The sequence below is a fragment of the Schistocerca cancellata genome, chromosome 8 (assembly GCF_023864275.1).
Source record: "Schistocerca cancellata isolate TAMUIC-IGC-003103 chromosome 8, iqSchCanc2.1, whole genome shotgun sequence".
Lineage (NCBI taxonomy): Eukaryota > Metazoa > Arthropoda > Insecta > Orthoptera > Acrididae > Schistocerca > Schistocerca cancellata.
The window spans coordinates 142,961,981-143,034,069 of NC_064633.1; positions in this window are offsets into that span (position 1 = coordinate 142,961,981).

Sequence of the window (72,089 nt, forward strand, 5' to 3'; positions counted from 1 at the left end):
CTTGATCGATCCCTTCCTTGTCCTAGTTCGAGTAACTCATTCATTTCGATAGCACCTCTCATGGCGTTTAACTGTACCCTCTGTTTGTACTGCCAGCCATTTTAGTAGCGCAGATGTCATTTCTGCTTCATAATCAGTAGAGGTCATGATGTTAAACGCCCACGAGCCTGAACTAGACGTCTATACACTCAGACCTTAATTCATGTCCATATTGTATCTCAATTCACGAATTTTTAATTTGCCCGTATGAAATGAATAGAAGAGCATAATGACGCTGAATTTTACAAAGAACTGCAAAATGTCTGGCCAAAAAGTTCCTTTGCAGTACAATGTCGCTGTCAGTCATGGTCGGGTAAGTACCTGCTTGCGATAAGGGCTGGGATGAATTGACTGTTAATAGCAGATAAAGCTATCCGGCGCTTGTTGGCGACCCTCCAGTGGAGTGGCAGTAAACGCCACCACTTGCTGGATATAGCCGCCGTAATGGCGAGCCGCAGGCAGATAGCACGGTCGCGCGTCGTGTTACGGAAGCAGATTCTCTGCTAGCGATAGCGTACGCCCCACAGTGGGGCCACACAGCAGCGGGGCTGGAGCTATGTAGCCGCACACACGATACTTATCGGCGGCGTTTCGCTACTTGAGCAACTACCTACTGCTTGATCAGATATCTACTAGTTTTCGCTATGACCTCTGACAACTTTATCCGATTTTTTAGAATCAACTCATCTGTTTTGACACCTCTGTCATCTATACACTAACGCGTCATTCTTTAATGTCACATACGCTATGGCCATTAAAATTGCTACACCACAAAGGTGACGAGCTACAGACGCGAAATTTAACCGACAGGAAGAAAATGCTATGATATCCAAATGATTAGTTTTTCGGAGCATTCACACAAATTGGCGCCGGTGGCGACACCTACGACGTGCTGACATGAGAGAAGTTTCCAACCGATTTCTCATACACAGTTGACCGACGTTGCGTGGTAAAACATTGTTGTGATACCTCGTGTAAAGAGGAGAAATACGTACCATCATGTTTCCGACTTTGATAAAGGTCGGGTTGTAGCCTATCGCGATTGCGGTTTATCTTATCCCGACGTTGCTGCTCGCGTTGACTGTTAGCAGAATATGGAATCGGTGGGTTCAGGAGGGTAATAGGGAACGCTGTGCTGGATCCCAACGGCCTCGTATCACTAGCAATCGAGATGACAGACATCTTATCCGCATGGCTGTAACGGATCGTGCAGCCACGTCTCGATCCCTGAGTCAACAGATGGGGACGTTTGCAGGGACAACAACCATCTGCACGAACAGTTTGACGACGTTTCCAGCAGCACGGACTGTCAGCTCGGAGACCATGGCTACGGTTACCCTCGACACTGCATCACAGACAGGAGCGTCTGCGATAGTGTACTGAACGACGAACCTGGGTGCACGAATGGCAAAACGTCATTTTTACGGATGAATCCAGGTTCTGTTTATAGCATCTTGATGGTAGCACCCGTGTTTGGCGAAATCGCGGTGAACGCACATTGGAAGCGTGTATTCGTCATCGCCATACTGGCGTATCACACGGCGTGATGGTATGGGGTGCCATTGGTTACACGTCTCGGTCACCTCTTGTTCGCCTTGACGGCACTTTGAACAGTGGAGGTTACATTTCAGATGTGTTACGACCCGTGGCTCTACCCTTTATTCGATCCTTGCGAAACCCTACATTTCAGCAGGATAATGCCCAACCGCATGTTGCAGGTCCTGTACGGACCTTTCTGGGTACAGAAAATTTCGGCTGATGCCCTGGCCAGCACACTCTCCAGATCTCTCCCCAATAGAAAACGTCTGGTCAATGGTGGCCGAGCAACTGGCTCGTCACAATACGTCAGTCACTACTCTTGATGAACTGTGGTATCGTGTTGAAGCTGCATGGGCAGCTGTACCTGTACACGCCATTCAAGCTCTGTTTGACTCAATGGCCAGGTGTATTAAGGCCGTTATTATGGCCAGAGGTGGTTGTTCTGAGTACTGATTTCTCAGGATCTATGCACCCAAATTGCTTGAAAATGTAATGACATGTCAGTTGTAGTACAATATATTTGTCCAATGAATACACGTTCATCATCTGTATTTCTTCTTGGTGTAGCAATTTTAATGGTTAGTAGTGTACGTTGTCTATGTCAGCTACTTCGTAACTGGAAACGTACCGAACACGCCCGCAGTTAACCGAAGGAATGTACTTTTTCTTCTCTGTTCCGTTTTCTTCGAGCTGCCGCACTTCTAGATCAAGTTTGGGTGTTGTCGTCTGGTAGGGACAAATGGCTCTGAGCACTATGGGACTTAACTTCTGAGGTCATCAGTCTTCTAGAACTTAGAACTACTTAAACCTAACTAACCTAAGGACATCATACACATCCATGCCCGAGGCAGGATTCGAACCTGCGACCGTAGCGGTCGCGACTCCAGACTGCAGCGCCTAAAACCGCTCGGCCATTCCGTCCGGCTGGGAATGACAGTGTGGGTTTATACAGTGTGAGACGCGTGGTTGTGTTATAACAGGAAGTCCGCCAAGTGATTTCACAAAGTACAGTTGACATATATGTGAGATTTAAATCCAGTCCCTGGCGTTTTCATACTGTTTTAATCATCAGTTAAGGATCCTTTTGCCGATGAATCGCAGTATATCAAAAGTCTCCCCACCACAAAATTATTAAGAACAGGCCGACTTAGTGTGGATTTAATTGAAATCGATGGTTGCATACTTGTAGTGGCTATACGATGATTGTTCAACATACTTAAAATATGTACAGTCAAGTTTTGCCACTGCTACTGATAGGAGCAGCAAACCGGACTCACGTTAAATCATGTTGCCGAAGTCTAATAATCTGATATCTCGGTTAATGGTCTACTCAGATAGAAAGACAGCATTGTGTTACATACTGGGTGGTTATAATTAAAGTGTAGCTACTCCAAGCGGTCCACTGTGGGCTGTAATTATCGTATGGCAGCGAAGCTTCGTAGATATTCTAATGCGTTAATATGGAACGGATTTACGCTGGAATAAAAAAATTAGTTCCAATTTTGGCCACCAAGTGCATATGTGTATCAGGCGTAAAGGTGCGTCTCGTCGTAGTCTTGGTACTCATATTGAACAAATTGTGTAAGTGGTGGTTAATAATAACATCAACATTATGCCTTTCTCACTTGTTTGAGGTTTACTGCCCGCATCCCGTTCCTGTACATCTTTCTTGCATTCACAGCGCCAGATTTACTCTGATGGCCAAAATTGGAACTAATTTTTTTCCAGAGTAAATCATTTCTGCATTAATGCATTAGAAGTTTCGCTGCCATACGATAATTACACCCCACATTGGACCTCAAGGATTAGCTGCACTTTAATTATAACCAACTAGTAGATTGAATGTGTGCGGCATTGATTGACTATTTGAAAATACACCCTAGTAATTTTGAAATTAAAAGTTACAACTGTTCGTTTCAAAATTTCTTCTCAAAAGAATGAGAAGCAAACATGATTCTGTACGCTGACGACATCAGCAGCAACAGAGGATACACAGAAAGCACTACAAAGGCTATGAACTTGCGCAAAGGAAAATGACCTGAAATTAAACCAAGAGAAGACAGGAAGGAAGGATAAAATCACCCAAAGGCAGTGAAACTCTGTTCAATGAGTCACTGCAAATATTAGGCATATATCATACCCGGGAATTACATTACAGAGAACAGCAACATTTCGTAAGTATGTAATTCAGAAAAGAGCAACAGATCCATCAAAGTGTCATACATTATGCTGAACAGAACCAGTTTTTCCACAAGCATAGCGATAACACCATTCACAGCGACAGTGGCATCAGTCATCATTTTCATGCAATGAACATTTGTAGTTGCGTAAATCACAAAAGGCCTTTGCTCACAGCAGCCCATGAAGCTCCATGTCTTCAGTGGACCGAACAACGCAGTTGACTGGAAGCCTGCAGTGTGACCCAACGAGTCTTTGCCTCTTTTGAAATGACGCAGAGAGTCATTTCGGCGGCCCAGTGAGGTGTTTATGCCGCAGTGTGTAGTGGGTGTAGTTCAGATTTGACGTGTATTGATATTTTGGGGGTGCGTCTTGCACCCTGACTTGCTCCACTCAAGTTACCATGAACATGAACCAGCATTTTTGGTGACCTAGTGTTGCCTTTTATACTACTTTTCAGGATGAATATTCTGTGGAAACTCACATCTTCCAAGATGACAATCCAGGGCTGCACGCATACACTACCCATAAAAAGCTTTCGATGACCCATGAGAAAATCTGTTTACTTTATTTCCATGTAAAAAACATGTACAAACTAAATAGACCAATAAATATTTTCTCTATAATTAAGTACAATACAATACGGTTTAGATTTTGCCCTCTTCAGAGTATCCTCACTATGGTTTCAGAACAGCTGCAACTCTTGGCATTCTGGAGATAAGATTTTGTGTGGCTTTGCAGATATTGCAGTCCAACGTGACTGCAAATTATTATTTCATACATCTTCAACATTAAATGACGCTAGGTTTCTGATCTCCCTGTCTAGTTCATTCCATAAGAGTTCAATGAGATTTAAGTCAGGTGAATGACTTGGTCAAATTATAGTCATCAGTTCCCCACATTTTTCTTTTCTATTGACATGCCCTGTGAACAGTTTAGAAGCATTTTTGGGATCATTTCCCGCTGCAGAACAAACTCGCTACTAATAAGTCTCTTGCCAGATGGAACTGCATTGTTAATCAGTATCCTGTAATATCCTTCCTTCTTTAATGTTCCTTTATTTCTTACTAGATCACCGACTTTATCAGTCCCAAAACATCCCCACACCATAACCGACCCTCCACCATGTTTCACCACTGGAAACACACATCACTTACTCTTCATATGTTGCCCACTAAGTAGACGAACAAACATTCGACGATGGCTTCCAAATACTTCAAACTTAGATTCATCCGTGAATAACGCCTAGGACCATTGCTTTAAAGTGCTGTTTTTATGTTGCTGTTCCCACTACAATCGTTTCACCTTTTATTTGCGTAGTAAAGGTTTTTTGACCGCTATGCACCCCTTTAACCCTTGCTCACGAAGATTCGTTTGCGCTCCTGAGACAGAGATTGGAGCTGCTCGCATACTGTAGTTCTTCGCGAATTTCAGGTACAATATGAGCCCTCTGACGTTTACTCTGTACACACATGAATTTGTCTTCCCTATATGATGTTAATCGGGGTCTTCCAGATAGCGAAACACTTGCATTGGCGCCAGTTTGCTTGAACTGTTGCAGTGTACACATCACCGTAGATTGGGCTGTACCAGTTTTTGTTGCTATTGTCTTACTAGAATAGCCTTTTTATTGCAGAGTTACAATTCAAACACATTTTTCAATTAAAGTCTCCTCCTTCCACATTAGGAAGCAATCTGGTACGAACCTATCAAGTGTATAAACGCGCTGCTAGATGAACGCACTGTACTGTAAAGTAATGCGAACGTATTGCTACATACACGACAGAAAGCAATGCAGCCTATTCGAATGGAACTGTCTTAGGTAAAGGCACGTCAGTGTTGTTAGATACTCATCAGCGCCCCTCTAGGCGATCAGTCAATCAAATACACAACAGAGACGCTTAGTCTTTAAATGTTTATTCTTGTTTTATCATCGAAGTGGCGATATGATGGAATATTCAAAAGCGAAATCCCTGTTTTTACCACGAATCCATAGTTGTGATAGGTGATCGAAAACTGGTAGTGTACATTCCTGGATCAACAAATATTCAGGCATCCTGTCGCACCTGGTCCAGCGTCCTACACTACTGGCCATTAAAACTGCTACACCAAGAAGAAATGCAGATGATAAACGGGTATTTATTGGACAAATATATTATACTAGAACTGACATGTGATTACATTTTCACGCAATTTGGGTGCATAGATCCTGAGAAATCAGTACCCAGAACAACCACCTCTGGCCGTAATAACGGCCTTGATACGCCTGGGCATTGCGTCAAACAGAGCTTGGATGGCGTGTACAGGTACAGCTGCCCATGCAGCTTCAACACGGTACCACAGTTCATCAAGAGTAGTGACTGGCGTATTGTGACGAGCCGGTTGCTCAGCCACCATTGACGAGACGTTTTCAATTAGGGAGAGATCTGGAGAATGTGCTGGCCAGGACAGCAGTCGAACATTTCCTGTATCCAGAAAGACCCGTACAGGACCTGCAACATGCGGTAATGCATTATCCTGCTGAAATGTAGGGTTACGCAGGGATCGAATGAAGGGTAGAGCCACGGGTCGTAACACATCTGAAATGTAACGTCCACTGTTCAAAGTGCCGTCAATGCGAACAAGAGGTGTCCTAGACGTGTAACCAATGGCACCCCATACCATCACCCCGGGTGATACGCCAGTATGGCGATGACGAATACACGCTTCCAATGTGCGTTCACCGCGATATCGCCTAACACGGATACGACCATCATGGTGCTGTAAACAGAACCTGGATTCAGTGCTGTAAACAGAACCTGGTTTCATCCGAAAAAATGACGTTTTTCCGTTCGTGCACCCAGGCTCGTCGTTGAGTACACCATCGCAGGTGCTCCTGTCTGTGATGCAGCGTCAAGGGTAACCGCAGCCATGGCCTCCGGGCTGACAGTCCATGCTGCTGCAAACGTCGTCGAACTGTTCGCGCAGATGGTTGTTGTCTTGCAAACGTCCCCATCTGTTGACTCAGGGATCGAGACGTGGCTGCACGATCTGTTACAGCCATGCGGATAAGATGCCTGTCATCTCGACTGCTAGTGATACGAGGCCGTTGGGATCCAGCACAGCGTTCCGTATTGCCCTCCTAAACCCACCGATTCCATATTGTGCTAACAGTCATTGGATCTGGACCAACGCGAGCAGCAATGTCGCGATACGATAAACCGCAATCGCGATAGGCTACAATCCGACCCTTAACAAAGTCGGAAACGTGATGATACCTATTTCTCCTCCTTACGCGAGGGATGACAACAACGTTTCACCAGGCAACGCCGGTCAACTGCTGTTTGTGTATGAGAATCGGTTGGAAACTTTCCGCATGTCAGCACGTTGTAGGTGTCGCCACCGATGCCAACCCTGTGTGAATGCTCTGAAAAGCTAATCATTTGAATATCACAGCATATTTTTCCTGTTGGTTAAATTTCGCGTCTGTAGCACGTCATCTTCGTGGTGTAGCAATTTTAATGGCCTGTAGTGTAAATCACTGAATCTTAGATCCTATAGATATTGCCTGGAACTATTTGTAGCAGTAGGTGGAATGTAGCAGTCCACATACCCGCAGTTTGTTAGCTCTGTGGGATCTGATCTTCAGCGAGTAGCTTCAGCTGGATGTGGCACAGTTACAGAAACATGCAGACTCTCTTCGTCGCCAAACTCAGGCCATTGTTTTGGTATCACTTATCGATACCATCGTAGCGGCGTCATAAAGTTGTCAGTAGGATTGCAAACTTCCGTCTGACGCCGACAGCGCTCGTGCGGAATCAGGCGGACCCAACGGAGCACGCCGGCTGAGCCACGCCTCCACTGGCTCTGGACTGCGAGCGTCCTCTGCCGCCACGGTATGGGATGGTCTGGAGCAGCCACACAGCTCACTCGCACCCAGAGTCTCTTGGCTACGCCACGCTATCCAGACGCCGCCTTCACACAGCCGCATTAGTCCTGAGAGCCTTTTCTTTGTCGACACTGAGAGGTGGATTCAATTGCTTGCTGCATTATTTGTAACGAGTCTTCGTATGCTTGGAGAAATACGAGTTACGTAAATCTTTTAGTTATTGTGTTAATTGTTCGCTACTGTATCATTTCCACTCATGGCCAGCTTTCCTACGACGACAGTTGCCACACGACTCTGCAGCTGTAATCCCCGTGACACCGTACTCGTTAAAGCCTGTGCTATGGTAAGTGAGCGGGATTCGCCTTATGAGAAAGGATTTACGCATAGATATCGACTGCGTGTACCTGAATGGTGTCAAATCAGACTTACATCCACTCTGTAATAACAATGATGCGTCAAGCAAGTTCGAAATGCAATCACACGTCAGGATGGATCAAAAGCAACCCAGAAGATGCTACCAATGTGACAATAATACGGGCGCCAGCCTCATTAGGCATTAACTGAGTTTCTTCCCTGTACTGATACTGGTACATATTCATGCAAAACAACAAGTTGTGACACTGCATAATATAGTGGAATTTTAGAACCAGAAAATCTATTGAACTGATAGTTTCACGTTCTGTACTGGTACGGTCATGAATACATAACACTACACTATACTGTTTATTAATCTGATTAAAATCGGGCATAGGGTACCCTAGAAATTGTACTTTCATGCCACACACAAAATGTCAATTTCGATAAAGATAAAATACTGATAAATTTTGACTTTTATATTGATTTTAACTTTTGCTGGTCAAACCAATTTAGAACACTTCAGAATTCAAATGAATGACGGGGGGACCCTGAAACTGTTATGATCTCTGTATTTAAAAAATTGATTACTGAATTTATTATTCATTCAAGACTTCCAGCATATAAGTTACTACTCTTTTCATCTTATTTACTGCTCATTTTGCCGGCCGGAGTGGCCGTGCGGTTCTAGGCGCTACAGTCTGGAGCCGAGCGACCGCTCCGGTCGCAGGTTCGAATCCTGCCTCGGGCATGGATGTGTGTGATGTCCTTAGATTAGTTAGGTTTAATTAGTTATAAGTTCTAGGCGACTGATGACCTCAGAAGTTAAGTCGCATAGTGCTCAGAGCCATTTACTGCTCATTTAAATGCCTTTAAATCTGTCTCGAAATAATAAACTACATTACTATATCAATACTAAAGTTATCTTTCAACTTCGTTAGACCTTCGCTATTCATTTACTGGTTCATTAACAAAACATTTCATTAAACACCAATCTAATATAGCTAGTTCTGCAAATAACTATTATTGACACAATTTTTAATTTTCATTTCGGGATACTCGGATTGCACAACGTTTGGAAAGGACCCTGTCTAAGTTAGTTGTGAGGATAATTAAATGATGGAAAAGTTCTGGTAAAATTTAGGTTATTATTGCACCAAACAAACACAGTTCACTCTCTGATCCATACGAATACATTATTAAGAGTTTCAACCTGCTAGTATCGATGCAGCGGTTGGCGGGCGGGAAGTTGGCGAGGCACAGAACATACATACAACCACAGCTACGGCTCTTGACGTATCGGCACTTTAATTCTTCTTAGCTTCGCAATACTTTTCCATTTAGTGCCTATGGAATTTTGCCATGCTGTGTGGTCGTTGGAACGGCATACCAGAGGAGCCTCCTCGCTGCAGAAGGTGTTGCTCAAACCAGTGACAAACTCCTCCAACTACTACTGTGCCCGTTGTGCCATGCAGTGCCCGCGAGCATTTTCCCGCGCTCGCCTGCCATCCACCTTTTACCGCTCCCTGACAGACCGGGTATTCACTCGAGGCTTTGCATTCTACATATCCTAACACATTGCCTACGTATGGACGAGACGCACAGTTACAATTTTAAACATTTTAACATTTTTTAAATGTTCGGATAATAAGTTGCCGTCTCTTTAATCCAAGAATATATGATCAATGCAGCTAGCCGCTATCTCTGTGTGATGTCTTATCTGTATAGACGTGAATCTGTTGCCTTTAAGATCCCTTCACCTTCTCACATAAATCTATACAGTAAAGTAAGGCCCTCCTAGTTCTTGGCTGATCCGTGATAAGACAGGCGAAAAATTAGACTAATGGAGGATTATTAGTATTATATTTTCATTCGCTCTCTCTCTTTCTCTCCTTTATCTCTGTACAGTTTTTAATATAATATTTCATTACGTGAAATTAGCCAAATTGGATCTTTGGTCCTTCGTCTTGGTAATCAGCGGCTGGCTTGCTGTAAGAGATCTTTACATTTATTATTACTGTTAAACACTGCAGTCAGTCGGGAGAATCAACCGTTTGGACAATTTGTTCCTTTTACGAAAGATTGCGAATTCCAGATGTGTACGAAGCCTTTTTGGACGATTTAACACAGACTCAGTGATTGCAGGCTCTCTTCGACACAGCTGAAACTTCCCCACTAATTACAGGGCCAACATGATCAACAAATGAGTCAGAAAAAACTCATTCGTTCATTCACTCCAGAACAAAAAAGTCACAAACCTTATTTATAGAGGAAATCATGTATTAAATCCATCTCCATTACATGTCCAGATCTCCGGTGATTCCGCGCCTTAATTATTTTCCTTTTACAATCTCTTTCTCTTCAAAACAAACCGCTAGCGACACAAATGTTAATTGGCTAGCTTTAGCGAGAAGAAAAGCAGAATATGTATCTCTCAGAAACACGTCGATCCCTCAACAGATAGTCCAGAAGCTGTCCTAGTTACCACTCTAACAACCATGGAGAATGCATATATGCATCTCTGTTATTTCAAAGAATAAACGCACTAGAAAATACTTTGGCGTCGACGAGCTGTCGCCGCATATATTACGAGAAAATCAGATCAGACAACTTTTCCAAAGTGAATGAATGTGGATGGTTTGATGAAAATGATTAATTGGTGCGTGGTAGGAGGGTATTTGCTGTGGGTACAATACAACATCTTACAACAGTTTCAACATTTGCTACATTTCAATTCTATTACAATATTACTTGACATTTGACATAAACATTAATATTCACATTGAAACTTATTTACAGTTTTCTTAACATAATGGCAATAAACAAAAAGAAATGAAATCAGAACATCAATTACACAAGTTTATTGTAAAATCAGATGAAAAGAATTACTTATATGTTCAATAGTACAGAGTCGTTGCCGTTACACAGTTCACCTCTCATTGCCGTTGTGTGCGAAGTCGTACACAACAGTTTATGAAAGCTGGAGGCGGCGTCGCACGGTATTATCGTGCTGTACCCTAGGGGCGATTAATACAGGGCTATTACAAATGATTGAAGCGATTTCATAAATTCACTGTAGCTCCATTCATTGACATATGGTCACGACACACTACAGATACGTAGAAAAACTCATAAAGTTTTGTTCGGCTGAAGCCGCACTTAAGGTTTCTGCCGCCAGAGCGCTCGAGAGCGCAGTGAGACAAAATGGCGACAGGAGCCGAGAAAGCGTATGTCGTGCTTGAAATGCACCCACATCAGTCTGTCATAACAGTGCAACGACACTTCAGGACGAAGTTCAACAAAGATCCACCAAGTGCTAACTCCATTCGGCGGTGGAATGCGCAGTTTAAAGCTTTTGGATGCCTCTGTAAGGGGAAATCAACGGGTCGGCCTGCAGTGAGCGAAGAAACTGTTGAACGCGTGCGGACAAGTTTCACGCGTAGCCCGCGGAAGTCGACGAATAAAGCAAGCAGGGAGCTAAACGTACCACAGCCGACGGTTTGGAAAATCTTACGGAAAAGGCTAAAGCAGAAGCCTTACCGTTTACAATTGCTGCAAGCCCTGACACCCGATGACAAAGTCAAACGCTTTGAATTTTCGGCGCGGTTGCAACAGCTCATGGAAGAGGGTGCGTTCAGTGCGAAACTTGTTTTCAGTGATGAAGCAACATTTTTTTCTTAATGGTGAAGTGAACAGACACAACGTGCGAATCTGGGCGGTAGAGAATCCTCACGCATTCGTGCAGCAAATTCGCAATTCACCAAAAGTTAACGTGTTTTGTACAATCTCACGGTTTAAAGTTTACGGCCCCTTTTTCTTCTGCGAAAAAAACGTTACAGGACACGTGTATCTGGACTTGCTGGAAAATTGGCTCATGCCACAACTGGAGACCGACAGCGCCGACTTCATCTTTCAACAGGATGGTGCTCCACCGCACTTCCATCACGATGTTCGGCATTTCTTAAACAGGAGATTGGAAAACCGATGGATCGGTCGTGGTGGAGATCATGATCAGCAATTCATGTCATGGCCTCCACGCTCTCCCGACTTAACCCCATGCGATTTCTTTCTGTGGGGTTATGTGAAAGATTCAGTGTTTAAACCTCCTCTACCGAGAAACGTGCCAGAACTGCGAGCTCGCATCAACGATGCTTTCGAACTCATTGATGGCGACATGCTGCGCCGAGTGTGGGAGGAACTTGATTATCGGCTTGATGTCTGCCGAATCACTAAAGGGGCACATATCGAACATTTGTGAATGCCTACAAAAACTTTTTGAGTTTTTGTACGTGTGTGCAAAGCATTGTGAAAATATCTCAAATAATAAAGTTATTGTAGAGCTGTGAAATCGCTTCAATCATTTGTAATAACCCTATATTTTTGTCCAGTGTGCTTACGTCAAGTAGCGGGATCTCAGGTCTCATAAAACCTCAAGGAGCGCGTACTGCGGCAGGGACGTGCTTTTGTGATTTTGCGCTGCGATGAAGAGCAGAAGCGGCTTACTGCACAGTGAACGGGGCAGCTAGCCGCCTGCCGGCGTCAGTGTTGGTGTCAAAGTCAGCAGCATCCTGTCTGCGGGCCGCCTCCTGCGCGCACGTGCTCATTAGAGCCGGGGCCCACGTAAGCACACTCGCCTCGCCCGCCCGCCAGAAATAAGATTTGCCCTGCCTGCGCGTTGTAATTGTATTAGGGCAAGCGGCGCGGCAGTGCTAGGACTTCCAGCCGCCCGCTGCTCCCCAGCGCTGCCCGCACCCTCCTACGCTTACAGTGGGGACACCTGCGCCGCAGTCGCAGCTCCTCGCATGTGCTGCACTCGTTAGGGAAGATAATCTACACCGGCAGCTGTCGAGGACACCTCGAAACAAACTGCGGTAGTTAGTGGAAGGTGTGCAGGGGAAACTATCTGTCTCCCTTGAGTTACGAAATTCGTACGTATTATTGTCCGTTCTCTTGTGTCGTTTAGTCTTCATCGAGTAGAGCAGACATAGTCTAGCTAGCCAAAAGAGAGTCGGTCGATATAAAGGTCCTGACAACAAATTGTCAGTATCATAGGCATCTTCCCCGTTGAGAGAGACGTCATTGTAGGCGTTCCGACGTTTCGGTTATTCCTTCAAATAGGCTAAGGGATTTACTCAGGAGAACATCCCGAATTCCGAAAAACAATAGAGTTCAAATTCTAATGGCTCTGAGCACTATGAGACTTAACTTCTAAGATCATCAGTCCCCTAGAACTTAGAACTACTTAAACCTAACTTAACCTAAGGACATCACACACATCCGTGCCCGAGGCAGGATTCGAACCTGCGACCGTAGCGGTCGCGCGGTTCCAGACTGTAGCGCCTATAACCGCTCGGCCACCCCAGCCGGCAATAAGAAGAGTAAACAGCACGACGACTATATATTAGCTTTGGCATTAATTTGAAATTCAGGTAAAAGTGGCACTAACAAGGGTACCTCCCCATCGCACCACCCTCAGATTTAGTTATAAGTTGGCACAGTGGATAGGCCTTGAAAAACTGAACACAGATCAATCGAGAAAACAGGAAGAAGTTGTGTGGAACTATGAAAAAAATAAGCAAAGTATAGAAACTGAGTAGTCCATGCGCATCATAGGCAACATCAAGGATAGTACGAGCTCAGGAGCGCCGTGGTCCCGTGGTTAGCGTGAGCAGCTGCGGAGTGAGAGGTCCTTGGTTCTAGTCTTCCTTCGATGGAAAAGTTTATTTTTTTTATTTTCAGACAATTATTATCTGTCCGTCCGTACGATGCGAGGTAAACTGCGCCGTAGTATTGGGCAAGGTAAAAGAATCTTTTTACCCATTCGCCAAGTGTACAGGTTAGGTGGGTCGACAACGTATTACTGTCGTGTGACGCACATGGCGTCGCCAGTGTCGTATAGAATGTATCAGATGTGTTTTCTTGTGGAGGAATCGGTTGACCTATGACCTTGCGATCATACGTCCTTTCGTCTACTAATCGCACGGTTTTGCGGTGCGGTCGCAAAACACAGACACTAAACTTCTTACAGTGAACAGAGACGTCAATGAACAAACGGACAGATAATAACTTTGCGAAAATAAAGAAAAAAAATTTTTTACTCGACTGCTCCGTAGCTGCTCGCGCTAACCACGGGACCACGGCGCTCCTAAGCCCTTTCTCTCCTTGATGTTGCCTATGATGCGCATGGACTACTCAGTTTCTATATTTTGCTTCCACACAACTTCTTCCTGTTTTCTCGATTGATCTGTGTTCAGTTTTTCAAGACCTATCCACTATGCCAACTTATAACTAAATCTGAGGGGGGTGCGGTGGGGAGATTCCCTTGTAAGAGAAATATATGCTAAGAAGTGATGAGCTCCAGTTTCCACAGTTACGCTGCTACCCAGAAATCATAGACCACAGCCGGCCGCGGTGGCCGAGCGGTTCTAGGCATTTCAGTCCGGAATCACGCGGCTGCTACGGTCGCAGGTTCGAATCCTGCCTCGGGCATAGATGTGTGTGGTGTCCTTAGGTTATTTAGGTTTAAGTAATTCGAAGTCTAGGGGACTGGTGATCTCAGATGTTAAGTCCCATAGTGCTTAGAACCATTTGAACCATTGACCACATGACCGAGTGTGAGATGTTGCTTGCAGTTCTGCGAATATCGCCGTTATTGACATTGAGAACAGAGGAAGAATTTATTGGGCGAATTCGCGATACATGATGTGGAGCTCAAGTGTGTGTGAATGAAATTCGTAGATCTCTGGCGCATGACAGTGACTTCACAGGTAGAAGAGGAAGAGAGTGAAAGAGGAAGAGGATGAGAATAGAAGAGGAAGAGTGAAAGACGAAGAGGAAGCGAGTAGCAGAGGTAGAGAGCAAGAGAGTAGAAGGGGAAGAAGAAGAGAATATAAGAAGAAGAGATAGAGAGCAGAAGAGGAAGATGAAGAGCGCAGAAGAGCAAGAGGAGGAAATCGAGTGTAGATCTGCGAAATTCCCGTTTCAAGTTTTTGATACGATTAACCTTCTGTCGAACTGGTAATGACCGTGTAGTTAGTTAGATGTTCCATTGATCATCTGAACGATTCTTTTATCGAAATGATGTGGAACTAGCTAGTTTAAATGATATGTATATATGACAAGGGTTAACATTATCGAGCACATTATTGTTTGTAGTCGTTCTCATGCAACTACACTATTTTTTTAATAATGGTTACCAGTTTTTAATTGGGAACTAGTCAGTGGAGTAGAAGAAGTCGTGTAATTCAAACTGCTCTTCTACTAAAGATTACATTCATTAAACAGTGATGCAGGTTTTTCGTGATTTCCCTAAATCACTTCAGGTAAATGCCGGGATAGTTCCTTTGACACGACCGACTTCCTTGCCCATCCTTCCCTATACGATGGGACCGATGACCTTGCTATGTGGTCCCCCACTCCCAACTCCATCAACCAATAATTAAACAGATTATAGTGGATCCACAATGAAGTTATAGTGCTTAATCATGAAGTACGATTAATATTCGCGAGGTGCTTGAAGGATAGCATCGATTTGAAGGTTATCTTTACTTGTTAAGTCTCGTTTACAGCATTCTCGCGTACTGCTTACTCTTTCAGTTGAAGTTCTTTGCTGAATTCTGTGTAGTGTGACGCGCAGGTATTTCGGTAGTCAGTGCAGTACATTCCATTTAAAGTAAAGCTACCATCACTTGTTTTGAACACCACGGTGGTTTGCAAGACGTGGTCCTACTGGAGGCCGTATGCTGTAGCTTTCCTCTTGTTTGGAATTAGCTTACCCTGCCAGATGTGATCTACAGTTTAACGTGGACTTATAAAGACGACGCCACTTTGGAGTTATTCACTTCAGCAAACATTGCCAGGGGTGAGAGAACTGATAAGTAATAGGTTAAATCCTGGGAGTGAACGGGAATCTAACACGTTACCTTTTGGATTTATAGCCTCACACCCTACCAGTGATCTCTTTGTATTTATCTTTTATGACTGGCATTATACTTTCCTTACAAGCCAAGTGCAGCTTAATTTTTCTGAAAAGTCACGTGCATCACGCTTCTTTTCCGCACTACGAATTTCGAAAACTTCGACAAATCACTTTCTTCCGTGTCCATCCTTGGCAGTTCTTCAGAAAAAGTCCAGTTTTTCCATTTGTAAAACATTCTCATGTTGTAAATTGATATTTTAGATTCCACAGCCGTCTAGATACATTCTTTAAATGCTCTGCAACTATTCGCTGCAGATATTGTTCATTTCATAGTAAATTCGTAAGCGTGTGTATCTGTATGCAATGATTTGGCCATTTATTATGCATCTCGCGTGCAGTGTTTTTATAAATGTCCGTTATTTAGTGCTGCTAGAGGGATAGGACAAAGTACTGACGAACAGTGGAAGAAACGATGTGGAGTTTCTACTGGCACAAACCTATATACAGGTTTCTTTTTGTCTCTGCGCCCTTTCTGTTTTTACCATATTAGTAAGTTGCTGACATACGTAATAATTACGAGAACTGTGTGGAATTACTGTCTCTCTTTCAGCCTTTAGACAATTTTCAGCGATTGCGATACCTACCAGAATCCCCATCACAACCCCGCATGGCGTGTGAAAGGCTTTGATAAACGTCAGGTATGACTGGTAAATCAGTGAAAAATGTGTATTTTAAATCCTACTAACATTTGCATAGTAAGATTCGCTTCATTCGATATTCATTAATCCTGTTGATCGATGGAAGACGCACAACTGTTGTTACCTGCGCATTGAATGAACTAAACTTACAGTGGCGAAAGACCTAAAAGAGATGAAGAAGAAAATAAAAGAAAAAGAGATGAACAAGACAGGAAAAAGAGGAGTCACTGAACAGGAGAATAAAAGACGTGGAAATGAAAAAGAGAATAAAAGATGAAGAGATGAACAAAAGAAAAAAGAGTGTACTCTGGACTATGTATTGTGTAAATTAAAAACAGAAATGTACGATAGTAAATGTGTACTGGGGTCTGTGAATTGTGTGATGTTTAGTATGTGTGAGTTTCTGCGTAAGAGAACTACAAAAACCCGTAAGTAAAAGTTATTTCCATATTCGCCGTTATCTACAGAGTAAGATTCATCATTAAATACAGCATCGCGTTTGTCTATATTACAGTAAAGGCACGCAACTCACACATCGCCAACATCACGAAACAAATGTTGTAATAGACAAACAACGCAGTTAAGAAGGGAAATTATTTCCAGAAAGCGTGTTACAAGAAAAAATACAAGAAATTCATGACTGGTAGCAGCAAATGATATTTTGCAAGAAACAAAAACATTAGACATGTTAATACAAGTTGAAGAAATTAATTAAACATTAGTGATAACCCAAAATGTGTCTTTGCTTTCATCTTACAAACCGCACACCAAAAAATTTACAGATAAATTACTAAAGAGAACTCACTGAGGACACTAGAACTACGCTGAATCATAGGAGGGACATAAAACGAAAGCAAAAATAATTGTCTGTTGCAAGTACGTGTACTTGCGCCAGTGTATTGACGTAGAATTATTTCAAACGGCTGATTGCATCCGTAATGATTAAGTAGCCTGTGTTTGGAATTAAGTGCTGCGCCCAGCAGTTACAGTCTATCGGTGAGGAACAAAGCCAGAATCGTAAAAAAGCCGGAATTGTAAAATTCGGCCAGTCGGAAAAACCTGCAGGCAAGCACTACCGGGTCGGGACGGCACAGCGCATTAGCCTCGCGCATTGTTCGGCGCGCGCGTCCGACTCGAGTGCTCGTTAAAATTGGATCGACTGGTGCGTCCGGTCGGCTAGCGATCGATCGATGTCGTCCTCGCGTGCCCTTGCCCGTGCGGAGCACCGCACTCGATATCTCGCCGTGCGCTGGTGACCGACTGCCTGAAGAAGCGGCTTCTCGCAGGGACACACTGGCGACAATACCTGCAAAGTATGTGTAACTGTAAGGGAATACAACAGTGACAGGTACAAAGTAAATTCACACGGTTTTATATAATTACCATCGTCTGTCGTGGCAAAAGAAGAAAACGACAGACCAACACTCTGCGGTCTTCTGAAGTACACTCAACAATTCGGTTTTTACCTCTGTATGTTTTCAGCTTCCGAATCTTGTGCTGAATGATTACTTTCAGCACACGAAAATAAATGTAGCATCCGTTTTTAACTCCAAACGCTTTTATTTTAAAGACATCTTCAGTGGATTTTTTTTAGCTACACGTCTGTCATGCCAAAATATGCGTTTCCTCTCATTTGGTGATTTTGGCAGGACACACGAGTAACTTAAAAATTGCCTTTAATATAAAAGACGAAATGCGTCTAAAAAGTTAATAAATATTATGTTAAAACAAAAAATGGCGCTTGAACTTTTAAAATAAATACTTATCTTGCTGCTGCGGAAAATAGCTGCTTCAACAAATTTGTTATGCGTAGCCTGTTTCTAATTCCATATGCTTCCCACACAAACATGGACAGAAGTGTCGAAATACCCAAGCAGCTACTGTCAACAATACGTAAACCAAAAATCTGTAGTGCTGTTGTAAAATTTTCTTCGACTGAATCGCAGTTCAAACCTGAAATGCGAACACTAACGTTAACAAGCATTCCTGTTTTGCAGATCGCATGCTGTTATTTCCAGAGATATATTCACCACAAAATAATTAGGAGTTAAACTACGTAATATTTTACAAAGTGGTACAAAAATATCAAAATAGTCTCCGAGATAAGGAAAGTGCTCCTATATGAAGTTCCAGAAGAAAATGAATGGCCAACTGAAGACGGCAGAACAATGCAAAACATCCCCCAGGCTGTGGCTAAGCCATGTCTCCGCAGTATCCTTTCTTTCAGGAGTGCTAGTTCTGCAAGGTTCGCAGGAGAGCTTCTGTAAAGTTTGGAAGGTAGGAGACGAGATACTGGCAGAAGTAAAGCTGTGATGACCGGGCGTGAGTCGTGCTTCGGTATCTCAGATGGTAGAGCACTTGCCCGCGAAAGGCAAAGGTCCCGAGTTCGAGTCTCGGTCGGGCACACAGTTTTAATCTGCCAGGAAGTTTCATATCAGCGCACACTCCGCTGCAGAGTGAAAATCTCATTCTGAATACAAAAACATTTATTGCTATTAAAATTACCTCTCTCTCAAGGCCGCAGTTTTCCACTAATTATTGGTATATTATAGTTCAAGCAAGATTTCGTATGTTGGACTGCTGAAGACAATGACTGGATGCCTAGAAACAGAAATACACGGAAGAGTAAAAATGACAAGGAAAGATTTGGATAAACCAAATACAGTTTTCAAAACAATGGTTGCAAGTGTCTGAAGTGGGATGTTTACAGTCAGGGCGTATTGCCAGTTGTATAGATTGCATTGCAGCATGGACTAAAGAAATTATTATTTGATACTGAAGTTCTAACAGTAGCCATGTTGGCAGACCCTTATATTATCCAAACAACTATTATCTTTTATGCCTAAGTATGTTCTAGCATCTTTGTGGCATTAGCGGCGTGTATTTTTATTACGATATTATTCTCCAGATTGTTGGTGACTGCAAGATCATCATTTGATTATTGCGTAAGTAATTCTTTTTGCCCGCATCTCGTGGTCGTGCGGTAGCGTTCTCGCTTCCCACGCCCGGGTTCGATTCCCGGCGGGGTCAGGGATTTTCTCTGCCACGTGATGGCTGGATGTTGTGTGCTGTCCTTAGGTTAGTTAGGTTTAAGTAGTTCTAAGTTCTAGGGAACTGATGACCATAGATGTTAAGTCCCATAGTGTTCAGAGCCATTTGAAGTTCTTTTTGTTAAAGGTCTCTTCATCTCCATTTTCATCTGTTGCAGAAACACAAACACTCACATGGTATACAGCCTTTTATTGAATCACACTTGAAAGTTCGAACTTCGGTAACTTCACGACGATTCAAGTCATCAACAGGGACAAAACACACAGCGTCAAACAAAACTTGTGCAGTTAGTTAGTGGGTCTCGTTATATGACAATCAAGCTCGTTCTGCGGTATCGCTTGTTATCATAAATGAAATTTTGAAGGGCACGTAGAATTTTTTATATTCTAAACCGATAAAAGTGTTTTCTTTTCATTTTTTGTTGTTTTGCTGTAAATGTCTAGCTCGTTAAGGAAACGCTTTATAGGTTGCTCGTCGTAAAATAAAATCAGTGTATTGTAATGGATACGCTGTCGATCGTAGCATTTCTGACTGTTATCAATATGAATATGTTAACTGCAATTGCTTCTGATTTATGCATTATTGTATGAGCTCCTTTCTATGTATAGCATTGGAGACATTTTATCTGTTTGCTTTGCTATTCAGTCGAGTCCGCAGTAGTATACAGAACAGAACCACCGCCAGTTCCCAGGTTCCTTGTTAGGCCAACTTTTTCACAGTAGTCGGAGGTTTCCCACCACGATCTCTGCTCGTCTAATTGTGGAAATAAACATCGTTCCATTGCGTGTTTCTTTCATTCAACTGCGTTTCTTTGGCAATTTGGAACGTTCCCATGTAGAGAATGTGGGCAGCATTCACATTAAATTGTGGAAGAGTTTCTCCTATACCTCGCTGTCAGTTAGGAGACGAAAAATGAATGTTTCACCTTATTATTCTGAATTCCTCCCCCCTCCCTTCTCTCTCCCTCTCTCTCTCTCTCTCTCTCTCTCCCCTCTCTCTCTCTCTCTCTCTCTCTCTCTCTCTCTCTCTCTCTCTCTCTGCCGGCTGGTGTGGCCGTGCGGTTCTAAGCGCTTCAGTTTGGAACCGCGTGACCGCTACGGTCGCAGGTTCGAATCCTGCCTCGGGCATGGATGTGTGTGATGTCCTTAGGTTAGTTAGGTTTAAGTAGTTCTCAGTTCTAGGGGACTGATGACCACAGATGTTAAGTCCCATAGTGCTCAGAGCCATTTAAACCATCTCTCTCTCTCTCTCTCTTCTCTCTCTCTCCCTCCCCCCCCCCCCCCCCACACACACACACGCGCGCGCGCGGGCGCTCGCTTGCTTTATTTTCCTACTCGGCGAGGCAACGTTGCTTTGCTTATTTTGGAAGAGATATGTGGGATATGAACAGTTCGTATGGTGGTACTGAAAACAAATCTCAGGAGAAAATATAAGAACTGAAGAAGATTGTTATAAGAGCAAGTAAATTTGCAAAAATTGTTTACCCATAATGTGGTGTCACCGCCAGACACCACACTTGCTAGGTGGTAGCCTTTAAATCGGCTGCGGTCCGTTAGTATACGTCGGACCCGCGTGTCGCCACTATCAGTGATTGCAGACCGAGCGCCGCCACACGGCAGGTCTAGAGAGACTTCCTAACACTCGCCCCAGTTAGACAGCCGACTTTGCTAGCGATGGTTCACTGACAAGTTACGCTCTCATTTGCCGAGACGGTAGTTAGCATAGCCTTCAGCTACGTCATTTGTTACGACCTAGCAAGGCGCCATTACCAGTTACTATTGATGCTGTAAAACATGTACCGTCAAGAGCGATGTTCACCAATTATGGATTAAAGTTAAGTATTCCAGCAGCCACGTACTATTTTTGCTAGTCTCATTTCCCTGACCTGTTCCAGACCTCACGCCAGCATGCGTGAGCTTAAACGCGTGCCTTTCGGCTTCCTTCATAGTGGATTGGCTGTCTTGCCAGTCCACAACACATAAGGCGAAAGAGATTTATTGATTTTATAAAAACGTTTCGCGTGTATCAGTGCGTTAATTAGAGGAGAAAGCTTATTTTACGCGATAAGAAACACGCAACTCCCTGTATGCATTCTCAGCCATACAGTGTGTTTCAGGAGTGTTAGTAAATATTTTACGAGACACTAGTATATACTAAGTCGAATAAAACATTTCATATAACGTGTGTCCATTCTGATGCTTACGAGATAACAGCTGCTTTCAGAGAGAAGTTTTCATTGCGTGGGTTGGTACCCCCGTTGTTATGACTTTATTTATCGATTGTCATTTTTGTCTTGAAGTTAGAGTTGTGAAGTGTTTTCTGGAGGCACATTTTCATGAATGCTTCTCTGTAAATATGTGGTGTGCTGCGATAGGCATGTTGCGTTACCGCATCGTCTTGCAGGTACCCATTACCTATACTTTTTTGAAAATGGGCTTCTCATTATTGAAAGAGGTTTCTTTGGCTGCAGGGATGGATATACCCTTCCAGTATGATGCGGCCCCTGCACAATCTAGTCACCAGGTCACGCATCATCAGCACACTGGACTCGCATTCGGAAAGACGACGGTTCAATCCCGCGTCCGGCCATCCTGATTTAGGTTTTCCGTGCTTTCCCGAAATCGCTCCAGGCAAATGCCGAGATGGTTCCTATGAAAGGGCACGGCCGACTTCCTTCCCCATTCTTCCCTAAGCCTATGAGACCGATAACCTCGCTGTTTGGTCTCTTCTCCCAAATAACCAACCAACCATCTAAACCTCATTTCCCGGAAAATGGATCGGCAGAAATAGTCACGTTTCTTGGCTACCAAGATCCCCGGTTCTTAACATTTTAGATTGTTACCTATGCTGAAGGTTGAAAGGCGAAGTCTACAAGAAGAACATAGATACAGGAGACAGACTGAACATTCGGATTACGAGTAACGCTGCCAGTACAAAAGAAAAGAAAGATGATCTCAGAAGAACTACATGTGGTGGTGTGAAGACAATTCGAAAGTGCGTTGAGGTGGAATTTATGAGAATAAAGTTTGTGCTTGAAACTTCCCGGCAGATTAAAACTTTGTGCCGAATCGGGACTCGAACCTGGGACCTTAGCCTTTCGCGGGCAAGTGCTCTCCCGATTGACGTATCCAAGCGGGGGTCACGATCCACGCTCACAACCTAACTTCCGCGCCGGCCGGTGTGGCCGAGCGGTTCTAGGTGCTTCAGTCTGGAACCGCGCGTCCGCTACGGAGGCAGGTTCGAATCGTGCCTCGGGCAGGGATGTGTGTGATGTCCTTAGGTTAGTTAGGTTTAAGTACGTCTAAGTTCTAGAGAACTGATGACCTCAGATGTTGGGCCCCATAGCGCTCAGAGCCATTTGAACCATTTTGAACCTAACTTCCGCCGGCACCTCATCTCCTACTTCCGCGAGAGACAGAGGATCCAGATTAGAATCCTCGTCAACCACACAGTTTTAATGTTCTAGGAAGTTTCAAATCGCCGCGCACTCCGCTGCACAGCGAAGATTCATTCTGCAACTTCGAACTGAATCATTTGCCTTTGCCTGTGATTATTTGAGTTAAACTCTTAACAGCTGTATCTCTGCAAATAGCAAAAAGTGGACCCAAATTATATGGAATGTTTTATTCGAATTTGTCTAACATAATTAATATTCCTCCTGAAAAACATTGTATTAAACAACACCTTGCAGACCCACAACGTATACAGGGAGAGTCACCTAACATTACCGCTGGATATATTTCGTAAACCACATCAAATACTGACGAATCGATTCCACAGACCGAACGTGAGGAGAGGGGCTAGTGTAATTGGTTAATACAAACCATACAAAAATGCACGCAAGTATGTTTTTCACACAAACCTACGTTTTTTTAAATGGAACCCCGTTAGTTTTGTTAGCACATCTGAACATATAAACAAACACGTAATCAGTGCCGTTTGTTGCATTGTAAAATGTTAATTACATCCGGAGATATTGTAACCTAAAGTTGACGCTTGAGTACCACTCCTCCGCTATTCGATCGTGTGTATCGGAGAGCACCGAATTACGTAGGGATCCAAAGGGAACGGTGATGGACCTTAAGTACAGAAGAGACTGGAACAGCACATTACGTCCACATGCTAACACCTTTTTATTAGTGTTTTTCACTGACGCACATTTACATTATCATGAGGGGTGAGGTACACGTATACACGTGGTTTCCGTTTTCAATTACGGAGTGGAGTAGAGTGTGTCCCGACATGTCAGGCCAATAGATGTTCAATGTGGTGGCCATCATTTGCTGCACACAATTGCAATCTCTGGGGTAATGAATGTCGTACACGCCGGAGTACAGCTGGTGTAATGTCGCCGCAGGCTGCCACAATACGTTGTTGCATATCCTCTGGGGTTGTAGGCACATCACGGTACACATTCTCCTTTAACGTACCCCACAGAAAGAAGTCCAAAGGTGTAAGATCCACGTCCTATGAAACGCCCGTCGAAAATCCTGTCAAGGGTCAGCCTAGTGTAAATTGCGGAATGTGCAGGTGCACCATCATGCTGATACCACATACGTCGACGCGTTTCCAGTGAGACATTTTCGAGCAACGTTGGCAGATCATTCTGTAGAAACACGATGTATGTTGCAGCTGTCTGGGCCCCTGCAATGAAGTGAGGCCCAATGAGGTGGTCGCCAATGATTCCGCACCATACATTTACAGTCCACGGTCGCTGTCGCTCTACCTGTCTGAGCCAGCGAGGATTGTCCACGGACCAGTAATGCATGTTCCGTAGATTCACTGCCCCGTGGTTTGTGAAACCCGCCTCATCGGTAAACAGGTAGAACTGCAACGCATTCTCTGTTAATGCCCATTGACAGAATTGCACTCGATGATTAAAGTCATCACCATGTAATTGCTGATGTAGCGACACATGAAACGGGTGAAAGCGGTGACGATGCAGTATGCGCCTGACACTACTTTGACTCAGTCCACCGGCTCTCGCAATTTCCCGTGTACTCATGTGTGTGTTCATGGCAACAGCAGCTAACACACCAACTGCACCCGCTTCTCCTGTGACGGGCCTGTTACGGACCCGTTTGCGTGCTACGACCATACCTGTTGCATACAGTTGGCGGTAGATGTTTTGCAATGTGCGGCACGTTGGATGCTCTCTGTCCGGGTACCGTTCTGCATACACCCTGCAGGCTTCAGCTGCATTTCGTCGACACTCGCCATAGATGAGTATCATCTCCGCCTTTTCAGAGTTCGAATACACCATGGTCACAGTTCCTACGACACTACACTATCACAGATGTCTGGTAACACGGTGTACTACAGTTGGTCTGCGTGCGGAGACGAATGCAGAATAACAATAGCAGCAAGCACTACATGCGGACACTGCGACAGCTAGACCAAACCACAACAGTGCACTACAGCCACTCTCGTAAACACGGTCGTCATCGTAAACATGTCCCTGCAGATGCTGCTCGCCGACCGTGGCCCGTGTTTGTTACAACACGCAACTGAACGTCGGAGGTTTCAAGCGTCAACTTTAGGTTACAATATCTCCGGATGTAATTAACATTTTACAATGCAACAAACGGCACTGATTACGTATTTGTTTATATGTTCAGATGTGCTAACAAAACTAACGTGGTTCCATTTAAAAAAACGTAGGTTTGTGTTAAAAAACATACTTCCGTGCATTTTTATATGGTTTGTATGAAACAACTGCGCTAGCCCCTCTCCTCACGTTCGGTCTGTGGAATCGATTCGTCAGTATTTGATGTGGTTTACGAAATATATCCAGCGGTAACGTTAGGTGACTCACCCTGTATAAGCGACGTTAACATCACGCAGAAGGCGCATAGCAATGTTGACTGACAGACCAAGAGGAGGTTGCGCCACCTGATTCAGATGCTAAACATGTAGCGTATTCAAGAGCCAGGTTCTGCGGTCATAATACATATACCATCAACAGTGTATGTAACAGTGGAGTGTGAAGTCACTCTGTGTACAAGTCATGTGGTGCAGCTCAATTTTATGAAATCTTTTCAGTTTTCGTTGGAGATGTATACTCATTGCCGGGGTGCTATTTGGCTCCCAGACTACGGTTACAAAAAAAAAATTGTTCAAATGGCTCTGAGCACTATGAGACTTCTGAAGTCATCAGTCCCCTAGAACTTAGAACTACTTAAACCTAACTAACCTAAGGACATCACACACATCCATGCCCGAGGCAGGATACGAACCTGCGACCGTAGCGGTCGCGCGGTTCCATACTGGAGCGTCTAGAACCGCTCGGCCATCCCGGCCGGCCTACGGTTACACCCCGGAGGCAAAAACAAACGACAAATTAAAGATGAGAAGATGTAGGTTCCATACACTAGTCGGTCAGCTTTCATTCTGTACGAGGCAGCTGTTCTCTCTCTCTCTTACTTTCTGACTTATAAGAGAGAGGCATCTCCGTAACATATGGAATTTCCGGGCGGGAAGGAGCGCCTGGTCCCCAGCACGAATCCGCCCGGTGGATCTGTGTCGAGGTCCGGTGAACTGGCCAGTGTGTGGATGGTTTTTAGGTGGTTTTCGATCTGCGTCGGCGAATGCGGGCTGGTTCCCCTTATTCCGCCTCAGTTACACTATGTCGGCGATTGCTGCGCAAACAGGTTCTCCACGTACGCGTACACCACCATTACTCTGCTACGCAAATATAGGGGTGACACTCGTCTGGGGGGTGCACCGGGGGCCGAACCGCACAATAATCCTGGGTTCGGTGTGGGGCGGCGGAAGGGTGAAGTGGACTGCGGTAGTCGTCGTGGGGTTGTGGACCACTGCGGCTGCGGCGGGGACGGAACCTGTCAGTCGTTTCTAGGTCCCCGGTTAACAAACAATACAATACAATACAACATATGGAAGGTATTGCAGGGCTATTTAGCTTTGTTGGGAGAAAAAAAGAAATGAAGGAAAATCATGTTATGATAAGCATACTAAAGGGTACATCTGAAACTGAATAGCAGTTCATGCTCACGTAGTAATGGTCCATAAATCTAGCTGAAAATATATTTTTTTTTTACTTCACTCCTTATTCGACCATTCTGGGATTAACATTTTGCTTGTCGGGTTGTTGTGTGTTGGGAACTGTATGCACTGCTCATAACATGTAAGCTTTCACGGCCGGCGTCTTCATTAATTAAAATTTCCGGGCTGAATTGCCGTGGTCCATATATAAAACTGCTTCTCCTTCCTGACGTTTCGTTGCCTACTGCGGGCAACATCTGAGGTTAGTCGGCTGCTAGGCGCTGGAGGTCCGGCTTATACGAGGTGCATTGAAGTTCTAAGGCCTCCGATTTTTTTTCTAATTAACTACTCACCCGAAATCGATGAAACTGGCGTTACTTCTCGACGTAATCGCCCTGCAGACGTACACATTTTTCACAACGCTGACGCCATGATTTCATGGCAGCGGCGAAGGCTTTAGGAGTCTGTTTTGACCACCGGAAAATCGCTGAGGCAATAGCAGCACGGCTGGTGAATGTGCGCCCACGGAGAGTGTCTTTCATTGTTGGAAAAAGCCAAAAGTCACTAGGAGCCAAGTAAGGAAAACGTCGCCATTTTATTTAAAACAGTTCTCATTCTCGCCGCTGGCGGTAAAATTCCATCTGCCGTACGGTGCTGCCATCTCTGGGACGTATTGACAATGAACGCGGTTTCATTTTAAAACAATGCGCACGTTTCTATCTCTTTCCAGTCCGGAGAAAAAAAAATCGGAGGCGTTAGAACTCGTATAGAGCGCTTAATGAATAATGTATGCACTGCGTTTTGTTGCAAGTAAGGTACCATCTGTTGTTGTCTGGAAACCTCGAGCTTATGCTACCAGTCCTGTTCAGTCATTTATATTACGTTACACATCTATCAGAGCGACACTTTTATACGAATAAAATAATTTGTCACGTCTAATGACAACCTAATGCCCGCTGTTTGCTAGGTACGAAACAAGAATATGGATCAGCGTTCTTTATACTTCCACTATGATCAAACTTACGCAAAAGTATAGCATCTTCCACGTACTCCAATGTTTACGTAAAATGAAAACCGACAGATAGTGCCCGCAGCTGACTAACAAGTAATTCCCAAAAGTATAATTTGCGGATTTTTCTCTTGTTCCTTTCAGTTCTTTTAGTTACTTGTACTCAGATTTCCCCTTTTCTCAGAGAACCACACACTGTAAGATTCGTACCATAATAACAAACAAACGGATATCCAACAACGCACGGACACCACAACACAAACATTAGACGACACAGCAATGGTGGTGGTAACGCTATTGTGGAGTAAAGACACACAGCCAACATACGTTTTGAAAAATCATAATGAAAGTGAAGTGTTTAAGTGAAATGTGTTAGTAAACGCCGAAAATCGGACATCCTGAAGTACATAGAACACCGAAGCACAATACCAAGGCGACTATTATGGGATGATAATATTAAATAAATAAATGAAAAATAATAGTACCGAGTGAAATGGCGCTGTGGTTACCACACTGGATTCGCATTCTGGAGGAGGTCTGATCAGATTGGTATGCGACCATCCAGGTTTAGGTTTTCCGGGATTTCCTTCAATCTTTCAAGGCAAGGGCCGGGATGGTTCCTTTGAAAGACCGCGGCCAGTTTCCATACTGATCCCAGAAAAGCTCACAGCTAGTGCTCCGCCTTTGATGATCTCGGTGTCGATGGGACTTGAAACCTAATTTTCCTTCCTTCCATCATGTTTATGTGTAAATATAATGCATTATCGCTGCTATCCGTAGGCAGAGTCAGAAAATGGACTTGAGAAAAATTAATTCAGTATTTTCTGTGCGGAATTGAGTAAGGACTCAACCGGCTATTAAAAAACTTAATAGCTGCTTAATAACCTATTAAGGGTTTAAGTCTCTAGCCTAATTGTCCTAATTAAATCGCGGTCTCTGCAAGGGACAGTTATAACAAAGAGTGCTTCGGTGCATTTAAGCAAAACGTGAAGCGTTTCTCTTAATTATCTTATTTTATCTGAGTTTACTTCTTGCACTCGGAGACTGCAGCAGGTAGTTTGGAATCTGCCCGACGAAGGAGGAAAAAAATTAGGCCTTGTAATAAACATCGTTAGAAAAAAGAGAAGTATGGTCAGTGTGTAACGGTAAGGTCATTGGAGACTGCATACAAGATCAGGTCGGACTCCAAATTGAAACAAGTCGGCCATCCTTTCTTCTCTTCCTTCTTAAAGCAAAATACCACAACGATTTAGTAATAGACCTTAGGAATGAAATAAACTGGAAGTGTCACAAATCCAAGGCGAAACGGCCGCAATGCGAAGAACTCGCATGTAAAAAACGTTCGGTGGAGTTAAAAGCAAATGCGGCAACATTAAGAGTGCAATGGGAATTACATTTTAAATCGCAGAGGAGAAGGAATAAATGGGTCCATATGCAAAAGATAAGGGATACAGTATTAGAAGTTAACAGAGTTTTATAGGACTTGCGACAGAATAAAGCAGAACGGATGGATAACATTCCTTTTGAATTTATGAAATCATTGGGGGAGTGACAATCAAGTGACTAGTCAAGTTGAGTGTAGAATGTGTAAGTCTGGAGATATACTATCAGACTTCGGAAAAACGTAATCTATACAATCCCGAACATAGCAAGGGCAAGAGCGAGAGCTGTTCTAAAATCAGGTTAACGGCTCTTTCATCCAAGTTGCTAACGAGAATAATACTCAATAGAATGGAAAAGAAAATTGAGGATCTGTTAGATGATGATTAGTTTGGCTTTAGGAAAGGTGAAGATATCAGAGAAGCAGTTCCCAGGTTGCGCTTGATAATGGAAGCAAGACTTAAGATACTCCAGCAACATTCATAGGCTTTGTCGACATAGCAAAGGAAAATGCGTTCGACAATGTAATATGGTGCCAGATATTCGAAATTTTGAGAAACCAGGAGTAAGTTATTGAGAAGACGGATATAATATACGGTATGTACAAGAAAGCCGACGGCCTTGCCGCAGTGGTAACACCGGTTCCCGTCACAAGTTAAGCGCTGACGGGCTGGGCTAACACTTGGATGGGTGACCATCCGGTCTGCCGAGCGCTGTTGGCAAGCGGGATGCAGTCACCCTTTGTGAGGCAAACTGAGGAGCTACTTGATTAAGGAGTAGCGGCTCCGGTCTCGGAAATTGACATACGGACGGGAGAACGGTGTGCTGACCACATGCCCCTCCATATCGGCATACAGTGACGCCTGTGGGCTGAGGATGACACGGCGGCCGGTCGATACCTTTGGGCCTTCATGGCCTGTTCGGGAGGAGTTTAGTTTAGTTTTTAAGTACAAGAAACAAGGGGGAATAATGAGAATGGAAGAAACAAGAACTACGTGCTCGTATGGAAAAGAATAGAAGGCTGGAATGTAGTTAAACGGCACTGTTATTCAATATATACATCGAAGAACCAATGACGAAAATAAAGGAAACATTCAAAATATTTCTATCCTTAGAGAAAGTGAAGAATTAGAGGACATAATGAACAGAATGAACGGTCTACTCAGCACAGAATGTGGACTGAGAGTAAAGCGAAGAAAGATAAGTAATGAGGAGTAGCGGAAATGAGGTTAATGAGAAACGTTCATGAAAATTAGCAACCTGGACGTTCAAGAAGTGAAGGAATACTGCTGCTTTGGAAGCAAAACAACGCATGACGGACTAAGCAAGGAGGACAAAAAAAAAAAAAAAAAAAAACAGATTAGCACAGGTACAGAAGGCATTCTTGGCCAAGAGAAGTCTGACAGCATCGAACATCGGTCTTAACCTGAGGAAGAAAGTTTGATAATATTCACGTGGAGTACAGTATTGTGCGGTAGTGAATCTTGGACACTGGAAAAACCGGAACAGAAGAGGTTCAAAGCTTTTGAGATGTGGTGCTACAGACGAATGTTAAAAATTACGTAGAGGTAAGAACTGAGGAAGTTCTCCACCGGATCGGCGAAGGAAGGAACATATGGAAAACACTGAGGAATATAAGGGACAGGGCTACATGACATGCGTTAAGACATCAGGGAATAACTTTCATTGTTACTAGAGAGAACAGCAGCCGGTAAAAACTGTAGGGAAAGACGGAAACTGGAATACATCCAACAAATAATTGACGCTGTAGGATGCAAGTGCTACTCAGAGATGTACAGGTTGGCACAAGAGAGGAAATCGAGGGGGACCGCATCAAACCAGTCACAAGACATGACTCAAACATATGTCAGAGCCCCTCAAGACAGCGAGCTCAAGGCCGTAAGCAATGCGCCAGCTCGTTCGCTAAAACTATTTGCCACTTGGGAATAATCGATGTGTAGAGTGGGTGTTAAAAACACCTCTAGGCGCTATGTGCACTTGTTTTCATTATTATAACAACGAAGATATTGTTGCTTCGTTGCGGTGCATTTGTTGGCAGTTGCTTCAAGATAGGAGAGGTTTCACACTCGAGATGTTGCGTGGTTAGGCGCTTAACGGAAAGGGAAGCTATTGTGAAGCGAACATTTTGAAATTTTATGGTATCGAAATTCAAATTTACCGCTAGTATCAGCTATACTGCAGAGCACAGCCTTTTTTTTCTTTTTTTAGTTCTCGGTGCACTGGAACCCAAAATATTATACAAGATGTGTCAGAAGTTGTAATCTCTCTTCTTCTTCTTCTTCTTCTTCTTCTTCTTCTTCTGCCCTTCAGAAATTAGGCCTACCGAAAAAAACATTTCAAAACTGTTTTCTCTCGGATACCCTTTACATACTAGCAAAAGGAAAAAGTTTTATCGCTTACTACCTTTTCGCTGTTCGTGCAGTAAAACTTTACCATCAGGCATGACGTTGTAATTCATTAATTCCTTACTACGATCTCTATTGGCAACACATTTTGCAGACAATATCCGTAGTATCACTGAATTACGTCATGGTGCGCCTCATAGTTCAGGAGATATGACGTTACAAATATTCAGACGCGTGAAAACTAGCTTAAAGTTCGATTCCTTAAAGAATCAGGAATTGGGGGTGGGTCTGGGGGGTCGGGGAGGAGTGGCATGGGGAGGGGAGTGTCACTCGTTTTTGACTGATTTGAATACAACATTCCATGTAACATGTGTCCAGTTTTTATTGGTTTTCAAATGGTGTTATATTCGCTTTTAGTGATAACTTCATTGCGCAATAAAATAGTTGAACTAAAACCATGCATGCCATCACTTAAGAAACAGCAAGCATTGCACAGATGTTATATGGAATGCTGTGCCCGCATCTCGTGGTCGTGCGGTAGCGTTCTCGCTTCCCACGCCCGGGTTCCCGGGTTCGATTCGGGTCAGGGATTTTCTCTGCCTCGTGATGGCTGGGTGTTGTGTGCTGTCCTTAGGTTAGTTAGGTTTAAGTAGTTCTAAGTTCTAGGGGACTTATGACCACAGCAGTTGAGTCCCATAGTGCTCAGAGCCATTTGAGCCATTTTTTTGGAATGCTGTATTCGAATTAGTCTAAAATATTTGTAAAATGTTTATTATTCTTCAAGAACACCCGCTGTACTATGTTGGGTTCAGTAAAACAATTTTATAAACCGTGGTCCCGTACTGCAAGAAGGCAATTCTTACTGCTTAGAGAGGTACAGCTGTAAGAACGTAACCAAAACAGATACGAGGTTTTAAGCAAAGGCAAATTACTAATTTGAAACTTGATTTTCATAAATGCTATTTCCGACTTCAGTGCCCTCTCGAACTCTCTTAGCAACACCACGAGTATCTCTTTTGAAGTGGTCTAGGTGTTCTTTTATAAGGACTCTACTCATAATCCGAACGACCAACTCGTCTCTTGTGTCTTCTTTCTCTTTGTAGACTTCGCTTTTCAGTCGTCATCGTAGGCAAAAATCTAAACGTTAAGGTCGGAGTCGCAAATGGGCACACAATTTCAATCTGAAAGGAGGCATGAAATCAGCACACACTCCACCGCAGACTAAAAATTAATACTGCAGACAATGCTCTAGGCTGTGGCTTAGCCACTTTTCTGCAGTATCCTTTCTTGCAGGAGTGTTACACCCGCAAGGTACCTATGCAGGAGAGCTTCTCTTGAAACTTCCTGACAGATTAAAACTGTGTGCCGGACCAAGACTCGGAAATCTGCAAGGTTGGCAGGAGAGCTTCTGGAAGTTTGGAAAGTAGGAGTCTTTAGCCGCGCGGGATTAGCCGAGCGGTCTGGGGCGCTGCAGTCATGGACTGTGCGGCTGGTCCCGGTGGAGGTTCGAGTCCTCCCTTGGGCATGGGTGTGTGTGTTTGTGCTTAGGATAATTTAGGTTAAGTAGTGTGTAAGCTTAGGGATTGATGACCTTAGCAGTTAAGTCCCATAAGATTTCACACACATTTGAACATTTTTTTGAAAGTAGGAGACGAGGTACTGGCGGAAGTAAAGCTGTGAGGACGGGGAGTGAGTCGTGCTTGGGTAGCTCAGATGGTAGAGCACTTGCCCGCGAAAGGCAAAGGTCCCGAGTTCGAGTCTCGGTCCTGTGGTGTCACCGCCAGACACCACACTTGCTAGGTGGTAGCTTAAATCGGCCGCGGTCCATTAGTACATGTCGGACCCGCGTGTCGCCACTGTCAGTACTTGCAGACCTAGCGCCACCACATGGCAGGTCTAGAGAGGCGGACTAGCACTCGCCCCAGTTGTACGACGACTTTGCTAGCGACTACACTGACGAAGCCTTTCTCTCATTTGCCGAGAGACAGTTAGAATAGCCTTCAGCTAAGTCCATGGCTACGACCTAGCAAGGCGCCATTAGCCTTACAGTGCTTGTAATTAAAGTCTCATTTGTATCGTCAAGAGCGATGTACCAATGGTTCAAATGGTTCAAATGGCTCTGAGCACTATGGGACTCAACTGCTGTGGTCATAAGTCCCCTAGAACTTAGAACTACTTAAACCTAACTAACCTAAGGACAGCACACAACACCCAGCCATCACGAGGCAGAGAAAATCCCTGACCCCGCCGGGAATCGAACCCGGGAACCCGGGCGTGGGAAGCGAGAACGCTACCGCACGACCACGAGATGCGGGCGCGATGTACCACAATGATGGAATAAAGTTAAGTATCCGAGGAACTGCATACTTTTCTCTATAGCATTCACAAAGTGTCCTGTTCCAGAACTCACGTCAGTCGGCGTGTGTGTACGCGTGCCTTTCGGTTACCCGTCACTGTGGACTGGCTGTCGTGTCAGCCCACTACAGGTCCGGCACACAGTTTTAACCTGCCAGAAAGTTTCGTATCAGCGCACACTCCGCTGCAAAGTGAAAAACTCATTCTGTTGAAGTTTGGAAGGTGGTGGAGACATACTGGTGGAATCACAGCCATGAGGGTGGGACATGGGTCGTGTTCGAACAACGCAGTAGATAGAGCATTTGCCCGCGAGAGGCAAAGATTCTGAGTTCAAGTCCTGGTCCGTCTCAAAGCTTTACCTTCCAGATAGTATAAGCATTAGTCCCCACCTGTAAAACTTCCAGTTTCGAGTCCTGGTCGATCTCACAGTGTTAGTCTCCAGATAGTTTCAGCAACAGTCCTCGCCTGTAGTCCTCTTACTGCGGCAGCGAGCGGAGAAGCAGGCTCGAGCCACTTGGCTGGGTACGCGGGCGCAAGTAGGTGGTGTGGATGTCACGGCGCCTGCCTCGTGACGTCATGCGGCGTGGGCGTTGCACAGCAGCACAGACAAAGATATGTTACTCTGTGACAGCAGACGGGCAGCCGCGTCGCCTGGCGTGGTCCGCTTCCTCCTCGCGCATCGCCGGTCTCCGCCGCTTCCGTTGAATGCGCCGGCCACCGCCGCTGCGTCTATTACCGTACCGCCCTTCCGAGAAACGGAGCGGCGCAGCTCTGCCTTTCATTAAGCTGAGTGCCGTTCGTGAAGGTCGGGAATTCCCCTGAAAAACCAATACCCCCACTAGTGTAGAAACGGGCGTCTGGCGTACTGTTCCAGGATCGTCAATTCGGCTTTGTTGCGACGTAACTATCCGTTCTTCTTCCGCCTCCACAGCCGATGACACTCGTAAGGGGACCGCGCCTACTCGTCATTACCGATTTCTTACAAATAAGTGCTTTTTGCAGGACTTGAGCGGAAATGAAAGTGACAGAAGTGGGAGAGCCAGATGGTCAAGCGTTTAGGGCAGGGGTCTCCAAACTTTTTAGTCCGCGGGCCACATTAACTCATCCACGAAGTCATAAGGGCCAAGATCTACCTAGTGGTATTAAAGAACCCTAGCACTCCATGATCACCGTAATGTAAGGCGAAAGGAAAGATGAAATCGCAAAAATCTAAGGTTGTGGGAATACCTAGCACTGAAACGAACTACGATTTTTATTTAATTACATAATTTTGATTGGTGGACTGTATGTCTTTTACCAAGTAATCAAAAGAAAGTGAAACCTTGCTTAAGAAGCATCTTCCATAATGATTGATTACTAAGGCCGAAGTGGCGTCCATTTGAAAGACTTGCACCAGGCTCGTGAGTAGAATAAAATGCAAAGAATTTTTTACTTAAAGTGTTTTCGCCAAACTAGTCTGTTAACCGTTCTTTTTTTTCACTATCGCACGGAGAATGGTCTGTCTGTTTATTGTGGATAGCCACAAGTTTAACCATGACCTTCCGCTTTGTAAAGATAGAGCACCGACAATGTCGCTGTGTATTGGTCGCGATAGGCCTCGAAACTCAATTGTTGGCAGTATAGGTACCACCTTAAATATTTGGCGGGCCGGATATCGGGGATGTCCGGCCAGCTAACGCGGGCCGGTTTGCCGTCCCTCGCGGGCCGATTTCGGCCCGCGGGCCTTAGTTTGGAGACCCCTGGTTTAGGGGGGGCGGGGGGGGGGAGGAAGAAAAATAGCACATTTGGCGTGGATCGGATGAGGCGTAGGCCATTTATGTTAGCATAGTTTCCAAGGGGAGGCCTCGGGCGTGGATGTGTGTGATGTCCTTAGGTTTGTTAGATTAAAGTAGTTCTAAGTCTAGGGGACTGATGACCTCAGATGTTAAGTCCCACAGTGCTTAGAGCCATTTGAACCATTTTTTTTTTCAATATGAAAGATATGAAAGCATGTTACAGAGGATGTATTGCGGACCGTGGTAATCACACACCCTATTAAGAAACATGTCCCCCTTTCGTAATGGCCAGGAGATCTTAACAAATCGCGGTGACTTCAGTGTAATTATTGTCTTCGAATAAATGTAAATTTATTGTTCGTCTCATTCCGTATTGTTTCCCGTATCTTTTCCACTGTACTCCAGCAATTCTTTTCATGTATGGCCCAAATTTCATCGAGATAAGTTACTTGACTGTGACATCACGCGACGGTTACTATCGTCCTTATAATTTGCACACTACTGTGCTGTCTACTTCGTGCAGTTGTGCTGAAATGTTAATCATTTTCATATCCAAGCACATTTTACACACCTCGGCAATGCTCCCTTATGCTATTGCAGTTTTAACGGTCAGGAACCGAGCGAGGTGGCGCGTTGGTTAGCACACTGGACTCGCATTCGGGAGGACGACGGTCCAATCCCGCGTCTGGCCATCCTGATTTAGGTTTTCTGTGATATCCCTAAATTTCTTCAGGCAAATGCCGGGATGGTTCCTTTGATAGGGCACGGCCGACTTCCTTCTCCATCCTTCCCTAATCCGATGAGAGCGATGACCTCGCTGTTTGGTCTCTTCCCCAAAATCAACCCAACGACCAGGAGTGTAAATTTCGATCCCACAGGGTAGCCCACCCTCACTCTGACGCAGTGCTGTCGTACTGACAAGGAACCAGGCGGAACCCATTCACGGCGTTATGGTCTAGGTGTCGGCAGGAATCGGAAACGCAGGGAAAATAAAAACTACTGTATTCTGTAAAAAGCACGGTCCTATGTCGCTCTCGTCTTTATAGTATTAAATTTCTGCTTTCAACGAAAGCCATGTTAACCTAAAAGATCCGTTGGAGAGGAATGAAAAGAAGAGGCTGCAGGTTTTAAAAATTTAGAAGTCCTGCAGAATGCAACGGTAGTCCCAGTGAACCGAAAGGGGGTCGTTATAGCGCTCGGAGAAAGGCGTCGCAAACGAGAACTGTGAAGAATTCTCGTGGGAAGGCCGTAATTAAAGAACGCACCGCGCCGCCTGCGTCCGCACACCAAAGCGGCGGCAGTAGCAACGGCAGACGGCGCGGGAAGACCCAGGGCCGGCCAGCCTCTATCCTGGAGACGACTGCGCGGGCTTTTTAATCAAGAAGCCACACACAACGCGTGCTGTGCCCCTTGATTAAAATTAAAGCACTATAGGAAACCTTCCTCCTCAAATTCTCCGCGGTCTGTGGCGAGGAGCCGGCCGAACGTTGCGGGTTTCATTAAGGCAGGGCTTAACAACTGGCCGGTTTTGAGCGCGAGTACTCGCGTCTGCTCAGGCACGTGCTCGCGAGCAGGTGCAAGGTCGCGGAGTAGGGAGGGAGGGGAAATACGCGCGCACGTTTGAATGTGATCTCGCGTTCTTAGCATATTTAACTAGCCATCTGAATGCTTTGAACATTTTACTACAAGGTAAAGACCTGCTAATTACTCATTTCATAGATACAATACGAGCTTTTAAAATTGAAATTGACACTTTGGGTGAGTCAGCTGGAAACAGGAAACCTAGCTCATTTTCCTAAATTATCATCCATGCAAGATGTTCACAAAGACTGTGAACGTTATTCACATAGTTTAGTTGATCAGAGCTTTCAAGATCTGACAGCACTAGACAGTGATTTTGATCTGTTCTCCTCTCCATATTCAGCGAATATTTAAAGAGATTCGTCCTGAGCTGCAGCAAGAAATTATTGACCTGCAGTGTGACAGAGAATACAGAGACAAATTTCAGTACAAGAAAAACATTTTGGAATTCTACAGACACTTCACTCAGGATAGATTTCCTCGTTTGCACAAACTGGCGGCTACAATAATATCAATGTTCGGTTCCACGTATGTTTGTGAACAACTGTTCTCTGCAATGAAATGTAACAAGACGCGCCTGAGAAACGCATTGTCTGATCGAAATTTAAACTGCACGCTGCGCCTAAAATGCACAAGAACAATTACTCCGAACATAGACGCAATTGTAAAGGGCAAAAAGTACAAGATAACTGAGAATCCCACACATCAGCGACACCTTTTATTGTGTAACTGTTCACAAATTAATGCGAATGTAGAGGCATACACTAAGCTAATAAAATTATGTGGCACGTGTACATTCTCCTTTATTTGTTTCATTTGTCGCAGTAATAATTCGTGAGTGATATCCCTGCAGGTGGCCGCGGATTTACATTGACTGGCGGCAGCTGTTGTGTGCCCCACGTGACTCTCCCCACTCTCCGCTCTGGTCCGGTAGTGGGGGTAGCGTGCTCGCGCTGCTCCGTGCTCGTGCCTTGCTGCTCACAGCTTGCTCCGCGAGCACGTATGTTGTGAAGCCCTGCATTAAGGGAACAAGTTTCACAAGGCACCTTTCTGGTGCTCTTGTAGTACGGTCAGAGAAAGTCACTGTACTACAGTGGCGCCCCCTGGAGGATATACATGGTGTTCCTGAAGGAATGATCACTATTCGGAGATATGACAGCAACGTTGGCTCTAAAATGTACAGTAGTGGAAATCAGTATAGAGGCATCGACATTTGTAGGAAAACTAACATTTACAGTTTGAATAGTTTCGCAAAGTGTATTCTCAGCTGTATGACATCCAGCACACTGACAAATACAATCATTTGGTATCGCTTTTGAATACAGTGTGGGAGTGAACAGTGTACAAATATTTACTATCAAAAACAGTCTTGATCACAATTTATTTATTACGGTGACCGGTTTCGACCACTACTGAGATCATCTTCAGACCAATGAGTAAGGACATCTTCCTGTTGGAGAATCTCTACTCATCATGCCATCATGCCATAGTAAAAAAAATTGGTATCGCATTCGATGTAAGTAGTACAGTACATAACAAGACATCAAACATTCAGTTGCCGGCCGCTGTGGCCGAGCGGTCCTAGGCGCTTCAGTCTGGAACCCCGCTGCTGCTACGGTCGCAGGTTCGAATCCTGCCTCGGGCATCGATGTGTGTGATGTCCTTCGGTTAGTTAGCTTTAAGTAGTTCTGAGTCTATGAGACTGATGACCTCAGATGTTAAGTACCATTGTGCTTGGAGCCATTTGGACCAAAGATTCGGGTTGTAGAGGATGGAACTCAGTATAAAGGCAGTCGGCTCTATGTGAGGTTAGTTTGAACGCATGTGCCTTTACTGCAGACAGGCAACGGACACCAGTGACAGCGCGTTTCGTGTAGATAAACTACGATTGTGACAGTGCCACGTGGAAAACAGTTATCGTGAGTTGAGAAAGTGGAAATCGACGCCTACAGAGAAATGGGACTCTCTAGTCGTCAAATCGCCAAGACTTTGAGCCGTTCAAGCACAGTGAGTGATAATTTCGTTAGATTGGGTGCACGATGTGGATGGAAAGGAAAATATGGGCTAAGCAGAAAATTATCGGAGGCATCGAAAAGGTTATTATTGGAGGCATAGAAAAGGTTCCTTTTTGGGGAAAAAAAGGGGCACAAACCGCTGTTCTTCTCAGTTTGTTGCTGATTTACAGTTGTCAGAAATTGCTAGACGAGTACGGCACATTTTGTCAAATGACAAACATCTTGCATTAAAAAATCGACAGCAAAAAACTGCTCTAACTCCCAACATAAACAGACTAGATTGGACTTTGGTGAAAAACATATGCCACGGACTTCAGTGAGGGATAAAGTGATTTTCAGTGAAGAGAAGAAATTTCATCTAGACGGGCTGGGTGGATTTCAGTATTATTTGCATGATGTGATAACAGAGCAGCAGGTAAGAATGAGCAGAAATTTTGTGGTGACGTGTTATGATTTTGGCAGCCTTCTGCGCTAAACGTAAATCACGCTTTGCTTGGATGAACACTAAAATGAGCTCTAACATGTACACTGAGATGCTAAAGACAGAACTTATTAGAATGTTTGAGCATCTGGGGAACGGAAGTCTAATGTTCGAACAAGATAATGCATCTGTGCATGTTTCTGCTACAACCAAAAAGTAGTTTGAAGATAAAGATATCGGTGTCTTGCCCTGGCCTGCATGTAGCCCGGACATGAAGCCTGCAGAAAACCTTTGGGGAATACTTCCAAGGCCTGTTTATCGCAATGGAAGGTAATTTGAGGCCATGTGTGAGAGATAAGAGAAGAGAGGTCGACATTTTCATGCAAGAACTACAAACCGTAGCAAAGGCAGTATCGAAGAGACTCTTTGAGGTAGTCAGGAAAAACAGAGGTTGGACAAAGTACTAACAGCGCAATAACACAACAGGACAGTGAGTGCCTTTATACCAATTTCCATCCAGGAAATACAAACGCCTTATCTTGTTACTTGCGTTATGAAAAAAGTTATGTAACTGTTTATGTTTTATATCTATTTACTACTTTTATAATAAATTCGATACAGTATGCTTCAGACATTGTGCTCTTACTTTCATAGGAACATTGTCTTTATACTGATTTCCACTACTGTATAGTTAAGAACTATGAGGACTTCTTCATCTTGGATACTGTAAAACTCGTGTCGTCTACTGCAAGCTCTTTGTTTTCCGTATTTTGCAACGAGGTAGTATCGACCAAAACAAGAAAAAATATTCTATTAAATACTGGCTCTATAAAGTATACCTTAAGATCCATGAGCGAATGTTCAGTAGAAGAGATGTATTTTACGGCAGCGACAATGGACAAATGCTCATAGCTTTTAATTTATGCATTTTAGAGCCCATATTTACTAGACTCTTTTGCTTCTAATGATCGGTCCTCTTAAATCCGTGAACGTTGACCGTTCCTCCTCGGACAGAATGTAACTCGGCAAGGAACATTTAAACAGGTTTGTGACTGGATGAAACAATTGGTGTTATCAGTCGCATATCGCGCCTTAGACAACATACGTATGATTAACCTTAAAGTCTAAAAGGTAATCGTTCGGGACAAAAAATTAGTCTCCTTCAGGAGACATGGCGCTAATACAGTGTAAATCCGCCAGTGGCGTTGATAATGGCCCCAATTCAGCGAGGAGGGTCATCCATAAATTTTTTTCAGATATGCCATATCGAGACGAAAGCAGTCATAGTTGGCTATGTATCGTAGAGTTACCAGATTGTGGAGTTATTGATTGCTACGTTTCAGTCTCTGTTGCAAATAGTCCCGGACGTTTTCTGTACGACTAAGATCGTGTGATTCATCGGACCAGTCGAAGGAAAGTAAATGCGAGAGTGTTCGTCAAACCAGGAACGTATGTGTGCAGCTGTCTGATCGCGGCTGTTCTCATCTTGGAAAATGGTAGTGTCCACAGCATACTTACAATGAAGACATGGAGGAAAGGACAACAACTGGTCCAGAAGAATGTTGAAATCTATATCGACATCTACATATGTACTCCACAGACCAATGTTTGGTGCATGGTGGAGTGTACCTTCTAGTATTACTTGTCGTTTCCTTTCCTGCTCAACCCGCAACTACAGCTAGGGAAGAAAGACTAGATGCCTCCGAGCCAACTCTAATTTCTTTTATCTTCGTGGTCAGTACGTGAAATGGTCGTCGGCGGCAGTAGAACCGTTCTGCAGTCAGCTTCAAATGTCGGTTCTCTAAATTTTCTCAGTTGTGTTTCGCGGAAAGTCGTCTTCTCTCCAGGGATTCCTATTTAAGTTGACGAAGCATTTCCGTAACACTCGCGTGTTGACCAAACCTACCAATAACAAATCTAGCTGTTCACTTCTGAATATCTTCGATGCCTTCATTTAGTCCGACACAGTGGGGATCTCAAAAACTCGAGTAGTACTCACAAATGAGACGTACTAGTATTCTATAACTGGGGTCCCCTTCGTAGATGAGTTACACTTTCCTAAACTTCTCCCAACATACCGAAATCGACCTTTCGCCTCTCCTACTATTTGTATCCTTCTACAGTCACTACGTTACGTTTCCGAAGACCACAGCTTTATCAGCATACCGCTGTTCCGTCAGATCACTTATGTATGTACAGAACAAGAGTGGTTCTATCACACTTCCCTGGGCCACTTCTAACGATACTTTGTCCTTGATGAACATTCGGCTTCGAGAACGACGTACTGGGTTTTGTTTTTTTCGGGCCACTCACACGTCTTGGAACATCGAAGTTTGGTTAACAGCCTGCAGCATGGCCGGTGTCAAACGGATTCCGGAATCGGAATATGGAACCCACCTGTTGCCCTTCATCAATGGTTCGCAGGATATCGTGTGAGAAAAAGGCAAGCTGTTATCTAAATCCCTGCTGATTTGAGGACAGAAGCCTTTCCGTCTCAATAGAGTTCATTGTACTGGAACTCAAAATATGTACAAGGATAAATATACTGGTTAAATTTGTACTTATCTGGGTCTGTAGCGTCATATGTGTCACGCAAGGACATTATTATATTACGTTATGAGACCAAAGACGCTGATATGTCTGATTACATTGTTTATTATTATAGACCCATTTCGGCGAGATTGACATTCCAGGTTACCTTGGAAAAGTACATAGTTTGGTACGATATTACACATGTTCAAGCAGATAATTTAATCTACTATAGAATTATGATCCTCAGTCAAAATCAAGAATCACGTACATTAACAGACAACATTATTAACGCACCTTCATTTTATCCAGAATTGCAAAAATACTTTCGTGCTACGATTAATCGATTAATAAACCTACCATTGGAGCATGACACCATACAACAGGAGATACAAATCCTAAACTGTGTTGCAGAAGGAAATGATTTTGATTGTAAATTGTTACTACGATGAACGCACTAAGCATAAACAATCCACCATACGTGAGGAAACAAGAGAATTAACAACAAAACAAAAATTTATATGTATACCCTCTACATATCTAGGAACGATATCTCACACAATTAGTACATTACATAAAAACACTAACATAATATTTGCATGTCAGACACGACACGATCTTCGAACACTACTACACTCTGGACAAACAAAATCAACCATATATTCAAATCCAGGAATATATGCAATTCAATGTGAAGTATGTGATAAACTCCATATAGATCAGACTTACGGAATTTCAATATTCGATACCGAGAAGTGATAGCGACAGCCCATCAACTTTCTTCCGCCGCCTGTAAATAGTACGACATACAACGGACGATTCAGAACGAACTGCCAAGATTTTACGCGTTGAACAAAAAGAACCGCTAATCAGTATTCTTGAAGAAAACGAAATATATTCGCACACAAAAATTACCCTCAAGAACAGATCGATTTGTAACACAAATATTGCAAAGAAAATTTTATTGACATTATCTTTACAAACAAGAGATGAATGGAAAAACGAAAGCTACAAACATATCAGATCATATTACCACAAAATTAAAAGTAAATACTGGAAAGCATGCATTTACGAAAACAACATCGGGAAATTGTCACAAACCTTGCGCGCCACAGCGCTATCTGGCATAACCAATTGAAAAAATAGTAGGATTAAATTACATATGATCGTAGAACAACATAAATACGAATCATACAAGCAATATAATATAGCTGGTAAGAACAAAGATATGGCCTAGAGAACACGAAAGAAGCAAACAGCTTGTAACTATGTAACATCGCTGACTCAGCTGTGACGAAATATCATTATGAAAAAAACTTTCATAATACGACAACTACATTAATAACTGCTCCAACAGAAAATTTAACATCTACTATAGCTCAATAGCATCAAATGAGCAACCTTATACAATAGTGTGATAGCAACTGCGACATCGATGTCATATCGATATCATGACCACGTGACGTACGTGGCAAACCACAATTCTATAATAGGTCAAATTATGTCCTTGGATGTTTGAAATATTGTACCCAACTATGTACTTTACACAGATAACCTGAAAATGGCAACCACGCCAAAATAGGTCTGTAGCCATTAGCAATATAATCAAACACAGCACCGTCTTTGGTCCCATAACATAATACAATACCGGCTAAAGTTAAAGGTAACCTAAATGATTGCATCCATGTCATGGTATGAATAATATTCCTAAAACATCACAGAAGCACACTGCTGGTGAAACGCTAGATTGGGCCATCGTTGCGATGAGTTGTATCATTTCAAAAGAAGCAAAAACACTAGTTGTCAGACCTCACTACGCGACAGCAATTTCTGGGAAATTCGTGAGGTACATATGAATTCACTGTCAGCAGGACTTCCTGTTGGTTTTGAATGGGGTTGTCATTGACAAGGCATTGTACTTGTTTCCATTCCCTGTCCGCCAGAATATTTTGTGATCGCTATTCTTTCGTCGTGTTACACGGGCGCGAGTCGTACACGTTGGATAGTCCGCGTTGATACACTAACAAACCTTGCAGCTTCATTCACGGTGTGGTTTTGCGCTCGTCCGATCACAGTAGCTTCTTTTTGCCGTCCTGTCACGTTTCCACGCAGCCCCATCTCACTGCGCTGATACGATACAACCGACTGGCACACACACACTGCTTCACTGTCATGACTTAGGTGAGCGATGGACGGTCACCCCTGCCGAAAGCGACCAGGCATGTGGTCTTCTATGGGAGTAACCAATATTTTGTCCGGTGAGCTTAAACTATGTATTAAATTAATCTGCGATTTAAATATCATATTCTGTTCGTAGGGTAGTGACCGTCGTACGTGCTTTTACACGCGCAATGTTTCTCGACAAAGTGTGGCCGCAAGCACCGCTTCGATGTGACTGAAATACACAGCAGCAGTGCGTTATGGCCGGAGAATATTGCTGAGGTACCACAGGGGTGCCGACGTACTATCGACGTGTTGCCAGTGTTGTCTTGAGAGGCGCCCACATGCCTTGCTCATACTGTGGCATCAAGCAGTCAGGCCTGCAAGATGAGTGGTCTGCCATGCGAGTGGGCTCATTCTTATTTATCGAGTAACATGAACTCTAGTACTCGCAATTAAGTTACAAGTTATTCTCCTGTTTGAATATTACGCAACGGAAACGCACATCTGACTATTAGTAATTTACACAACACTGACTGTTCACTACGCACTGGCAATACCACATTTTCTCTCTTATTTAACGGCTTTTATCAACACGTGGCCATCGCACTGAATATGAATGGCGCACACATTATAAATTCTGGATATCATGACAACATACAATTCGAAGGAAAAGTCCACCAATCTTTTTCTTTTCACTATCTTATTTATTACGATAAATTCTATAACCTAAATACACAAATTCTATAACCTACAACAATAACACATGAGAAATTCCGTCCAGTGGGCATGGCTTTACATTGGTGATTCTCTATCTTATGGTCTCGTAATTATTTAATGCTACAGTGCACTTTCTGGATAGGATGGTGGATCTTTTGCTATATCTCACACTTCGACTCTCACAACCATCATCACGAAACTTTCCTCCAGACCGAGCGGTACAAAAGGAACATGCATAACCCACTGCCTCTGAAACTATCTTGCTACTCTCCCATGCAAACCACACATACTTAAATTACATGACATACACCACACTGCAACATGGAATACGACACAAGGAATAGTCACAACATTATAATCACATCACTTTCAGCTTTCCCACTTCAATTAGTATTTATCCCAGTTTCACACGGCACTGCCCCACTTCGTAATTTTTCTTTCCTACTATGAACTCTGGAGGATACATGCACGTCTTCCTGTGCAATGCAAGCCAAGTGGCGTTGCTGGATAGACAGCTGACTCACCTTGCTTTTCTCTCAGAGTATTATAGTTTGAATCAAGCGTCACACGGAAATATAACGCGCAAAGTAATATTAAGAACATATTCATCACACACGTGAGTCCTCAACTGATACCATGGACGAGTACTTCTCTTTTGTCTCATACACAGATTGAGACTCACACAGTACTCACCACGTGGAAGTACTCGTCTCTAATTTCGAGTCCTGCACACGCCATTTCTAAAATATTTCCAACTTATAGTACACACGCTAATAATTCAGCTTAACTTAAGCACTCGGAAGTATTTCAACTTATTGCTACACCTGGTTTTCATTGTGACCGTTGGTCACTTCAGAAGATTACTACGATCCCCTTAATATTACGTGCCTGACATTTAATTCTCCCCACAAAAGTTCCTGAAATAGAGAAATAATTATTCCAAACCACTCTTAAGTATTCCACATGCATACCATGTCTCCACTCTTTTGTCTTTACGGAGCACACCTAAGACAGGTCTTGCCAACACAAGATCCAGCGGCAGAGTGCTGAAACATGGCCGTTCTTCAGGTCATCTCGCACTTCCGTCGAGGTGGGGGAAGACCATGCTACCCATTGGTCAGCCACATTTCAGGCGCTCAAAGCTCCGGTAAATTTCATCCCTCTGGTTCCACCAAAGGTGACCAAAAGATCGTCTCAAAGATTATCATATATTCACATTCACTATCTGCGGTTAGCAGACGACCATACATTCATTAATTTCACAGATCTCACCAAACTGGATGTAGAGATTTATTTTGTGGGAGTGCACATGTGATCAATTAAGTAAATAAATTGTCATTCTTTCCCACACTGGTATCCGGCTTCGCTGTATTAATTGAAATTGAGTTATTATTAGAAAAAATATGTTGTACTGACAAGAATAACGAAGAATGTTGTACCTATTTTCAATGTCGGGCGGTACTGTACCCTTTCTGTCTTCCACAAGTGGAGAATATTTCGTATGGCTGGGCTCTATCTCCAGTAACTGCCTATCGCTTCCACCTTCGTTTCCTACTTCTCTCCTCGACAGCACAGTAACAATATTGTTTCATTTCTGTTCAAAGATGCTTGTGCAAACATAAAGCCACTTGTTTTGTTTGTTCTCTACAGCAGTGGAGAACTGGTGAAACGAGAGAACAGCCAGTTTCATGAATGTAATATACCGGCGGCCAGGGCTGCAGGACGTACACAGTCATGTACACAAACATCTGCAGCAGTGAGGCCTACTTTGTTGTTTGAAATTTTTTTTGTGAGCTCCATCACATGTTTCCGTGTTTATAGACTGCAGCTTGTCAACTATTCATCTTGATTATGCAACATTTACTTCCTACATCCCACAACTCTGGTCGCAGAAGTATCGCATTTATGAAATTCATTGTTTCGTCACTGTTCTGATTAATAAAAGTAAAATATTGACTTAAAAGTTTCATTCTTATTGTGAACTTACCTTAATAAAATCCTCCATTCATCCTTCCAAAGTACTGCGTATTCCTGGTACCAGGAGGCTTATTGGTGAACAGTACAGTTTAAAAACGTACATTACACTCCTGTACGAATCACGAGTAGCTAAAAACTGAAGGTTGGTCGCCCATCAGGTTGTAATAACTGGTGTACACACTCTCATATTTTTACTGGTTGTGCCAATTCTTGGACCAGTTACTTGACTGAGATGTTAGAAAACGTCATTCGACATCATGATAAAATTCTGAAAAAGGTATGTTTGCAGCGTCAGTTCACAAGTTAAATTTTCTGAAGCAGTCCGCTTACTTAAAGGAGACCGCAACCACAAAGCCCCATTTCTCTTGTTCTAACTTTATTCCTTGTGTACTGTAAAGCCAGGAGAGTCACACTCGATTCCACTAGCACCCTTTGCTCCGTTTTGTAGCAGTAGTATAGCTTGTAGCAACACTTCGTGAAGTCCATAGTGATCAGAATCTGTGCGAGTTCGAGTCTTTGCGGGCTGCATACTTTGCAAATCAAGGCGCCGTTGTTGTGTCGGTATTACACCACCTTCCTTCTTTCCCACTGTAGTTCTGTCAGTTTGACGAGTCTAAGAATTGTGGCGCTGCGGTCGCTTCCTTACACGTCGACTCGTTCTCTCTTACTGAAGAATTCAGGAGGGGGAGGAGGAGATTAGATTAGTGTTTAACGTCTCGTCGGCAACGAGCTCGACGGATCCCAAGCTCGGATTAGGGAAGGATGGATAGGGAAATCGGCCGTGCCCTTTCGAAGGAACCATCCCGGCATTCGCCTGAAGCATATTTCACACATATTTGTACACATATTTCACCTGTATGTCTAGCGAATTTCGCCCTGCAGTTTCGTTTGCACTATGCTAAATTTTTGTGACGTCATATCTCGCCGAGCGAGGTAGAGCAGTTGTTAGGACACGGGACTCGCATTCGGAAGGACGACGGTTCGAACACGTCCGGCCATCCAGATTTAAGTTTTCCGTTACTTCCCTAAGTCGTTTCAGGCAATTTTTGTAGCCGTGGTGTTGCCGGGGAACATTCCCTGTCTATCGCTCTATATTGCCGGCAATAAGCTATTTCTACTGCTGTTCCATTAACAGCTATTGTAAAGTTCCCTCTTTAACAAAAGCACATCCGTATACTTATCATTACGTGGGATAGCTCTTTTGTCACTAGCCTCTTCACCGTCGTCCACTTACAGACGTATTCCGGCAGGATGGTATTTTTGCAGGACCTCGGTCGGCTACCAGCAGAGCGTGGCTAGACGTAGGCGGCGCCGTATTGGCGGCCAGAGCACAGCCAGCCGCGGTAAATATTTGCGCCTGCCGGACCAGACCAGAGGAGGCGGGAGAAGAGGAGAGGAGAGGAGAGGAGAGAGCAGGGCAGTTGGCCGAGAGGCGCGCCGATATTGCGCACGGTCCGCGTCTTCATAAGCCCGCCTCTGCCGAGATATCCGTCCTACGTGCGACGTCGAGTATCCAGCGGCCGTAAACCACAGCACTCTTTCCCCTTCACTTTTATTGCGACGCTACTGACGTCACCCCGAAATCCAAACAGAGTTAACGCCAGCTGCACTAGCGGCGCAGGTTACACGCTTTAAATTGATTTGACGAAGTTTAAATGGATTTGACGAATAAATTACAAAAACAACCTGGGTGTCGTGTCTGTCTGGGGATCCTCATATCAGAGGGGCGTTCAACAAGTAATGCAATATACTTTTTTTTTTCGGCCAGCTTCGCTTGAAAAAAATGCGGTATTTCTTATGGGACATGGTATAAAATTTTCTCTTCAGCTCCAATAGTGTCGTGATGTTCCATAGGTGGCGACATTATACGTACACTACTGGCCATTAAAATTGCTACACCAAGAAGAAATGCAGATGATAAACGGGCATGTGATTACATTTTCACGCAATTTGGGTGCATAGATCCTGAGAAATCAGTACCCAGAACAACCACCTCTCGCCCTAATAACGGCCTTGATACACCACGACATTGTCTCAGACAGAGCTTGGATGGCGTGTACAGTTGCAGCTGCCCATGCAGCTTCAGCACTAGAGTCCTGCATGACCGAGTAAGCGAGCACAAAATACGAGGTGGGGCGAGCACACCCTAACTGGATAGGCTACCCGCACTAATTCTTCTGACCGAGCATAGAAGCCGTGACCGAATACGTAGCACATAACTTCGAACACATTTACACGTGTTATTATCCGTGTGACACTGCAGCCAGTACGGGCTTCTCATTTGTGGTGTGTCTCTGTCTCTGTAATCATGCAGCGCGAGGAAGCCAGTGTAGTAAGATGTAACATTGAAACCAATGTTTACACATTAAAAAAACGGGAAGGTCTAAAACGCTAAGTATGGAGTACATTTCTGTTGGTTGAAGATGAAAACAGTGCGTCTGTTGGGTACGTATCGTGCATAAACTACTCCACTTTATTGTTTTCCCAGTCGGGAACCACTCATTTAAAGAAACACAGTTGCAAGAAACCTCACAAAGATCGTTTCTTTGGCCGTCCTTCCGTGATCTTAATATGCTTGAAATAAGAGAAAAGCAGGAAATTCTTAGCATTGTGCGACAAATGTGTGTTACGTACGCAGGTACAACATGCAATCATTAACATAATCGTTTTTGCATAGTTAGTGGAAAGTGTATTATAGAGAAACGGGAATGTTGTGACTTGTATAATATTTCATTAACGTAAACACCTCGTTTTTATGGGAACGGGGGTCGGGTTGTTTGGGGGGAGAGACCAAACAGCGAGGTCATCGGTCTCTTACGGGAACGTTTCGATGATCTCGATATCAGTTCTGTATTACTTGTCCCTTTTGTTTATTATCATAGATCCTTCAAGTACTGTGTCATCACCACCCACAAAGAGAGATCGTTCAAGGAATGGAGGAACAACAGATCATCCGCAGCAGATGAAGTAGATCTGTACATTTTAATGCACCCCGGAGATGATGATGACATCTTAAAGTAGTGGAGCAGACATGAAACAGATCTGCCAGATCTGGCTGCAGTTGCTAGACGTATTTTATGCATCCCAGCAACAAGCGCATGTAGTGAAAGCTGCTTTAGTAAAGCCGGAATGTTACTAACAAATTTCTGCAGCCAATTAAATCCGGAACGCGTTAGTGATTTACTGCTGATCAACAATAACTATAATTCTGTTTATGTTGCAAACAATTGAAAAGTACGACAAGGTACGTCTGTAAATGTTAAATGTTCTTTGTATGCTTTCTTTATGAAGATGGTTGTCTTCTAGATTACAGGGAAAGCACTTATGTTTGCTATAAATGAAAGGAAAAATATATCATTTGTTTGGAAACGAGACTCGTCTTCTATCCGCGATTGTATAGAAATATCATTTTACTTTCAAGTTGCTTTATGAATTTAGCTGTGTCACGTACCCGTTTCTTGGAAACTTTACTTTTGTATTAAAAGAGAGAGAGAGAGAGAGATAAATACACTATGTGTGTGTGTGAGAGAGAGAGAGAGAAAGAGAAAGAGAGAGAGAGAGAGAAAGAGAGAGAGAGAGAGAGAGAGAGAGAGAGGCGTTGGATTTGTACAGTAAAGTACAGTGCTGTGCAGCGAGCCCGGTCGAGGCGAAGTGAGACGTCAGCGGTGACCGGTCATGCTCGGTTATCCGCGTGTCCGGAATCCGGACAACAGACATGGCGCGAGTACGTGACCGAGCCGAGTCGTATGGGGCCGGACACGAGCGACTCGGTCCCCCCCGTCAACAGGCGAGCCGTGACCGGTCAAACACTGAGCGTTGCAGCACTCTATTCAGCACCATACCACAGTTCATCAAGAGTAGTGACTGGCGTACTGTAACGAGTCAGTTGCTCGGCCACCGTTGACCAGACGTTTGCAATTAGTGAGAGATCTGGAGAATGTGCTGGCCAGGGCAGCAGTCGAACATTTTCTCGATCCAGAAAGGCCCGTACGGGACCTCCAACATGCGGTCGTGCATTATCCTGCTGAAATGTAGGGTTTCGCAGGGATCGAATGAAGGGTAGAGCCACGAGTCGTAACACATCTGAAATGTAACGTCCACTGTTCAGAGTGCCGTCAGTGCGAACAAGAGGTGTAACCAATGGCACCCCATACCATCACGCCGAGTGATACGCCAGTATGGCGGTGACGAATACACGTTTCCAATGTGTGTTCACCGCGAAGTCGCCATACACGGATGCGACCATCAGGATGCTGTAAACAGAACCTGGATTCATCCGAAAAAATGACGTTTTGCCATTCGTGCACTCAGTTTCGTCGTGGAGTACACCATCGCAAGCGCTCCTGTCTGTGATGCAGCGTCAAGGGTAACCGCAGCCATGGTCTCCGAGCTGATAGTCCATGCTGCTGCAAACGTCGTCGAACTGTTCGTGCAGATGGTTGTTGTCTTGCAAACGTCCCCATCTGTAGACTCAGGGCTCGAGACGTGGCTGCACGATCCGTTACAGCCATGCGGATAAGATGCCTGTCATCTCGACTGCTAGTGATACGAGGTTGTTGGGATCCAGCACGGCGTTCCGTATTACCCTCCTGAACCCACCGATTCCATATTCTGCTAACAGTCATTGGATCTCGACCAACGCGAGCAGAAATGTCGCGGTATGATAAACTGCAATCGCGATAGGCTACAATCCGACCTTTCTCGAAGTCGGAAATGTGATGGTACGCATTTCTCCTCGTTACAAGAGGCATCGCAGCAACGTTGCACCAGGCAACGCCGGTCAACTGCTGTTTGTGTATGAGAAATCAGTTGGAAACTTTCCTCGTGTCAGCTTGTTGTAGGTGTCGCCACCGGCGACAACCTTGTGTGAATGCTCTGAAAAGCTAATCATTTGCATATCACAGCATCTTCTTCCTGTCGGTTAGATTTCGCGTCTGTAGCACATCATCTTCGTGGTGTAGCAATTTTAATGGCCAGTAGTGTATAATCGTACAGTAGCAGTTCTCCAGTGTATCTGGGTAACCTCGTAAAGATTGGCACGTCTCAAAAAAAGCCTCTGCAGATCTGTCTTCTTTAAAATGGTGCACCAGTACGATTTTTAGAAGTCCGTTATTAAGCAGAATGTTGTCCTGCGTCATAAACCAACGGAAAAAAAATCCTACTCGTCACAATACGACTGCAGCTGCCTCTTGAGTCAGTCGTTACCTGAAGCTTATGTAGGAATATACGACGGACAAGGTCGGTGGATAACGGGGCACATAATAATTTTCTATCTGATCGGCGGAAATACAGATCCAATGTAGACGTAGCCATACTCAACAAAGAGTACCACAGACCCGGCCTTTGCGCGACCCAACTTGGTCATTTGGCTAGCTACAGTTAACTATTGGTAATCCGAACCTCGACGAATAGAAGAAATTGTAATATTTTCGTCTACTGGATAAATCGAAATGATTATCATGGTAGAACACATTATACTATTAATTCGAATTTGGCTTGCTAGTTCAAGTTGTTCGTCACTTGTCTCCGTTCTTGTTTAGTCGTCCAACTTCTTCCGACACTCTTTTTGTTTACTCTACAGTGCATAATGTACTACAGTACATGAACCAGCTGTAAAAATGACCTCAAAAAAGCACAAATCCGTGACTCTTCCGGAAGAAGAGCGAGTAACTGAGGTCGCCGAATGTGGAGTAATAAAGAATGCGACGAAAAATGTCGGACACCTCGCCATCCACGGTTATGAAGCAGAAAACTCTAATTGCTGGAAACATGTCATAGGGAGGGAGGAAACTAAAAAGGTCTTGCTAGTGAAGATGTCTCACTAGCTTAAAATAATATAACATGTTTTGTAAGAAAGTCGGTTGGGAAGTTGTTGCTTAGTAAAGAAATGCGAATGTTATTGAAACTACAATGATTTTTGAAACTGTAGTTTTGAGCTTTTGACTTTTTCTTGATTTCTTCTTGATCAGTGAAACTTTCGTTGATTCGAACTCTCAACTGTTCAAACCTTTTCTGAAACTGGTGTACGTTGTTACCCCTCAGTGCGAGCATTGAAAGTGGTCCCGGAAAACACCTTCACAGGTAGCCGCGACGTTTTGACATTAAAATCGTCAGGTTAATTGACGGGTGGGGGGGAAGGGGGGGGAGAACAGAAGAGTGGCAGTGCTGACAGGAAAGATGGCAGAACGTCGAAGCAAAATGTTAAAGTTGAGTAAGTTGATAAACTGACAGTTAAGCAGCGAGGGACATGATGCCGACCGGAGTGGAATTCAAATGTCTACGACAAAGAAGAAGAAACAGAGCGCACACAATAATTATGATTTGGCTGTATGAATAGATAAGCTATTAGGTAGCGATTTCTGCTATATAACGAACAATACAAAGAAACACCAGTCTTGTGCCTCTTCGTTGTTTACTTTGCTCGAGAGTCCTTCATTTAAGGTTAAGACATTCACTCTTTACAAATTTTGCCAGAGATGCCAGTAGGCAGCGAATGCCTTAAGCAACAGGAAAGTACTAAACGAAGATGCACAAGACAACGGGTATTTCAAAATCGTTGGTTTACGAGAAAAATGTACCTGATCTAAACATCGGAACTGTATCGATGACGATGGCACCCGATCGATAATTATAGTGTCAATAAAGCTCGTCGGATGTACAGTCATGGAAAAAAGTGTTCATACACCGTTGTTCATGTATAATAACGTTTACAACCATAGATGTGGTAAACTAACAGTATGGAATTTCCTTCCTAATCTGTACCTATAAAAGGATTAACTACATTAGCCTTATGCACAAAGTAAATAAAAACTGTGTAAGAGTTGGCTTCACACAGTGGAGGGAAAAAACTATTCATACATATGAAGAAAATTACAATGAACGTCAATCTAACGACAATGTTAATACTTTATAAAGTGCATTCCTCCGCTATGTATGACTTCCGTTAACCTCTTTGGAATGGAATGAAACACTTTTTTGATAGTCTCTGAGGAAATATTTCGACATTCTTGTTGTAATTGTTTCAGAGCAGTCTTACTTCATATTTCTTGTTTTCCGGCCATCGTTTCAAGCATACTCCAAAGATGCAATTGAATTAAGGTCTGTGCTATGTGCTGGAAACCTGAGGACTTGGGGAGTATGGTACAGCAAGCACAGATCAACAATTTCCGTCGTTTGCTTAGGATCAGTGTCTTGTTGAAAGTAGTAATCTGTCCCTAAACCCAAGCAATCAACAGTTTATTGCAGTTTTCCCGTAGGTTATTAAAATTCTGAAATCTGTCGATGTTACCTTCAACAAAAAGAAATTGCCCAACACCAAATGAAGCCACACATCCTCATTCCATAATTCCTCTACTACTGTTCTTTACTGTGGGTTAAAGTGTTTGGGACCCAGCTCAGTATTTGGTCGTCTGCATCCAAAATTCTGCCATCATTTACAAATATGTTTAATTTACGTTTATCTGTCAACAGTACCTTGTACTGGAAACTTGTGTACTTACATACATGCTTTCGAGAAAATTCTGCTCTCAATTTATTGTTTTTCTTGCTGATGTATGGTTTCTTCTCGGTATCCTAGCTCCGTAACCTGCACTACTTAAAATATAGTGTATAGCCCTTGGTGTGATTTCCTTCCCTAAACGACCATTAACATTTGCAGACATTTCAGAAGCCGTAAATTTAGGATCTTTCTTGATCATCCTTATTAATATACTTCGTCTCCTTGCGTTAGCTTCTGTGGTCCACCTCTTCTTTCGCTAGTGACGAGAGTTTTTTTCCCCCCTCTAAATCGCAATATTATGGACTGCACAGTTGACCGACTTCTTCCAACAATATCAGCTATTTCTGGAAATGATTTTCCCATTTCATTTTGGGAGGCAGTAAGTGGTAAGGAGGAAGATGTCCGGTAAACGGCATTAGGGTTCTCCTGTATTGCTACCACAAGCATTGCCGCCTGGGGAACATTGCTAAGGTTGAGCACCTGCCCAACACGAGCGGAATTTCCGGCGGAGCTGCCCCATTAGCCGTGCAGCGGTTAGTCGACACCGGTCCAATGGACACTTCCCTCGCACTTCATATGCCGTATTCACTATCCTCTAGTTTCATCACGCATATTCTTGCACACGTTCACATGTTTTTAGGTTCAGAAGGTAAGTCCACGCAATGCCTCATTCCTCGTGCGCAGTCGCAGGCCCACGGGAATAAAAGGGCATGCACAAAAATTAGTGGCAAGAACGCACTTATGCAAGCAGTTCGCTATGCATCCCCTTCTTTGCTCGGAAGTTTGTGCTGCGTATATTGTCATGAAAAGACGACAGAAAAAGAAATACAAAGTGATGGCGACGCTTTGTTTGCAAATTTCAGGCGGGATGTCGCAGCGAGATCTTAAGGTATTCTGCTCGAGACACTGTAGCGATAAGGCTGCTAATAACATTTCGTTACCTGTTAACCAGCTGTTACGTACCAGTCTGAACTATTTACTTCGCACTTCAGAACAAAGTATTTCAGTTGTTTTTCCTGTAACTGGGAAATACTTAACGAAGGTTGATTGTCGTTATGTGAAGTTAATTGGCTTTCGATACGTCATTTGTATTTTATTTTAAAAAATAGCGATTTACACAACTTTAATCATTATGCATAAATTAAATCCTCCGAATCAACGAATTAGGGAACGTCACTGAGCCCAGAATCCATGAAACGGAGTTTAGATTTTCCAGTTTTGTATTTTTTGCATCATCGGTATCCTTGATTTCAATTGTTAGTGGTCTGTCGGGGAGCTACACATACCCCATCTTTTCATTCGTTCAGATTTCAGGCACCTTAGTTGTTGTACTACTAAGTTGCCATGGCATGAATATTCGTTCACAGTTGGCATATGCACGTCTCATACATTTGTATTCTTCTCCATTTTTCTACTTTAACAAATGTGTCTTATTCTTTACAGTAATGTGATTAGAGGCTTAATATTTAAAACTTGACACTCACGGTGACATATCTAAAATTTTTATTCAAATAATTGTCAGAAGTGGCATTCCATTGCTCTTTATCTATAATCGTCTGCAAAATTCAGCATGCTTTCTTTGGCGTCAACAGACATTATTGCACAAAATCCACCATAAACATAAAGCATAAGCTCAGCATAACCACACAACAAAACACATATGTGCCCCAGTAGCCTGTCGTCTTATAAACACCAGAAGAGGTTGTCACGTAAACCAGGAAGCGATGTGCTATTATACGTGGCCTCCATTTCGAGGAAATTCCGCATGCACTTTCGAATGTGTCCTCATGATGGCTTTTCTCTTGTTTATGTATGCACTTCCATTCTCAACAGCGAATGATGTGTATTTGTACATGGGTATTTTTTTTTTTTTTTTTTTTTTTTTTTTTTTGAATTGCGCATTGTTGCCAGCGTTCGATCGGAATCTGTTGCGGTTTTTAGCAGATGACAGACAGCTGCTGCTCATGTATGTTTCGTTGTGTAAAGTGTTGAGGTTTCGTTTCAAGGCGATTCATGTGCAATTATATCTGCTGGCGCAAAAGAAAGCCCACCAAAATTTTGTAGGTGATTACAGACAAAGAGAAGTCATATGGAATGAAGCTTCTGAAAATGATTTGAAAAAAAAAATTTGAGATTTGATGCCTTCACCGTTATAAGCTTGATGTTGGCGGAAACTGAAAATAAGATTAAAAGTCTCCGATTATGTTACCGTAAAGAATAAGATAAGTTTCGAAGTACGAAAGAAAAGAAGCAGCCTACAAGTTTGTGAAAAGTGCATAGGAAAAATGTGGACGAATATTCATGTAATAGTGACTTAATAGTGTATCATTTGGGGAGCATGACATCTGAACGAAACAAAAGGTGGGGGGAGTTGGAGCTCCTACTGCTAACTGGACCGCGCGACGGCTACGGTCGCAGGTTCGAATCCTGCCTCGGGCATGGATGTGTGTGATGTCCTTTGGTTAGTTAGGTTTAAGTAGTTCTAAGTTCTAGGGAACTGATGACCTCAGAAGTTAAGTCCCATAGTGCTCAGAGCCATTTGAAGCATTTGGTAATTGAAATCGGGGTACTGATGACAAAAAAAAAAAAAAAATACAGAAATGGAAAATACAGCCTTCATTGTAGTTGTCTCCGAGGTGTATGACATTCCGGAATTGGTTCAAAAATGGTTCAAATGGCTCTGAGCACTATGGGACTCAACATCTTAGGTCATAAGTCCCCTAGAACTTAGGACTACTTAAACCTAACTGACCTAAGGACATCACACACACCCATTCCCGAGGCAGGATTCGAACCTGCGACCGTAGCAGTCCCGCGGTTCCGGACTGCAGCGCCGGAACCGCACGGCCACCGCGGCCGGCCCGGAATTGGTCTATGACATTCCGGAATTGGTCGAGTCCAAGGATGTTACCTATACTGGTGTCCAAAATTAAAACAACAAACCACTATTTCCCCATCCTGTGTGTAACACACGATAGAACATACAGATTGTCAACAAATGTCCGTACGGTCGTGTGCTGCACGGAAGATGGCATTCCGGTCAACGGACAACCACGCCAACGATGACCTCAGGGCATCTATCAAACAGAATAGTGTTTGCCGGGTAGTCCCACATCCACACAGTCACAGGCCTTAGTACTGCACGGCAACAGGCACTTGACCTCACAGCATCCACTGGACGTGTTGTAGCGAGGCAAATGGTGTAGAGAAGGCTTCGGCAGAATGTTGTTTATTGTCAAAGACCTGCTGCATGTGTGACACGTCTTCAGAGAAGGGGTCTAGCTTGGAGCCGTGAACATGCTGATGTGCCTAGGAATCCTGCATACTCGGTTCGCTAGACAATCACTCAGACAACTCGTATTAATGAATTTTATTACAAAAAGCCAAGTACAAATACTTAACTTTGATCTGAGAATTCTTGTAGTCCTTTATACATGAACATCCACAAGCGCAAGTACACAGATGTGTCGCGAGCAAAGGGCGACATACAAAATAATCAGTCTTTTCAGTATAGACGAACTAACACTTCTGGTCCTAGCGACCGCTTCTAACAAAAGTCTTTTTTTTTTTTTTTGTGGTTTTAGGGCGCACAACTTCAATGGTCATTAGCGCCCTGACTACTCTAAGAATGCACCGCGAGGCACAAGTGGACAACAACAACTAAAATAGAAAACACGATAAAAGACAGACTGACAGGCATAGGATTAAAAAACAGCATCATCAAATGTCCTGAGAGAGGTTTGTCAAATTGATAAAACGAAGAACACGAGCAACTGCTCGTGGGTCATCCGCTAAAATGGCATCGAAAGTACTTGGCAGGTTAAGATCTAGACGCAGTGTGTTAAAATATGGACAGGACATTAAAATGTGTCGAACCGTCAGCAAGTACCCACATGGGCAGAACGGCGCTGGCGCAGCCGTCAGCAGATGGCGATGGCTGAACCGGCAGTGTCCAATTCTTAACCGGGCCAAAACTACCTCCTCCCGCCGAGAAGGGCGTGAGGAGGACGTCCAAGCCACGGGAAGAGGTTTTAAGGCCCGAAGCTTGTTGTCTGTAAGTGCAGCCCAATCGGCATGCCACAGCGACACAATGCGCCGACAAATGACCCTGCTAAAATCGGACGAAGGGACACAACAAGCTGTCCGAGGCTGGAGGACCGCAGCCTTGGCCGCGGCATCTGCAGCTTCGTTCCCAGGGATACCGACATGGCCAGGAACCCACATAAAGCCAACCGGAGAACCGACGTCCACCAACTGCCGAAGAGAGCGTTGGATCCGGTGTACGAAAGGGTGAACCGGGTACGGATCACTGAGGCTCTGGATGGCGCTCAGGGAGTCGGAGCAGATGACATAAGCAGAATGTCGGTGGCGGCAGATGTAAAGAACAGCCTGGTAGAGGGCAAAGAGCTCAGCTGTGAAGACCGAACAATGGCCATGGAGCCGGTATTTGAAACTTTGTGCCCCGACAATAAAGGAACACCCGACCCCGTCATTGGTCTTAGAGCCATCTGTATAAATGAAAGTCATGTTGATGAACTTCGAACGAAGTTCCAAAAAACGGGAGTGGTAGACCGAACCGGGGGTAACCTCTTTTGGGAGCGAGCTGAGGTCAAGGTGAACGCGGACCTGAGCCTGGAGCCAAGGTGGCGTGTGGCTCTCGCCCACTCGAAAGGTTGCAGAGAGTGAAAAATTAAGGTGTTGAAGGAGGCGACGAAAGCGAACTCCAGGGGGTAGCAGGGCAGAGACATACAACCCGTATTGACGGTCGAGAGAGTCGTCAAAAAAGGAACGATAAGACGGATGGTCGGGCATTGACAGTAGCCGACAGGCATACCGACAAAGCAGTATATCGCGCCGGTAGGTGAGTGGCAATTCGCCAGCGTCAGCATGAAGACTCTCTACGGGACTAGTATAAAATGCTCCGATCGCAAGTCGTAAGCCCTAACAAAAGTCTGCCAACTAAACTGCACTGACTGCTGATCTGTAAATGTGCTACGCAGATATTCCTAATGATAGAGGCTACGATGCGTCTGCTAACGAAGTGGCTAACGTTGAAGCTGCTATCGAAGTGGGCTGCGACCAGTCCGGCGCGGTGCTTATGTCCTCTTCGCATATGTACCGCTGCTGTCGCGTTGTCGCCCTGGAGGGAGGTCAGTCGGCGTGCGATTGGCTGACTTCTCGTCACAGCCTTGTCTTCTCTGTCGTTCCCTACTGGCGTGCCGGCGCTGACTTTACGCCGTAACACATGCCACTTGGACGGTCAAACAGTGGGTCAATGTTATTTTCACAGATGAGTCCCGATTTGGCGTGGACAGTGATTCTCGGCGGATTCGCACCTGGAGGGAACCGGAACACGATCTCCGGACCCAGCCCATTGTGGAAAGAGACTGATATCGAGGATGATACCTAATGGTGTGGGCAGGGATTACGTTGACCGGGCGAACACCTCTTCATGCAATTGTACGGTTAAATCGGCAAGGTTTAACTGCTGTCAGGTATCGCGAAGAGATCTTGGGACGTAGTGTGCAGTTGTTGCAAGGTGCTGTGGGCCCAGACATCGTATTGCTGGCCGATAATGCTCCACCTTATGTAGAGCACGCGTGGTTGATGTTTTGTTCGAAACGGATGATATTGCACCCATGACGTTGCCTGCTCGCTCACCCGATTTGAATCCCCGCAGGGGCGGGCAAACGTTGCACGCGGCTCATGAGCGCACAGCGCTGCACGTGTGCTGCTCGCGTGCAGGCGTCGACCGAGGCTGTGGCGACAGCCGGCAGGTTGCGGCAGTGTAGTGCCAGGCTAAGCTGCGGACGTTGATGCGAAGCGAGCACTATGTAGTGAACGTTGTATTTGAAGAAACGGAGAAGTGGAGATTTGCTATCTTTTAAGAAGTAATGGGAGAATCATTTTTTCTTTGTGTAAAAACGTGAAAATTAGAAATGTTTAATATGTGGCAGTATTCTCGCTGGTCAACGGAAGTTTAGTATTGAAGGCCATTATAATAAATTTCACAAGGACGAGTACAATTTATTGTCGGATTCTGAGCGGATGGGTAATTGACTGAGCTTAAGAAGAGCGATCTGACGATACCAGATGAATCTGTCGTAGTTGCCCGGCCGGAGTGGCCGAGCGGTTCTAGGCACTACTGTCTGGAACCGCGCGACCGCTATGGTCGCAGGTTCGAATCCTGCCTCGGGCATGGATGTGTGTGATGTCCTTAGGTTAGTTAGGTTTAAGTAGTTCTAAGTTCTAGGGGACTGATGACCACAGCAGTTAAGTCCCATAGTGCTCAGAGCCATTTGAATTTGTCGTTGTTGCTGTTGTCACGAGAGATCTGCGACTTTCTCTCGTCATGTCTCTCATCTAACTGATTTAACATTTTATGGAGCACTGTTTTCTAGTTTTCAGGACGACAACAATAATAGCCCAGCGGTATGCGCAAGTTATAAGACTGCGCTTAATATAGCGAGAGCTGGAAAACCATATTCTGAATTAATAAGTCTCGGTTAAGAGCAAACATCAGTGATGAAAATTTACGTAACTGTTTGTTTTTGTCTGTATGTAGAAATTTTATTCCAGGTATTAAACGTATTGTAAACTCCACCTGTGATAATTAAATAAAACGTATCGTAGGTAATAGGTACTCTTTCAAACCATGATTTCTTTCAAGCACTCCTACTAACCTTATTCATTCACTCAATAAAGCAAGCTAGGAAACAAAACGCATTGCAGAGGAAGGAGCGGAGAGAAGGTATGGTGGGGATGGGAGATAAGCGGGTGGCCAGCTTGCCCCTGTGTGCACGAGGAACACCTGTTAACTGCACTCGTGCAAGTGCACCGCACATGTGCAGGATTCCTGCCCGCCCCTGCAATAGAGGATGTGTGGGATGCACTAGGGACACGGGTCGCATCAGGTCAGTGTCCACCAACCAGTCTCCAAGACTTGCGAGCGGCGCTGCAGGAAGGATGGGCGTTATTGCCTCAACATGAGGCTGATGACATCTTTCACAGCGTGATTTGTCAGGCCTGTATTGCTGCCCTCGGTGGCTCAGATGGATAGAACGTCTGCCATGTAAGCAGGAGATCCCGGGTTCGAGTCCCGGTCGGTGCACACATTTTCAGCTGTCCCCATTGATGTACGAGGGCAGTTCAATAAGCAATGCAACACTTTTTTTTTCTCGGCCAATTTTGGTTGAAAAAACCGGAAATTACTTGTGGAATATTTTCAAACATTCCCGCTTCGTCTCGTATACTTTCATTGACTTCCGACAGGTGGCAGCGCTGTACGGAGCTGTTAAAATGGCGTCTGTAACGGATGTGCGTTGCAAACAACGGGCAGTGATCGAGTTTCTTTTGGCGGAAAACCAGGGCATCCCAGATATTCATAGGCGCTTGCAGAATGTCTACGGTGATCTGGCAGTGGACAAAAGCACGGGCAGTGGACAAAAGCACGGTGAGTCGTTGGGCAAAGCGTGTGTCATCATCGCCGCAAGGTCAAGCAAGACTGTCTGATCTCCCGCGTGCGGGCCGGCCGTGCACAGCTGTGACTCCTGCAGTGGCGGAGCGTGCGAACACACTCGTTCGAGATGATCGACGGATCACCATCAAACAACTCAGTGCTCAACTTGACATCTCTGTTGGTAGTGCTGTCACAATTGTTCACCAGTTGGGATATTCAAAGGTTTGTTCCCGCTGGGTCCCTCGTTGTCTAACCGAACACCATAAAGAGCAAAGGAGAACCATCTGTGCGGAATTGCTTGCTCGTCATGTGGCTGAGGGTGACAATTTCTTGTCAAAGATTGTTACAGGCGATGAAACATGGGTTCATCACTTCGAACCTGAAACAAAACGGCAATCAATGGAGTGGCGCCACACCCACTCCCCTACCAAGAAAAAGTTTAAAGCCATACCCTCAGCCGGTAAAGTCATGGTTACAGTCTTCTGGCACGCTGAAGGGGTTATTCTGTTCGATGTCCTTCCCCATGGTCAAACGATCAACTCTGAAGTGTATTGTGCTACTCTTCAGAAATTGAAGAAACGACTTCAGCGTGTTCGTAGGCACAAAAATCTGAACGAACTTCTCCTTATTCATGACAACGCAAGACCTCACACAAGTCTTCGCACCCGAGAGGAGCTCACAAAACTTCAGTGGACTGTTCTTCCTCATGCACCCTACAGCCCCGATCTCGCACCGTCGGATTTCCATATGTTTGGCCCAATGAAGGACGCAATCCGTGGGAGGCACTACGCGGATGATGAAGAAGTTATTGATGCAGTACGACGTTGGCTCCGACATCGACCAGTGGAATGGTACCGTGCAGGCATACAGGCCCTCATTTCAAGGTGGCGTAAGGCCGTAGCATTGAATGGAGATTACGTTGAAAAATAGTGTTTGGGGAATAACCTGGTGTATTTCAATGCTGAATAAAACAACCCCTGTTTCAGAAAAAAAAGTGTTGCATTACTTATTGAACTGCCCTCGTATATCGACAACACCTGTCGGCAGCTAAGAGTTTCGATTCAATTATCATTTCATTCTAGAGAAGCTGCGCAGTCATCAATGGTATCTGTTCTTTCGGGAACAGATACCATCTTCATATAGTTAAAGGCTATCCGGCCATTGGCCTTCTTCTGTGCGAATGCGTACGCTTTGCCCCAACTGTTACGGGACTCGTCAGCTTAGTCTGGCGCGAGTAATGAGTGAATGGGCAAATATCTATTAGGAATGTAAGTTGTGGACAGTTGGGAATGTGTGTCTCACGGGAAGCGTGCAAGGGATAAGTCCCTGCAGTAGCACTATCCTCTGTGACCTCGGGGGCTCAAATGGATAGAGCGTTTGTCATGTAAGCAGGAGATCCCGGGTTCGAGTCCTGGTCGGGGCACAGATTTTCAGCTGTCCCCATTGATGTATATCAACAACACCTGTCGGCAGCTAAGGGTTTCGATTTAATTAACATTAAATCTGTTAAGTTGGAAAAAACGAAGAACATTTTTGTCTATAGCTATGCATTTTGCAATTGTTCACGTTATGTGTTCCTTATATTGTTTCTACTTTACTACCAACTGATTATACTGTATTGTGGCAAAATAAACGAAAACTTCCAAAATTTCGGTTCGTTGCTTTAATTTTAGACACCAGTGTATATATAATCTTTTTTATTGTAACTGTGTAAAAATCATTTTTGTAAAATAAAATACAACTGACATTAAGATAATTAACCTACTAAGGACAAACAGCCTCGCTGAACTATTTCTTGGTTTCAGGAATAATCGTTGAAATGCCTTGCTCTGAAATGCAAAATAAATAGCTCAAACTGATGTGTAAGACACCCGTTTCCAGCTAGCGAAATTTTATTACCAATCTGATCGCTGGAGTTTGCCAACCAGAAAATCAAAAATCTTTCTATGACGTCCTGAAGTATTTTTTAAAAAATGTCGCCGTCACTTTCTATTTCTCGTACATCTGTTGTTTCATCATGTTTTCCCGATAGTCGCCACCATGTTTTCTTTTTGTATTGCCTTTCATCACAATACGCTCACCTCAGTTCAAATTGGAGAACGTAACAATGGATGCATAACAGACTACTTGACCAATGAGGCAACGTGTGGATACGGCAGTGCATTCAATCCACTAATTTATACTGAAGACCACAACAACAACAATTTATACGCATCGTTTTTGTTCCCATTTGACGGTTCTAGCGCTAGAGAAAAGAGACAGCGTCTGGAGGTACTTTAGGGTAGGTTTATGCTGCAACCTTGCTGCTGGCACGTGGTAACTACGCGCTCGCCGGGAACCTCGCCGCTCATTGTCAGTGATTTCACCTTTTATGTAGCAAGCAGAGTGCTAGCAAACACGGCACTGCTGGAGTATCCTTGAAGCAGACAATCGCAGCTCAAGATTCGGGACATGCGGTGATAGTCGCGACACTAAACACGAACCGGCTTGACATCATTGCCTAGCGAGGATCGTAGCGAGCACCGATGGTGGAGGTTAAATGGGTCGGTAAGAGTGGCCTTGTTTCATCATCGCCTGGCCACCCCGGCGAACAGCAAGTTGGCAGAATAAACGTACCCTGGTTGATTCACCAGCTGTGCTGCATCCATATCTCCGTTATATTTGGTGCCGAAGTCAGCTGTACATTTTTCGCGATAAGATACAGAGCTTTCATTTAAGGCGCTTCCTGACAGGAAATTAAAGTCAGATGAAATGAAGTGAGATGCTCTCCATTTCACTCATTATTCACTTTCCAGCTCAAATCGTCGCATTCCACTCAGAAGCCTTCGATGAAATAGAATATTTGCTTCAGCGCCATCTCGCCGAGCTTTGATAAGATGCTAAATACCGTAGCGTAGTAGCAGCAGCAAGAACTCGGTTGTTCGACGTGGGCGAACTGTATAGGAGGCAGCTGTGTAAACCAGGCGCACTGTTGCCACATAAACCACGACAGCAGCAGACAGCTGTTCGATACTAGTGCTTTCTTTACGATGCTACTTGGACGTTAAGACACCGTAACAACAGCGTGCATTTACAGTCGCCAGCTGAGGGATAGGATTCTTCACTTCTCATGAGGGGGTAGGAGATTTCACATACTCCTGTCGATTAGTTCTTGAACCGTATTTCTTTCTTGCTTTTTCATTTCGCTCAGGTTTGCGCGCCGTCTATGCGTGCGTCCTTGGTGGGGCGTCTATCTCGCCACCCTTTAGGTACAGCCAAGGTTGAACGAGAGACGCACCTTCGCGGGCAGATATGAGGGCAAATAAAGAAATCTTAGACATGGAGGAGGAAATGAACGTATGCAGAACTACCAATGTTACAATCTGCTTAACACGATTTATTTCGTTTATTAGGCGTTAAGTTCCTAATTAATTTAGTTTCTTGTCTCATCTGAACGTTACCATCTTCTTTTCAAACTAATTAAAAACTGACAACTTTCTTCCACTATTTTTCTGGCATGTGAAAAGGGATCGATATACTCACTTGGCATCCAATTGGGTACTCATTGGCGTACTGTGTCTAATAATCAAGTGGAAATGTTATTTCTTCTTGTACTGGATTCAGTCAGGTAATATTTTTCGAACGACAACATTTTCGCCTATGACTGTTAGCTTTAGTTGAATATATCAATAAATGTTGAAAATTTGTTAAAATGCATTCTAAGACGAAACAGACGCACCATGAAGGAATTATCCGACTGGGACGGAAACCTGTTGATTTAATGTACATGAGGACACTACAATTCCCGAAAATGGAATGATTTATTCAAGAGAAGCGGCTTCACGAAGTGAGTAGGTCAATCATGCGTCGGTCCACCTCTGACTCTTGTGCTAGCAGTTATTCGGCTTGACATTGGTTGGTAAAGTTGCTGGATTTCTCTCTTGAGGTATATCGCTCCAGATTCTGCCCAGTTGACGCGTTAGATGGTCAAAAATCACGAGCTCGTTAAAGGCCCTGGCGATAGTGCTCCAAACATTCTCAGTTGGGGAGAGATCGGGCGATCTTGCTGGCCGAGGTAGGGTCTGGAAAGCACGAAGACAAGCAGTAGGAACTCTCGTCGTGTGCGGACGGGTATTGTCATGTTGAAATGCTAGCACAAGATGGCTTGCCATGAAGGGCAACAAAACGGGCCGTAGAATCCCGTTGACGTAACGCTCTGCTGTAAGAGGACACTCATGGCAACTAAAGGGGTCCTGCTTGGAAAACATATTAGCATTCCAGACGGTCTCTCCAGATTGTCGGACCGTATGACGGACGCTGTACCGAGTGTCCCCAGACACGTCTTCGGCCTGGAATCTCATTGACTTCTTCAGTGATGAATCGCTCTTCGAACTGAACCCCAATGACCAGGGAAGGCGTATCTGGGATCACTGCGGGCAGCGGTGGGTACCAACCTGACTGCTGCCCTCTACGAGGTGCATTCAAGTTCTAAGGCCTCCGATTTTTTTTCTAATTAACCACTCACCCGAAATCGATGAAACTGGCGTTACTTCTAGACGTAATCGCCCTGCAGACGTACACATCTTTCATAACGCTGACGCCATGGTTCCATGGCAGCGGCGAAGGCTTCTTTAGGAGTCTGTTTTGACCACTGGAAAATCGCTGAGGCAATAGTAGCACGGCTGGTGAATGTGCAGCCACGGAGAGAGTCTTTCATTGTTGGAAAAAGCCAAAAGTCACTAGCAGCCAGGTCAGGTGAGGAGGGAGCATGAGATATCACATCAAAGGTGTTATCACGAAGAAACTGTTGCGTAACGTTAGCTCGATGTGCGGGTGCGTTGTCTTGGTGAAACAGCACACGCGCAGCCCTTCCCGGACATTTTTGTTGCAGTGCAGGAAGGAATTTGTTCTTCAAAACATTTTCGTAGGATGCACCTGTTACCTTAGTGCCCTTTGGAACGCAATGGGTAAGGATTACGCCCTCGCTGTCCCAGAACATGGACACCATCATTTTTTCAGCACTGGCGGTTACCCGAAATTTTTTTGGTCAACATTGCTCGGCAACATGCCACACGGGCAGCCGTGTGGTCGTCCGTCAGCATTCGTGGCACCCACCTGGATGACACTTTTCGCATTTTCAGGTCGTCATGCAGGATTGTGTGCACAGAACCCACAGAAATGCCAACTCTGGAGGCGATCTGTTCGACAGTCATTCGGCGATCCCCCAAAACAATTCTCTCCACTTTCTCGATCATGTCGTCAGACCGGCTCGTGCGAGCCCGAGGTTGTTTCGGTTTGTTGTCACACGATGTTCTGTCTTCATTAAACTGTCGCACCCATGAACGCACTTTCGACACATCCATAACTCCATCACCACATGTCTCCTTCAACTGTCGATGGATTTCAATTGGTTTCACACCACGCAAATTCAGAAAACGAATGATTGCACGCTGTTCAAGTAAGGAAAACGTCGCCATTTTAAGTATTTAAAACAGTTCTCATTCTCGCCGCTGGCGGTAAAATTCCATCTGCCGTACGGTGCTGCCATCTCTGGGACGTATTGACAATGAACGTGGCCTCATTTTAAAACAATGTGCATGTTTCTATCTCTTTCCAGCCCGGAGAAAAAAAGATCGGAGGCCTTAGAACTTGAATGCACCTCGTATAAGGCCCGACAATCAGGGATGAGGTTATGGAGTGCCATTATACGTAGCAGAACCCACCTTGCTTCTCATCCGCGGCATCATTACAGCACAGCGGTACGTCGACGATATTCTACGGCGCTTTTTGTTGCCCTTCATGGCAAGCCATCCTGGGCTTAAATTTCAGGAGGATATTGTCCGCCCGCACACGGCGAGTTTCTACTGCTTGCCTTCGTGATTGCCAAACCGTACCTTAATCAGCATGGTTACCGGATCTCTTCCCAACTGAAGACGTTTGGAGCATTAGGGACAGGGCTCTTCAACCAGCTCGTGATTTTGACGATCTAACGCGCTAATTGGACAGAATCTGGCACAATATCCGTCAGGAGGACATCCAATACCCTGTCTATCCTGCTTGCACTATGTTCAGAGAAGGACCAACATTTTATTGACATGGTAAATTTGTGAAGCTCTTTCACTTGAGTAAACGACCCAATTGTAATTATTTTTTCTCTGTACACATAGGTCGCACTTCCCGATTTCCGTCTCATTCGGATAATTCCTTCGTGGTGTGATTTTCTTTCGGGGCGGAGGAGGGGAGGATAACAGGAGACCGTGCGGCGGCAGGATTAAAAGCTATTTTACCCTGTGTTTCCCGAAACTGTCAAATTTAAAACAGATCTATAATTCATTGTTGTGGTCAGTTTGTAGTTCGTCACGTTTGTTGCGCCGCGCGAGTTAAATGGCGCGTGCTTCTTCGAGCAATACTCAATATTGTATCGAGATTTCCGACATATCGGAAAATCTGTTTTTCCCGTTACAGTGGAGAATTGTTTGCCCTGCCCTAGCTCAACTGATTTCTCGCGAAAAGCAGGAAATCCGGTGGTGCGCGATAAGAGCTTTCCCACGTATTGGAAAATCTCTTTTTTTCGCGTTCGACTGGAGAATCGTTTGCTCTACTCTGGTTCAGGTGATTGCTCGAGAAAAGCAGCAAATCCGGTGGTCTGAGTATGGATCAGGTACAAATTTTGATTTGTCGCGACAAACCAGACTACGCTAAGTATTAAGATGAATGGAGGGTTGAAATTGCCGCCCATCAATCTGCAAACAGAGAAATTAAGGACATTACGGAGACCTTCTGTTTCAAATAGCACACGTTTCATGTGAGTAAATAAATAAAAGTGAAAATACGGGTCGGTTGACGAGAATCTGTCTCGCCTCGGTGCGAGCGCAGCGCAGCGTTGGCGGCGTCAGAGCCCTCTGTCGGCGCGGCAGGTAATGAAATACGGCGCGACGTCCGTCCGGCTTAATTGAGCCGGCCCCGACCCCTAGCGTGTCGCGTTTATTAACGGCGCCACAAAACAGACGCCCGGACGCCGTAAAGCTGCCAGTAAACGCGATTATATATAAAAAAGCGCCGAGCTGCAGTAGTTCTCGCTACTGCCTCACCTCCACACCGTACACGCGGAGCGGCTTATAAAAACGGCGCCGCGTGGTACTACCCAAAGAACCCCCAGTTCCGCATGTATGCCACATAGGGATGGAAGTCATGTCTCGAACAACCGGTTTTTGGCTATACCGGTTTTTTGCATCTCCATTTTAACCCCACTACAGTTGGGAAAAACTGACCAGTTAAAACCAATACCGGAATTTTCGTTCCGAATAAGTCTTTTCCGGCAATTCTTTGGTCAGGGTTGCAACAGGTTTTCTTTATTTGTTACTAATAACCGGGTAAAAAAATCGAAATATCAATTAGTCACAGCAGGAGTGCTAAAATTTTTGGGTTTTAAATAAAATTAAAAAAAAGGGGGGGGGGACCATTAATAAACCGAGTAATTTTTGATTGGAAAATTTCCATTGCTTTGTAATTTAGAGTTATTGTAGAAAACTGGGTAAAGGAATCAGTACTATTTTATTTACAACGGCGACAGAAACAAACACATGGCATAACAATTGGCACAGCATTGCTGAGACAGTAATCTGCCTGTTGTCAGGTGGTGTGGCCAATAAATGGCATATATGTACAGGCTGTGTGAATGACTTGCTCCATCTGGTCTGTTATATACGGTGGTTTCTCGCTGTCGTTGTTGGACATTAGTTGCATCACATACTGGCAGCATCCCTAGCCTGGTAGTGTTTTACGAAGTACCGCATCAATAAAGTACAATGCTCTATTTGCTTAAAATGATTGAAAACGGGAGGAGGCGCAAGAAACTCGCGTCATCGTATAAGAAGTGAACTTAAAACTTAAGAAATCATTTATAGTTTACAATAAAAATAGAACGTAGGTGATTTGTTACCTATGTCTAATTAATATGCCTTTATGTGCTTCTCTTCTTGGAAATGGTCAAATTAACACGAAAAGCAGAGTTCTTCGACTTCAGTTCTGACTCTTTAGCACTGACTATTCGTAACGACCAGATAGTGGTAAGATCTCGACTACAACAAGATTTTTTAGCAGAGTTTAAAAAAGATAGAATCAACATGAGAATATTGCTGATTTTTTTGGTATTCAACCATACATAACTTTTTGAGAAAAGCAACAAACGGTATACGGACTAAGTTTTCGTTTGTGTGCCTATTTAATTTGATATTGCGATGCTATGCATCTTGTAATTGAGGGAGGCAAAATTGTTCAATGTTTGTTCGATTTCTAAGTTTATCATAGGAAATAATAGGAATAAAAAACCGAAAAATCATTATTTTGAGTGGTTTTAACACTCTGGTTAACCTGGCCTTGGAAAGAAAGCCATATAACCGAAACCGGCTGTTTCAGCGATAACCTCCATCCCTAAACCCGAGTGTTAAAGCTACTCGTAACAACCGGTTTCTGAAATAACCGATCTTCTGTTTTTTATTGCTATTATTTCTAAAAATTAACGTAGACATCGAAATAAGATTAAAAAATTTGAAGACTCCCTCAAATTTTTTCATTATATGTTTTTAGATTCTTAGACTCAAAATGTCAAATAAAGTAGATAAATGAAGGAAAACTTCGACCGTTCACCCTTCGCACTTGATCTCGAACAGTACTCAGGGATTGTGAATGCTACAAAACATCACCAGTATACTCCTATTGATTCTAATTTCTTTCGTTTTTTGAATTCTGCTCGGAAATCAGGCTGTAATCGAGGATTATACCGCTATTTAGGCGTTGTGCCACCGTGGAAAAAGTGAGGTTTGAGAACACTGTTTTTGCTATTTTGTCTAAAACTGACATGGTAAGACTGTGGCTGTGTACAATTAATGTAGGTTAATCCTTACAGAGAATTTTTATTATTCCACTGTGGCGAAGTATTTACTTACGCTGTATTTCATCGTTTGGAGGTTAGTTATTTTCACGTAGGGCGCTTCTAACACTGTTTTTCTACCGTAGGGCAACAACACACCAAAAATACTTCTCCACAGTGGAGTAATAAAAATCGAAAACGGACGATAATGTAAAGTGTATCTTGAAAATCATGTGAACAGCCGTCTGATGATGAACTTGCCAGTTCGAAACCGGTAACGGCGCTATTTACCTAAATAAATAGCAGTATTAATAGTGGCTGGTTGCTGTTTTCTTCTCTGTAAGAATTAACCTACATTAACACTGTTTTTGATGTTAAGTTATCCGTTTCCAAGGACTACAAGCTGATAAACTGATATTATGCAGGCACAGCAGGTACCTTCTATTTTATTATAAACTAATGAATTATTTTTTCAGAAATGATAGTCAAAGTGTGGGCAAGTCTTAAACATGTGCACGCGCATTTCCTAGTTGGCCACGCCGCACGGCAACAGCTGCATCATTGTCCTGCAAGGCTGTACTGATTCTCATGTAATGTGTTTTTGTTAATTTCTGTATGTCGGCATTCTTGTTAAAGTAGCAATGATCTGTTTTACCGTTTTCTATAAAATGTAAATGTCGTGTGACTGGGGCCTCCCGTCGAGTAGACCGTTCGCCGGGTGCAAGTCTTTCGATTTGACGCCACATCGGCGACCTGCGCGTCGATGGGGATGAAATGATGATGATTAGGACAACACAACACCCAGTAACTGAGCGGAGAAAATCTCCGACCCAGCCGGGAATCGAACCTGGGCCCTTAGGATTGACATTCTGTCGCGCTGACCACTCAGCGACCAGGGGCGGACGTTGTCTATAAGAAAGCAATATTTCAAAGCAACGGAAATTTTGCGCATAAACATTACCAAATGTTTTAAAAAAGTTTTATTAGAAAGACAAACATTTTAGCATCTTTGCTATGGCATACTAATATACTGGGTTTTCTCCAGTTATTATTAAAAAAAAGCATTATAATCGAGAAGGAAAAAATTCGGGAAAATACCGGTTATTCAGAACTAAGATATCGGCGCCAGTTTTAACTGCTCTTAATGCCACAGTATCGCGGCGTGTACTAGAATGATCTTAAATATCACCTCAAATTTATCACCACTGCCAACATATTAATCCTTACTTATCGACATTTTTGTCATCATTATCGTCATTTCCTCATCACCATTCCTGTTTTGACAAAAAAAAAAGGGTTCAAATGGCTCTGAGCACTATGAGACTTAACATCTGAGGTCATCAGTC